The 71,478-nt window shown below is 47.5% G+C and overlaps 11 non-coding genes and 4 pseudogenes across 11 annotated transcripts; all 15 read right to left on the bottom strand.

Annotated features, from left to right (window-relative positions):
* Positions 1-37,786: 37,786 nt before the first annotated feature.
* On the bottom strand, positions 37,787-37,860 carry LOC129066254 (small nucleolar RNA SNORD113/SNORD114 family). Its single transcript, XR_008528683.1, has one exon. It is a non-coding gene; the product is annotated as a small nucleolar RNA SNORD113/SNORD114 family (small nucleolar RNA).
* A 4,313-nt stretch (positions 37,861-42,173) lies between these two features.
* LOC129066243 (small nucleolar RNA SNORD113/SNORD114 family) lies at positions 42,174-42,245 on the bottom strand. The gene has a single exon (XR_008528676.1). It is a non-coding gene; the product is annotated as a small nucleolar RNA SNORD113/SNORD114 family (small nucleolar RNA).
* A 1,200-nt stretch (positions 42,246-43,445) lies between these two features.
* LOC129066252 (small nucleolar RNA SNORD113/SNORD114 family) lies at positions 43,446-43,517 on the bottom strand. Its single transcript, XR_008528682.1, has one exon. It is a non-coding gene; the product is annotated as a small nucleolar RNA SNORD113/SNORD114 family (small nucleolar RNA).
* A 3,870-nt stretch (positions 43,518-47,387) lies between these two features.
* LOC129066246 (small nucleolar RNA SNORD113/SNORD114 family) lies at positions 47,388-47,457 on the bottom strand. Its single transcript, XR_008528678.1, has one exon. It is a non-coding gene; the product is annotated as a small nucleolar RNA SNORD113/SNORD114 family (small nucleolar RNA).
* Positions 47,458-48,271: 814 nt separating this feature from the next.
* LOC129066260 (small nucleolar RNA SNORD113/SNORD114 family) lies at positions 48,272-48,343 on the bottom strand. The gene has a single exon (XR_008528688.1). It is a non-coding gene; the product is annotated as a small nucleolar RNA SNORD113/SNORD114 family (small nucleolar RNA).
* Positions 48,344-49,273: 930 nt separating this feature from the next.
* On the bottom strand, positions 49,274-49,348 carry LOC129066249 (small nucleolar RNA SNORD113/SNORD114 family). The gene has a single exon (XR_008528680.1). It is a non-coding gene; the product is annotated as a small nucleolar RNA SNORD113/SNORD114 family (small nucleolar RNA).
* A 1,761-nt stretch (positions 49,349-51,109) lies between these two features.
* Positions 51,110-51,175, bottom strand: LOC129066247 (uncharacterized; annotated as a pseudogene).
* Positions 51,176-52,019: 844 nt separating this feature from the next.
* On the bottom strand, positions 52,020-52,089 carry LOC129066241 (small nucleolar RNA SNORD113/SNORD114 family). Its single transcript, XR_008528674.1, has one exon. It is a non-coding gene; the product is annotated as a small nucleolar RNA SNORD113/SNORD114 family (small nucleolar RNA).
* Positions 52,090-52,988: 899 nt separating this feature from the next.
* On the bottom strand, positions 52,989-53,066 carry LOC129066250 (uncharacterized; annotated as a pseudogene).
* A 6,664-nt stretch (positions 53,067-59,730) lies between these two features.
* Positions 59,731-59,811, bottom strand: LOC129066244 (uncharacterized; annotated as a pseudogene).
* Positions 59,812-64,018: 4,207 nt separating this feature from the next.
* LOC129066242 (small nucleolar RNA SNORD113/SNORD114 family) lies at positions 64,019-64,088 on the bottom strand. Its single transcript, XR_008528675.1, has one exon. It is a non-coding gene; the product is annotated as a small nucleolar RNA SNORD113/SNORD114 family (small nucleolar RNA).
* A 1,880-nt stretch (positions 64,089-65,968) lies between these two features.
* LOC129066238 (uncharacterized) lies at positions 65,969-66,045 on the bottom strand (annotated as a pseudogene).
* Positions 66,046-66,924: 879 nt separating this feature from the next.
* LOC129066262 (small nucleolar RNA SNORD113/SNORD114 family) lies at positions 66,925-66,999 on the bottom strand. The gene has a single exon (XR_008528690.1). It is a non-coding gene; the product is annotated as a small nucleolar RNA SNORD113/SNORD114 family (small nucleolar RNA).
* A 2,560-nt stretch (positions 67,000-69,559) lies between these two features.
* On the bottom strand, positions 69,560-69,634 carry LOC129066261 (small nucleolar RNA SNORD113/SNORD114 family). Its single transcript, XR_008528689.1, has one exon. It is a non-coding gene; the product is annotated as a small nucleolar RNA SNORD113/SNORD114 family (small nucleolar RNA).
* An 889-nt stretch (positions 69,635-70,523) lies between these two features.
* LOC129066237 (small nucleolar RNA SNORD113/SNORD114 family) lies at positions 70,524-70,593 on the bottom strand. Its single transcript, XR_008528672.1, has one exon. It is a non-coding gene; the product is annotated as a small nucleolar RNA SNORD113/SNORD114 family (small nucleolar RNA).
* Positions 70,594-71,478: the final 885 nt, after the last annotated feature.

Here is a 71,478-nt window from a genome sequence, read left to right as displayed (position 1 = left end):
GCCAGCCAGAGAGGCCCATGCGCTGTGGTCGGCCATGCAGCTGCATACCCGCAAGCTGTCCTGGCTCGGGGGGGTCCCTGGAGTCAGCCTCGCTTCCAAGAAGCCTCCCCAGGCACGTTTTGCTCCTTGGACAGAGCTTGCCCTTGAACATTCGCTACGAGTAATGCAAAACAGGAAGGATAACCTCTCTTCAAGGAGCAAATGATCCCACTGGTGGAGAGCCACGCGCACGTGACAAAGCTGGCGTCAGCTCCAGGAGCGAGCCTAAGATAAACAGATCGGATACGCAGCGTTAGCGGGCGGGCAGCACACGCCGCGTGCGGCGAACGTGCCCGTGGGTGCCTCGGGCCGCCGTTCCTTCCGTGCCCCCCGGAGTGGCGCCCCCACCCGCCCTTTTCCTCAACGTGGCGGCCTACCCAGGTGTTCTCTCAGGTTGCGGCAGAGGAAGTTGATTTCAGAAAACGCATTTGACGCTTGGTAAACACACAGAGAACAAAATTCATTCCAGGTCGGTGACGCAATACCAAGAGTCGCCCTTAACCGCACCGTGCGCGCTGAGGGTGGGCTGCCGCCCGGCCCGCGTCACACAACGCTGGCCCCCAGTCCCGGAACAGCCAGGGTGCCATGCTCCTTCGATGGCGACTTCACGTCCTCGGAGGTCTCCCAGCAGCATTTGATACTGAAAACGTGGATTTTCCTCTATGATTAATCATAAATAATGTACTCATAGAAGGAGAATCTACCTTTTAAATACCAAAGAAGGATCCTGTCCTGGAGAACGCGAACCTGCGCATGCGTCATCAAACATGCAAGTCACGCAGGGCAGACAAGCTTCCACAGGGAACCACGATGACCGACCCACAAGGCAGGCTTCACCGAGCTGGCTTCCGGGCAAGCAATGGCTCATGAGTGGGGGCGGGGCCCGGGCGAATATCCTTAATGAAGATCCGACGTGCAGTCCATGGTCCTTTCGCGCCCCCTAAGCCGAGGTGGCCGGGAGGGGGGCTCGCCCTACAGTCCCTTCCAGAAATATTTCCAAAGCAGCATTTGATACTGAAAACATGGATTTTCCTCTATGATTATCTATGAATCACGTAAACATAGAAGGAATATCCACCTTTTAAATACCAAAGATCAGGTTCTGGAAAGGACAGATCCTTGCACAGCTCCTCGGAAACGGAGGCCAGATAGCAAAGCGAGTGGTGTTCAGTCCGGTGGCTGAGCCGTGACCGCACGCCATGGCCTCTGGGCCCAGCTGGCTCCTCAGCGACAGGGGGCTTCTAAAGGTGATGGTCGGCAGACATATGGCACGAAGGAAGCACATGTTCCGCCGTCCACCATCTTTTCTCTGACCCTGGACGGGCTGGGCCTTACCTCGCTGCCCTGACCCTGGCGAGTGTCCAGCCAATGTTCCCACAGCGGAGTTTGATACTGAAAACGTGGATTTCCCTCTACGACTAACCATCAATCACGTAATCATAAAAGGAAAATCTACCTTTTAAATACCAAAGACGAGGAATCCCGGGAACACGTGACCCTATGCACGATCCGTTCCGAGGGAAAGCGACATGAGGCGGAAAAGATGGCCCAGCTGCCGTGGAGAGATGGAGACGACAGACCCGTGCCCCCTTCCCCCCTCGGGCGCGGGGCCCACAGACGCGGCAGGGACCAGGCTCCCATGCTGGGCGTGCCCCCACCCTGTGCTTACCTTACACGACTGCACCCCCCGTCCCCCCCCGCGGTACTTTTATGCCCAAATGTTTCCCAAGAGCATTTGATACTGAAAATGCAAAATTTCCTCTATGTTTAACCATAAAAAACATACACATAGAAAGAATCTCCACCTTTCAAACACCAAAAGAGGATTTAGTCCCCGGAGGCATGGACCGCGGGGCAAGCTGTCCAAAATGAAGGATGCATAGGATGGTACACGGGGCCGGGCCTCCTGGGACGGCAGCAGGGCGGGGCAGGCAGACTCTGAGCAGGACCCACCCGCCCCACCTCCACGGGAACAGAGATTTGGGGTCTGCCTCCCACCCACGAGGGAGGGGAGGGGGGTTTTACCCTTCCTCTCTCTTCCCTGAGGGGGATTTGGTGTTCAAAACTGCTTTAAAAGCAACTTTGGATACTGAAAACGTGGGTTTTCCCTCCGTGGTTAACCGTAAAGCCAATAAGTACAGAAGAAAGCCCATCTTCTCAGTATCAGAAAAGAAGCAGCTCTGGGAAGCACAAACCCAAACGCAGTTCATTAAGAATAAACTCAGCACTGGCCAGTGTGGCTCAGTGCGAAAGGTCGCCGGTTCAATTCCTGGTCGGGGCGCATGCTGCGGTTGCAGGTTCGGCCCCCGCTGGGGGCGTGTGGGAGATAGCAGATCAACGTTTCCCTCACACATCGTTGTTTCTCTCCCCCTCTCTCTTCCCCTCTCCATTCTCCTCTCTCTAAAAATAAAGAAAATCTGTTTTAAAAAGAATAAACACAGCCCAGGCCGGGCTGGCGGGGGGCGAGCACGTTCTGCGGTCCGGTCCGGGAAGGAGCTGTGATGTTGAAGCCCGCCTCCTCGCTTCCCAATGTTGGGGCACAAAGATGCACAGCGTGGGGTCTGCCCTGCCATCACGTAGCCTGCCAGAGGGGACCCCCATGTCTCTGCCCCCGATGGGTACCTCATGGCCAGCAGGGTCTGATTCTTAAAGAAGTGCGTGAACCCTTAAAATCCACCACACAGAGAGCAAGCACAGTGAGGAGGACCATCCTTCAAGTTCCAAAAATTTCACAGAAAGACAAAAACTCCACTAAATCCCTGATGTCAACACCATCCCCACAAGACTTTCCAAGGTACCTGATGACGAAGGTCATATAAAAGTGGGCATCGGACAGGTGAACATCCTTTCACATACCCTGGAGGGATGAGGACACCATGGAACCTTCCAGAAAGTGAGACTTACATCCAGAAGGTCCCACAGGCAGGATTTGATACATTGACATGATAGCTTGTGAAGTGTATGCTAGACAGATAGATCACTGACAACATGCCTTCAAATGCTATTGAATTGCCCTCCAGCCACGCTCCACTGAAACTGTACAGCTTCTAGAAGAATCATCTCTCGGGTAGCCTGGATGCACTTACCAAAACAGGTTCGGCGACTCCTTCGGAAAGGGTGCCTCTAAAAGTAAAAAATAAAGCGCCAAGAATCCCAGACTCAGTCCCTGTTCTGCAAGGTTACTGTCGCCTGCAGAAGTCCCGCTTAATGTAAATTCAATACTGAAGACAAATAGGCCAACGACAAGACACTGTTCTACGGTTGACCCTCCATGCACAGTCCGAAGGCCCCCCAACACCAAGGCTGCCTTTCAAAAGCTGGCGTTGGCTCCCAAGTCTCCCCCTTAGAAAGCAGTGCCTGGCACAAGGGTGGGGTCGGGGCCCTCCAGCAGAGGGACAGATGCTGGCTAAGTAGACCAAGGAACAGCCACCACCTACACAGAGCCAGAGCACCTCCCCTGCACAGACAGCCTGTTAGGGAAGCCATGCGGGTCCCCAAGGTCCCCCAGGCACAACTGGTCATAAAGAAAGCAAACATGCACACATGTGGCCAGGTATTCCTCACATGCCACTGGCAACAAGGCCACCCAGCCCAGGCTGGGGCCACCTCCACGAAGCCCTGTGTCAGGAGTGAACAAGACACACTGGATAGGGGCCAGATGGTCTCAGGCGCGAATAAGGTAAGCAGCCTCTGGGGCCAGCAGCACCCACGTCCCCAGGAGGGGTTCTTGCAAGCAGGACCACAAATCGGGAGGCCGTGGCATTAAGAAATAATTCCTGGTTGCGTTGTGATCATTAGTATCTTCATAAATCCTCACCCAAGGATATGTTTATTGATTTGAGAGAGAGAAATACCAATGTGAGAGAGAGAGACATTGATCGGTTGCCTCCTGTACATGCCCTGACCAGGGATCGAACACGCAACCTAAGTATGTGCCCTGACCAAGAATGGAGCCCCCAACCTTTTGGTATAAGGGACAGTGCTCCAACCAACTGAGCCACCTAGGCAGGGTGGGTTATGATTATTACTGGTTTTAACTGGAATGCAGGCTGACAGGCAAAGTCTGGACTACATGCAGTGACTAGCCATGAACTCCTCTTCAGGTGCCCCGGGAGGACAATGTCAACCCTCCTCCTGTCTCCTCCATGAGACTGGCTTCCCTCCAGGAGTATCCCACTCAGGCAGAAGTGCCAGCCCGTGTATCAAGGGCCCGTGAGCTGACGATCGTATTTGTTCACTGCGATGCTTCCACCGCCTCCCCCCACCTGTCTCTCTCTTCCCGCCCCCCAGGAATGGCCTTCCCTTGAATAAATTACCACCGCTTGAATAAACTACCTGTCTACACATCTCGAGGAGCCCCCTCCAAGTCAAAGGAAAGAGTATATGCAAACAACAGCATCACAGCCTTGGGGGCCGCAGGAAGAGAAGTTCCCGGGCAGGAGCTGGGGAGCTCGGCGCAAACTGCGGCCAGGGAGCCCGGGAGCCCGGGCCGAGGGGCATGGGAAGGGGCATTGGCGGGGGGGCTTTCTAGCCTCGCGTTCTGTTTGGCATCTGGAAATCGTAACTTTCCCAAATATATTTGTATTATCTTTTTAAAATGTTATTAAAATAAAGTTACATCAAAATCAGCTACATTTGAAAACACTGGTGCACCCGCCACATGTTCATAAGAATTCCCAAGATCATCCCTTATCTATCATCTTAATTTGTTCAGTGTACATCTGGGTCTTATCTATTCTTCTAGAGGTTAAGCTTTGGAAACCAAGGGACTGGATAGTGTGTATTTCAAGACTGTTGTAGAAATCTGAAAACTCCGTTAGACATGTTTCTGTTTACATTTCTTTGTCAACTTTTAAAAAGAAATGGGTGTTGTAGAACCACATTTTTCACTTCTATCGATCTACCTTAAGAGAAACAGGATTGTATAATGATTCATTAAGTAAATTCTCAACTCTCCCCATCAAAAAGAAAAGAAAACCCTTGCCATCTGGCCAACCATCTGCTCCCACCCCCTCCGGAGGGCCCACACTCACACCCCGCTCCGGGCCGGCACCGTGCGCAGCGCGTCCTTCTAGAAGGCATTTGATGAGGAAAAGAGATCAACCGTGCAATATCTGCCACGAGCAAAGCAAATACCTCACGGACAACCTCCTTTCGAACATCTCAGACCGGCTTCAGGGACGCCGCTCCTCCGGCTGCGGGGCGTCCTCCTGCAAAGGGGGAGGGGGAGGTTAGCGCACAGGGAAGAGAGGCCGTGGGAGACGCGGTGCTCCCTCGGGGACCCCTCTGACGTACCTGGGTGTGGGGGGACCACGGCCCCCCCGCGCCTGAGCCCTCCACCTGGGCAGTGAGGCTCCATCCGGGAAGAGGACTACCCGTCACGGCTCCCCAGGCAGACAACAAAGGGGCAAGTGTTCTTCACGGGGCACAAGAGACTCAAAAATCAGAAGCTCCTCCAGGAGGTCCTCGGGCTGCAGAGGTGCCCCGAGGGTCACGTGTCCCATCCCGAGGCACCGCCCGCCTTCCATCATATTCAGTTCGTAAGCCCAGGGAGGCGCCCCGCAGCTGAGCCCCGCCCCCAGCAGCAGACACCCGCGTCCAGAAGGCGCTCTTGAGCTAGAGAGCGGGGCGACCGTGCACGCCCCATCTCGATAGGCTGCCCGCAAGCCTGACATCAGGCAGCTGCTGCTGCTCCAAAGGCAGTCCCCGTCCCGGGAGGTCTCTCACGGGGGACAGTCCCCAGGGGACGAGCGGAGCAGGAGCCAGCCTTATGCCGGAGCCAGCGTGGCCCAGTGCCGCCACGAGGCTGCCATCGGTACCTCTGCCCGGAAGTGGGTGCTGGGCCTCAGAGATGGCGCATGGCACTCAAAGAGAAGTGTACCTGGGTTTTTCGTTTTCAACAAAGCGGAAAAACACAGATACCCTCTGTCCCAGTGCCAGAGTGCAGCCCCGAGGGTCGCCCCACGGCCTCTCGTCCTGCCGGCAGGGCTCAGGGAGTCCTCCGAGGGGACACGGACGCTGGGTTAAGGGACTTCCCAGCGACCATGACTGGCTCGCATGCTCTCGAGACGACGCTCTTCACTTACCCCAGAGAGGGCTGAGTCCCAGCTCAGGGAGCCTTTCCTCGACGTTGGATTTGATATTGAAAAGAGGTTGGCCAAGAATGATTCGTCATAAACAAAACGAATCCACCTGGGAAAACCTCTCTTCAAGTACCACAGAAGAGCACCGTCCGCGGAGCCCCGTGGCACCTCCTCCGGGAAGACGGCCTAGGATGGACTTGCGTGGCGGCGGCTAAGAGACCCGTGATGGTGGTGCCCCACGTCCACTCACTGGTACTCACTTGGGGCCGGCGCCATGTCCCTTCTCCGCCGATGGCACTGACGAGCACAACCGTCTGAGGCAGGGCTGGAACCTGGAAAGAGCAGGCCTGGGGACGTTGGTCCCGGTGACGCGACTGCTTTGAGAGAACCCCTCTCCCGGGACCCCAGGGACCGCCGCCTCTGCCGCAGCGGGTGACCCCCGTCAGTTCCGCTGCAGATGTGTGGGCGACCGCCCCCAGGCGAGACACCGCAGTTAAAATGCACACACCCGGCCACCCACCACGTCCCGGCCTGGGGACGCCTGGTGGGCGGTGCTCACTGCCCCCGCGCCGCTGCTGCCGCCACTGCGGCGCCCGCGTTGTACCGGGGCTCTGTCCCTCTCATCGGAACCCCTCTCCAAAGGTGGGGGCTCCTGGAAAGGCATCTTCCCGGCCTCCCTTGCGGTGGGGACCTGGCACGTGACCGCCAGCGGGGGGCAGTTGGTCTCGCCCACTGTGCCTGATCTCAGAGGTGGCATGGCCGGCAGCTGGACTGCAGACGGCCGGACACGGAGCGTCCCTGAACCTGCCCGTATGCAGCGGGCGAGGGCAAGTCCTCCGTGTACGCACCGAGCGAGGCAGCGACAGCAGGACCCCGTCCCCAAAGTCCCCCCGCACCAGGGAGCTCTTCCAGGCGAGATTTGATACCGGAAAAGAAGTGCACCATGTTTGTTTCGTCACATATCAAGCGAAAATAACATGGGCAACTTCTTCTCAGGCACCAGAGGACAGTGTGGTGGCCCCCGTGCGCAGGGGCCCCCTCTGGCCGTCTGCGCGGTGGGAAGCGACGCTGCACAGGGACAGCTCAGGGGCACCTCCCCGGAGAAGGCGGAGGCTGCGCGCTGCTGGCAGGGCCGCACATTTCGGAGCCCTGGCCGGCGCCCGGGCGCATGTGTGGGCCTCGCCGAGGCGGCAGCTGGCCCGTCCCAGGCTGCCTCCCCCAGGGCCCCAGGGAGCCTCCCCCAGGCAGAAGCCTACGGTCACGGCTGGGGGCCCCAGGACAACTAGCAGCAGCTCCTCCAATGCTCACAAGAGCATTGCTTCTTGGTCACGGCACCGGCCTGGACCCTCCAAGGACGCGTCCTGTCTGAGTCAGTGAGGCTCCTCTTGGGAGTTAGGCGGATCGGGCCGCGAAGGCAGCAGAGGCTCTCTGCGGACCGCCCGTCAAGCGCCTGGCACGGGCCTGATGCCGCATGTCCCTCCTCAACGGTGCTCCTGGTTGTCAGACGCGAGCAAGTCCGGTGTGACTTGCGACAAATATAGCAATCCCGTCGCAGGGCGCCACAGAAATGCCGTCTTCCCCCAGGTCGGTGTAACTTCCGGGACGTCCTCTCCGGGAGACAGGCGCTCTGAGGTTGGACGAGTCAGGGGACGTGCTTGGCAGGCACCGTCCTTCAGGGATCCCCAACACCAAGGCCCATCCCTGGACACAAGACACATCAATCGTGTATTACTTGTAATTCATCAATGCAACCACCAGGACAATACTTTTGACGTACAAAGTAAATCCACAAGAAAAGTCACTTTTCACCAAGACCCGCCTCGGACAGGGTGCCGAGGGCCGCGGAACCGGGAGGCGCACAGCACTGCAGCAGCACAGGCCTCCTTGTCACCCGCTGCTGTGGCGCCCCCCATCTGTACCCCAAATAGGACAAGACCCAACTCAAAGAGGCGCATACTGCTGAGAGGTGCGGAGGCAGGGCGGGCTTCAGGAGGGGTTTGATCCGGGGGTTCAAAGAGCCTCCCCCAGGACCTGCTGCCCCTCTAACTCCCCAATACGCCTGTTGTGGCGCAGGCTCCCTGCTCGGGGTCTGCGCGGTCCCCTCCCACAAAGTCCCAGGCCCGTCCTTCTTGCTCTGTAAGGGGCTGTGGGTGCTTCAGGCTCACGTGATCAGGTCACCTGGCCAAGGGGCTGTGGAGGGTCTACTATGGCGGCACTCACTGGAGAGGGAGAAATACATCCCGTCCCAGAAGCCTCCCCAGACATCTCCTTGGATGTCATTGGCTCAATGGAATTAGGGGCCCATCTTTGAATTGGTAACAGCAGCAAAGAAGGAAGAACAACGTGTCTCACTTAACCCTGGGCGGGTGTGTGTGTGGGTGTGGGGGGGATCCCTCCAACCCAAGCCACGCGGCAGGAAGGGGGAGCTTTCCTGACATAAATCCGGGGGAGCTGAGGAAAGGAGGGAAAGGCACAGGTGTGAAAATCTTGACCAGAATCCACAAGCACCGACACGCCCGCCCTGAAGTTGATACTCGAACTAGAAGTCTTCAAGGCAGAAATGGATACTGAAAAAGAAGTGCACCGCGAATGTTTCGTCACAAATACAGCGAAAAAAACACGGGCAACTTCTCATTAAGTACCGCAGGTCAGAGCCGTGGAGCCACGCTGCTTCTCGCGGTTCGGGGTCGCTTCCAGCGAATTCCTGGGAGCAAATGGGTCCAGAGAGCATGCCGGGGGACATGCTTCCGTGGGCGGCAACGGAGAAACGCACGATGTTTGTCAGACACCCCGCAGGCAGCTCGCGGACGGCAGAGCCGCACGCGCAGTGGCGTGACCCTGGCCCTGGCCCGGACGCTGTCAGCGGGGCGGGCAGCTGGGGGCTGATGAGTTACGATGGCCCTCGGCAATCATAGCGAACCCGAGCCCTCGGTGGCCCCCGTGGGCGGCTGACCCACGGCTCCCCACCCTCACCCACCCCCACACCCTCTCCATCACCTCCTTGCGAGTGAAATCCGCCTCCCTTTCCCTTGTCTTTGGACTTGGACGTGAAGCCTGTTCAGGTCAGTGATCCACAAGCGTGAACATGCCAGCCAGAAGTGGGTTTCACGTCCTTTCTTGCGCCCCTGCATTGCCATGACAACAATGTGCCGTCCCGTCCCAGAGGAGGGTGACAGAGGTTGAGCCCCGCCTTTGCCCGCAAAGGAGGCCCCGTCTCCAGAAGTCGTCCTAGGTATGGAAGGGTCACCTGGAATTAGTGGACAGGACATGCACATGCTCAACAGAATGTGTGCTCTCAGGGGATCACCCACAAACCCACCTGCACTGCAGACGGCACTGACGTCCCTTCTCTGAAGCTGGCATCCCGTCCAGAGTGTGACTGAGGCACGACCTGGGCCTGAAGAGCATCCAGTCTGTTTGGGTCAATCAAGGCTGGACAAGAGACGCAGGATGACGACGAAGCCTCTTCCCCCACATCATGACCGCGGACTTGAAATAGGCCCAGCGAGAGGTTGCATTCCAGGCAGTCTCAGCTCAGAAGGGGCACAGCGAACCCACACACTGCGTGGTCCTTGGTCCCCCAGCCGGTCACTCACCCGTGGCGCTCACTGCAACACCAGTGGCCTATTTCCCATCCAGGAAATCCTCCAAGGCAGGGTCTCCAACTGAAAAGAGATGGACCACGTAACAATTCATCACATCCTTGGCCAGCTCCTCAGGCGGGCTCTGTTCGGGTGCCACAGAGCAGAGCTGACGTCACAGGCTCAGCCGCGCCCCGTGTGAGTGCCGTGGCGCACACACGCATGCGCACACAGACTCCTAAGAACAGACCGAGCCACGGGAGACACACACACACACACACAGCCTGTGTCGTGGGGTAGGCCTTCCCTGGCGGGGGCACCGATTCCAAGGTCCCCATCCTTGACACCCTCTGCGGCCAGGCTCATATCTCTCTGGGCCGGATGGGACACTGAAAGAGAGGTTATTCACTGACAATTGCTGGTCTTTATTTTTAAAAAGGAAGGAGGGGGAGTTCCGCAATGGCAGCCCCTCTTTAAACGCAGCAGATTCATACTGGCCCCAGATCCTCCTCCTTCTCCCACGTTGCCATGAGGACCAAGACATCACCCCACAGATGGACTGGGTGCTGATGGACAGTCACACGGGTGACCTACATCATGAATGAAGTGCACGTCACCGGTCCACCATCCCCTCAGCGACCCTGGAGAGCGGCTGGGACCACTGTCCCTTCTATGACGGCGCTGGTGCGTCCAGAAAGAACTTCCGAGCAGGGCCGCACACCGAAGACCCGCCACCCACCACGCATCAGCCCACGGCGACCAGAGGGAGCCAACTCCCTCACCGCAGCCACGCGGGCCCTTCTTGCGCAGGGCTCCCTTCCCAGGAGCTGCCTGGGGAAGGCCGCGTCCTGAGGGCCGCCCGGGGAGCCCGCCTTCCTTGCGCCCCCTCGGAGCTGGCAACGTCCCTTCCCTGAAGGCCGCATCGGGAACGGGAAGTGCCTCCAGGGTGGGAAGTGATACTAAAAAAGAGGTTTCCCGTGTATGTTTCATCATAAATAAAGAGAAGACAACACGGACAACCTCTCCTTCGAGTATCGAAGATGAGCACCAACCAACCAACCAACCAACCAAACAACAAAACTGCCCAATCTTCCTGGATTCCGTGCCACCTGCACATTTTCCCCGAGTCCCCCGCACACCAGGTAGACCAGAGGGCGTAAGTCTGAGTCCGGGGGCCCCAGTAAGACATCGTACTGAGAAGAGGCCAGGCACCCGGGAAGGAGTCCCCAGCGGCACAGAGAACAGTTAGGGTGCCGCCTCTCCCTGGCGGGCTATTCGGACGGTGGAACCGTGGGCTCCTTCTGGAAGTGGCCCCAGCCATGGTCTGCAGCCCGACGCCCGGGCATCAGGTGAGAGCTCGCGAGCAGCACGCCCGCCCTCCGCGGTCGGGAGGCAGGCGCGGCGGTTGGCTGTGGGCGCACGCAGCCTTCCGGGCCGGGCGGGACGCTGAAACCAGGGGCCCGGGGTCAGGTGCGTCACCAGGAAAGGGCATGCCCACTGCAACTTGCTGCCAAGGGAGGGATGAGGGACCGGGGACACAGGGCCAGGACCCCAGCCTCGGGCTGCAATGCCACTCAACACCTTCCACCGCCTTCCATTGAGTCAGTAGAATTAAGGAATTAAAAATGAATTTCTTCCCACGAAGTCGGCGCGCCAGCGCTGTGTCAGCGCGCGATGGAGCTGGCTTTTCTCTTTCACTACGTGACTCTTTTACCCGTAAGTGCTTCACGGCAAGGGGACACTGATGTCTACAGACTCTGTTTCCTTTCACTACGGAGAGAGGCCAACCCTGATCTGATGAGAGAGACGGGGTCAATGTCAAGGGAAAGGAAACCCCAGCTTCCTCTCGCAAAGCCGTGCAGCGTGCCCTTCCCTCTCTCCTGAGCGGGGCTCAGCGCAGAGGGCCCAGGGCCACTGAGCCGGCGGCCCCCCTCCGCCTCCTCGCTCCCGCGACCCCACCGAGGGCCCAGGCCGCACGTGCTCCCGCCTCCTGCGCTGGACGCAGCGGAGACGGGCCGCCCACCGCACTCGCTCTTCCTCACCTTTCTGCTTCCCCGCAGGGCTCTTCGCAGGCGGAGGATGTTTGGGTACCAGCAGAGGTGGACATCGGTGTGCCAGCTATCGCTGCCACCGCATCTGGAGGGCTCTAGTCAGAAAAAGGGGTGAAGTGGAAAGACCTGGCCCTTCTTGAGAGCCTGATGCCCCTTCCCCAAATGCCACAAAAGAGCCCAGGACCCAGGGGACATGGCCCACTGCCATCCAAACAAATGTACACCCAACAACCTACCTCTACGCCTCGCCTTCAGAGCTGGCCGGGAAGCACTTCCTTCCACAAAGTTTGGCGCCGCCTCCAGGAAGTCCTCCTGAGAAGGATTGGCAGGAGCGTTAGGGTCAGACATGACGTGCGGAGCAGGGGGAGCACACATCTCAGCCACTCACCCTGGCCGGGGGCTGACAGCTAGCGTCTGGATCGGGAAGTCTTCCGTGCCGGTTCCTGATGCTAAAGAGGGGTCAGCAGGGACAATTGGTCGTAAAAGAAACGAATCCACCGAAGGAGTTGAGGACCGCCGAGAAGGGCCACCCGCAGGAGCGCAGCGGGTGCGGTGGTCGGCGCCCAGCGCTGTCCTGGCAACGCGCACGGCCTGTCCTCCCCCGTCTGCTCACTCCTCCTGGGTCGGCGCCGATGACAATGCTTTTCCCCTTCGTGGCTGTAACGGCATGAAAGCATTCCTCCAGGCTGAAAATACGTCACCTACAGAATTCCTGTTAGAAATGAAGAGGTCCCACCCCAGACCAAGTCTAAGTGCCCCCAAGGTCTCCTCTTGATGCTAGAACTAGCATTTCTTCCCCAACATGGCCTCATGTCCACAACACCCTCACGGAGTGAACTGCGGGCTGAGGGGCAGAGGTCCGGGGCAGGTGTTCCACACAACACGCATTCACCCCGCATGGGCTGGGCTAACTCCGAGGCCAGCTACTTAAGTGGCAAAGACCAACCACCGCTTTGAAGCGGGGCCGGAGAGAACTAGGGAACTAGGTGGGGGACGTATCGTTTCTCAGAAGCCAGGGATGTGGGAGCCCGGGCGACCTACCTGCCGTGCTGGGGCCGGGAGGCGTCATGGTGCCGCGATCCCCCAGGCGGCAGCGTCCTGGGAAGTCCTCCTAAGGACGGAGCAGAGGCTGCGGGTTAGTGCGCCAGGCCATCAGAGAAAAGAGGGACAGGCTTTGCGGCCCACCACTCACATGTGACCATAGCGCCCCCTCCCCGACACTGGGGTCTGGGCCGGGGGCCTGAAGGGGGTGTTGGGTCCCAGAGCAGAGGTCCCCCGGATGCCTTTCCTCCTCGTGAAAGACGCAGGAACGAAGACGCTCTCTCTAGAGACTACCGACTCACATCGACACGCGTCCCACCAATCCCTCCGCGGTCCTGACACTGAGGCCAGGCAGCCCTGTCCATGGGGACCGGACGCTGTTATTCGTAGAAGGAGCCGGTGATGTGAGTCGTGAATAGAAAGGGGAGGCTTTGCGCTGGACCACGTGTCTCAGCAGCTGGGGGTGACGCGGGGGCCGGGGCCAGAGGGTCAGCAAGGCGGGTCTGACGCCGGAAAGGTTAGCCAGGTGCACTCCATCCTCGTCACAGAAACTGACCCTGGAAACCTCTCTCCAGGTACCGCCAGGTACCGCCGATCGACGCAGGCAAGAACACCACCGGCGCCTCCCTGGACCTGGCACCAGTCCAGGAAGTCCAGCCACCAGGGACTGGGCACCGCGCGTGGGCTGCCTGGCTGGGGCGAGCTATCGGCTGAAGACATGCCGTCCGTCGAGCACCGCCCGCACACCCCAGCGGAGCTGACCCCCGTGGCCTCCTGAACTTTCTGAAGTTGGCACTGTGGCCCGAGGGCGGTGATGCCACCGAGATGCTGGTCACAAGAGCAATCACATGGCCTGGTTACCTGCCCTCCCCCGGGAAACCCTTCTCAGCCGCCCTGAGCCAAGGCTGGCTCCCCAAAGGCCCGCCTCCCACAGACCCCCTGGGTCGTGAGGTGGGGTGGCCCGGTGGCCTGGGCTGTCCGTGCCCACACTCTGGTCAGCTGACCGCTCGAGTACTCTGAGGTAACACAGAGAACATGCCCCTTGCCCTGCATTTGGACGGCCTCCCATCCAGGACGCCCTCCAAGGAAAGAGATCCTGTTGAAGACAAGTCCGTGTTTGCCACGTCTGGCATGTTCTTGAGGGTGCTCTTCCTTCCAAGTCCAGCAGAGCCCGGCCGGCCCCGGGTCGCTGTCTCTGTCCCCAAAGCTGGCACATCTTCCGGAGGTTCTCCCGGGGGGAATTAGATACTGAGGGTTAGTGGACCAGGTCACAAACGGCACAAATAAAGCGTGTGCTCTCTGGTCAACCATCTCATGTATCCAGGCACGTGGTGATGCCATTCTCCTTGTCCGCAAGTGACCCTGCCCTCGAAGCCGCCAAGCCAGAGCGGTGCGCTGAGGAGAAGGCCGCCACACGTGAGTTATCATCACACGAGACACACACACCGCGCCGCACACCCCGCTGCGCTGCACCGAGAGCGGCCCGGGGGACCCCCCCACACACGGCCGATGTTAGCTCCAGGAAAGCTTGCGAGGCGGGATTAGATACTGCAAAGAGGTCGACCGTGTAATGTGCGCCATAAATAAAGCGAACGCGCCACGGACCACCTCTCTCCAAGTACCAAGCAGCGGCGGCAGCCCTGACACGAGGACAGTGGCTCCTCCTCAAAGCTGGTATCACCTCCTGGAAGTCTTCCGAGGCGAGATGTGATATTGAGAAGAAGTAGACCATGTGTCCTACGTCATAAATAAAGCGTACACACCATGGTCAACCGCATCTTCAAATACCATGAAGCGGCGCTGACCCTGGCACTATGCCCTCAATTTGGTGTCACCTCCGGGGAGCCCTTGCGACATGCGCCAAAAATTATCAGCAACTGGCAAAGGTGGCAACGACCGCGAACCCATGTCCAATGCCACTACCGCCTCCAGGATGCCCTGTGAGGCCGGGATTGGGCGCTCAGTGTTGGTTGGGGGACCAAATGGCCAGTGTCACGAATAAAGCACATGGTCTCCTGGCAGCCACCTGGGACGTGTGCTGCCCAGCGCCTGCCACACGAGCCCTGCCCTCAAGCTGGTTATGACCTCCAGGAAGTCCCCTAAGGCTGACTGATGCTGAGAGTCAGTGGGCCATGTCACATACGTCACAAAGCACGCGTATGCTCGATGGCCCACCGTCTTTCCACGTGCCGTGGAGCGGTGCCGAGGCCAGACCACCGTGTCGCCCACGAAGCTGGCTTGGCCTCTGGGAAGCCCTCTGCGACTGAATTTGATATTGAGAAGACGTGGACCATATTACATACGACCTAGACATAGCGCATGTTCTATGGTCAACCATCTTTTCAGGTACCGTGGAAAGGGCTGATGTCAGAACCGGCGTGTCTCCCCCCCCATCAGCATCCCCTTCCGGAAGGCCTTGGAGGCTAGATGCAGTATAGAGAAGAGGCCGCCATGCAAAGTCTGCGATAGATGCAGTGGGCGCAGCACAGAGAAACCCCTCAAGGACCCAGAGCGGAGGCGATGCCAGAATGCGCGCTCTGCCTGAGTGAGGCTCAGCACCGCCTCCAGGAAGCCCCCCAAAGTGCATCTGCTGTTATGAAACGGTGGCCCAAGGATCATGCGTTGTGAGTAAAACATATGAAGCACGGTCACCTTCTACTAAGCGTCCCAAAGAAGGACAGGTGCCACGTCTCCAGAGGCTGACACGCCCTCCCTGGAGATCTTCTCACTGAACCTGGCACTGAAAAGAAGCCGACCATGTTCCATACGCGGTTAATAAAACACATGCAGTGCGGTCCAACCCTTTCCAGGTACCGTGAGGTGGCTGTGGACGCCACAGCCAGGGCTCCGACTTGACTCTGAGGCCGGCAGCTTCGGCAGCAAATTCACCGGGGCTGGACTGGAGAGAGGGGAGGGGCGGCCCGGGGAGCGCGCGTCGTCAGTAAGCGTGACGGGCCCGTCGCGGCTTCGAGTAGGATCAGTGTGGGGTCCGGGCCAGGGCGTCTTCCCTGAGATGACTAGACTTGATATGGAAAAAAGATAGACTGTACACGCATCGTCAATGACAATAACGAGTCAGTGGGTCTTCCAGTACCTGGAGTGGCGTCGTCTCGCGCGCACCCAGAGCCGCCTCTCCAGGGGCCCTTGGTCCCGAGGCCGCCGAGGAGAGCTTGGGGGATGGCGAGAGGCGGGCCGTGTAACATCCCTCCTTCGTGAACGTTCGCAGCCCTGAGCACCACTTCTTCGAGCGCTCTGGCGGGGTGTGCCAACGTAGAAGCGGGACACCTTCCTAGAGCTTGTCATTGTCCTAAGGAAGCCCTCGGAGGCTGCGTTTGACACTGAGGAGAAGACCGTGTTGCAAGCATTAACAGGTTAAGCACACATGTAACAGTCTACCATTCCGCCAAGTACCAGGGAGCACGAGGGGGCCGAGGCCGTGCCGCGTCTCGAACTTCAGGCTCTCTGCAGCGCGGTTTGGATGGCTGGGCTGGATACCAAGAAGCGGTTTACCGTCCCACATACATACTCAAAATGTATGTGGGACGGTAAACCATTTCTTCAAGTACCGCACGATGGCCGTGGTGGCTGGAGGAAGGCTCGCGTCCGCAAAGTTGCGTCTGGGGACCTCTTCAAGGCTGCGCTTGATGCTGAGAAGAAGCAGGTCATGGTGGGTACTAGACAAGAGCTGTGCCGTCAACCATGTCACTGAATGCCACAGAGCAGCACTGATCCCAGAAAGAATCAAGATCTCCTCCCCAGAGATGGCGAGATTTCCCGAGGCAGAACTTGGTATAAGAAGAGCGAGAGTATGTCATTTCGCACCATGCAGAAAAGAGCATGCCCTACAGACAACCATCTCTTCGAGTGTCATGGGGATGCCTCACGTTGGGTCCAGTGGCACCTCCCTGCAGATGGCGTCGCTTCCGGGAGCCTCGAGGATGGATTTGATACTGAGGGTTAGTGGACCGTGTTACATACGTCACAGATAAAGCGTACGCTATACGGTCTACTATCTCTCCAAGTACCACACAGGGACGCCGAGGACAGAGGTTGAGGACGCGTCCAGAAAGCCGTCCAGAGCTGGGGGGAACCAGAGGCAGGTCGAGCACAATACATGCATCATGCGACAAGCACACACAGGCTAGGAGTCTTGTCTCCACCGTCAGGAGGTGATGCTGACACTGGAACTGGTGGCTTATCCCCAAAGCTGGCAACTCCTCCAGGAAGCCCTCCAAGGCTGCATGTCCCACTGAGCAGAAGTGGACTTAGGGACTTCATCACTCCAGAAATACTGATTACGTGCCTACTATGTGCCGGGCACCCTGGTGGATCTGAGGGAATGAGCAGGTGGGCACAGTGGGGGTGGGGGGGGCACGCCATGTGGATGGCGAACAGAACTGTGTGGGGCGGGGCGAGCAAAATGAGAACTCTAAGACGGCCTGTGTGCCACCAGAAAGAACACCTGTCTAGTCATACCGAGCAGGCCAAGCAAACGGTCTCGGGGCACGTGAAGCCCAGGTTGGGAGCCCTGGTTTGGGGCATAAAAATAAACGATCCCACTGACAGCCATCGTGGCCTCGGAGCCAGGGCACTTCCAGGAGCTTCTCATAGGCTGGACAGGGCAGGAGCAGTGACCGCCACGCCATCTTCGTAAACAAAGTGGATGTCGTTTTTGGCCCACTGACTCCGACTCCCTAAGGCGGGAAGCTCCGTCTCACGCCGCCGCTGGCACGGCCCAGAGAAAACCCTCTGGGATGGGATTTAGTATCGGTCCGAGGCGGACAGCGGCACAAACATGGGAACTTCACTGTAAGGAATTATCTCTCCAAAGGCAAAGAACATGGTGGAGGCTGGACTGGTGGGTCCCCTGACGGCAGCATCGGTTCCACGGAGCCCTCCACAGCGGGCCAGGCTATGGGGCGTGGTGGGCCACGTCACCGACCTCTTTCCTTGTGCACGTGCCACATGGCAAACCATGTCTTCGAGTGCCACAGCTGAGGCTGCAACCGGCGTCTTTCCCCAAAGCTGTCCCCTCCAGAAACCGCCCCCCTCCGCCCCGAGGATGCCTTTCCCAGGCCTTGTTGCGCAGTTCAGATGTGAAACAGGCAACTGGAATTACCGCGGAGCAGTGCTGGCGCTAACCCAGTGTTCTCGTCCCTCACGTTGGCAACACCGCCGGGGTACCCTCCGAGGATGAGGTGGATACTGAGAGTTAGTGGACCATGTTACATAGGTCAAAAATCATACAGCCTACGTTCCATAGTCTACCATCTCTTCAGGAACCATGCAGTGGTGCTGACCCCAGAACCTGAAGTTGGCGTCACTTCCGGAAAGCTTTCCGAGGCCTGACTGGGCACTGGGAAGCCGGCCCGTGTGGACACGAACACCCCCTGCTCGGGGTGGGGGGCGGTGCTGACGGGGCAGAGGCGCCTTCCCCTGAAGCAGCACCTCCCCGAGGAAGACCAGGCCAGCTCAGAAAGAGGGAGGGGAGGCAGGGCATGCAGCGGGGCCCACGCTCTGGCCGTTACATGGTAGACTCTTTTTTAACCCAAGTGAAGGGCAGTGGTTGGCTCCGCGTGGCAGGGAGTGGGACGCTCTAGGGGCAGAGCTCATATGCAAAAGGGAGTCCCTCGAGCTCTGGGGAACAGCCTGGCTGAGCTCACCCGAGCTGTGACGGGCCTCTCCACAGGCCACCCCGCTGCCGTCTGCCAACCACAGAGCCGAGGGGGCGCTGGGCTCTCCTGGCTCCATCTCCACATCTGCACCTCCTCTAAGAGGCCTCCCCCTGGGTCTCCCCATCCCCTCTCCTACCCCCGCCCCTTGTGAACGGGAGTCGGCACAGCCAAGAGACGGGCTGGTCTCCAAGGCAAGGGCAAGGCTAGGCTCCGGGGCGGCGCGGGGGGAGGGCGTGGTGGCCCTCCAGTCTTGAAGCCCAGCGCGCAGCGTGTCATCCTCCTGCTCACGATGCAGTGGGTAAAGACCAAATTCCTCAGAGTGACTGTCAAGACTCCGTCCTTCTCCCCCGTTCTCTTCCCTGTCCCTGAGCCCTGCCACTACTGTGGCCAGGCCAGGTTTTGGCACCCCACCTGCGCCCCTCCTCCGAGCCCAGCACGCTGTCCTTGCGGTCAGCCCCAGAAATAAGCCCACGCCCACTCAACACCATGGGGCGCTGGAGCCGGATGGTCTCCGTCCTGCTGCGGCCTCGGGCTCAGCCGGGGAGCCGCACGGAAATACTGATCACAGGGTGCCAGTTTCACGGTTAAAAGAGGCCTAAGGGTTGAGACAGAGCAAGAAGCATGCAATAGACGATCTCACCAATCAGGGGGAGCTTCTCAGAAGAAGTTTAGAATAAAAGGTGAAGAATAAAAGGCTAAAGAAAGAAAAAAGTTGAGGACACTAAGCTAAGAAGAGAGGGGACAAGAGTGGGCAATGCAGAATGGAAGCAGAGGACTGGTTGGAGCATGGAGCCAATAAAGCATGGACCGGGCAGGTGGCTCGTAGAGCATGGACAGGCAGATGGCCCATGGACCAGGCAGATGGCCCATGGATAGGCAGATGGCTCATGGACTGGACAGGTGGAGCATGGACTGAGTAGATGGCTCATGGACAGACAGGTGGCTCATGGACCAGGTAGATGGACCATGGACAGGTAGATGGCCCATGGACCAGTTAGATGGAGCATGGACCAGGTAGATGGCTCATGGACCAGGTAGATGGAGCATGGACCAGGTAGATGACCCATGGACCAGGTAGATGGCCCATGGACAGGCAGATGGCTCATGGACCAGGTAGATGGAGCATGGACCAGGTAGATGGCCCATGGACAGGCAGATGGCTCATGGACCAGGTAGATGGAGCATGGACCAGGTAGATGACCCATGGACCAGATAGATGGCCCATGGACCAGGTAGGTGGCCCATGGACAGGCAGATGGCTCATGGACCAGGTAGATGGAGCATGGGCCAGGTAGATAGAGCATGGACCAGGTCGATGACCCATGGACCAGGTAGATGGTCCATGGACAGGCAGATGGCTCATGGACCAGGTAGATGGAGCATGGACCAGGTCGATGACCCATGGACCAGGTAGATAGAGCATGGACCAGGTAGCTGGAGCATGGACCAGGTCAATGACCCATGGACAAGGTAGATAACTCATGGACCAGAGAGATGGCTCATGGACCAGGCAGATGGAGCACGGACCACACAGATGGAGCATGGATGCTCCAGATGAGTGGGGCATAGTCTGAATGGAGGATGGTTAAACAAAAGAGCATCCCTGTGAATGGAGAGCCAAAAACATGCCAATAATGAGGCTGAGGAGGTTGGTGGGGGTAGATCCTTCAGACCCTTAAAACAAAGGCTAAATAAAGATTACAGATTTTATCCTCAATCCAAGGGCAAGTCCTCATTCTCCAATAAAGAACAGGAGTTCCATGTTTTCATAAACTCTCTCTTACTGCCAGGAAAGAGGGTGCTTCTGGGGGGTGGGGAGAAAGAGTACAGGAGTCCAGAGATGGGGGTGCAGGACCCAGGACAGGGAACTGGGTCAAGTGGGCCTGTTCAAGGATGGCCAGGAAGAAGAGCACGGGACCCATGGCTGTGTCCCAGATGGTGGTGAGGAGTGGGGAGCAGTGAGGAAACGTCCAGAACCCTTTCAGGTGTCCGGAACAGCAGCCAGGAGAGAGTGGCACCATCCACTGAGCCAAGCTACACGAGCAACAATTATTGGGGGTTGGGAGGGAGTTCAGAGTGGAGCGCAGCGAGTTTGAAATGCCATGGGAGACCCTGCGGAGGAGCTCCTGGGGTCCCAGTGGCCTTAGTGACAGCTCTTCCAACACAACAATGAGGTCGAAAGCCAAATCGATATACAAAGAAGCCACCAAGACAGTGGTCGCTGGAGGGAGGAGGGGGACTACTGAGATTTTTCAGCTTAAAGGGACTACAGTGTGTGAAGAGCCTCAGACAGCTCCAGGACGGGGGGCGGGGGGAGCAGGGGGCGATGGTGGTTCTCTGACATGCTGCCAAAATGGCAGTGAAGGCTTCTGAGAGCTGGTGGATGGAGCCCGAGCTCAGGGCGGTGGCCAGCCCTGGGCTGGCCCCAGCTGCTCCCTCCACAGGTCACCAGGGAGGGACACAACTGGACAGGCTAATGGTGGGGGCTGGGGGAGTTCACTTGGGCGACCTCTATCTTCTCTGTCCACAACTGAGAGGGAGGGAGTCACTCAGGTCCCTCGCGTCAGGACTGGAATGTCCCTGGGCAGGGGGGTCACACTGGTTTCAGTCTGGCGTTTCCAGTCACCAAGACAGTCGTTCTACAGAATAATGAGGAATGGAAGAAAGGACAGCTCTGAATAGCAGAGATGGACCCTGAAATTGTGTCCTTGTCCTCCTGGATAAAGTGGCATGCGTCCCCAATAGCCCCTGGAGGTCTAGAGAGGTGGGCAAACCCACCTTTCCTACCCAGCCTCCCAACACCCAGATCCCTGGCCCGGGCTGATCGCCTCCTGACCTCAGATGGCTGGTGGCCAGTGGCCCTTCCTACTTCCTCAGGGGCTGGTCATTGCCCACTCCCTCACCCGCCCACCTGCTCAGCCATTCTTTCCTCAGCACACCAAGTGTCTGCCTCGTTCACTCTTCCCCACTCCATGTTCACGCCTTCGCGCACTCCGCGGCTCCCCAGCTCTGCGTCTTTGCGTGGACGCACCGCACAGCCTCTCACATACGCAGCCACACGTTTGCCAGCCTTTGCCCTATGCAGAGGCCGAAGTGGCCCGGCCTCAGTGTTCCTGCCTCCCAGGAGCTCGCAGTCTGGGTGGGGGAAAGACGGACCCTCAGCCTGCATGTTGATAGGAGACCATGCAAGTGTGCGAAGCAGTAGGATTCCAGGCTTACAATCTATAGCGTCCGGAAACAGGAAGGGGTTCCAGCTCCCGCAGAGGGGCCAAGCCAGGAAAGCTCAGAGAGGCAATACCTCCCCAAGATGGGAGGCAGGGCAGGGAGGTGAGCAGAGGAGACAGTGACAAAACCCGCTCACCCCGTGTCACCTGGAAGGGTGTCCACAGCGGGCATGGGCCGAAACAGATACACACTCAACGCAGTAATTACATGCAGTGCCAAGTCAAGAGAGTGAGAGTTCATTTTTCTTTCATGAAGAAATATAGATATAACCATGGTTTAAAAAAAAAAACTAAAATATAAGCGCTAGAAGATTTATAAGCCAGTTGTGTACTTTCTGCATCGCCAGGGTCAATTTTTAAAAGGAAAAATGTAGTCTACATAATAAAAGATAGCAGGAGAGAAAGAACAAAAATCAGCATTGAGTGCAATTTGAAAGTCCCAACAAGAGAATCAAGGAAAAAAAATGTGAATGGGTTACACACCCTTTAAAAGGAAACTTTTCAATTCAAGTCGAAAGCCTCAAATCCAAACGACGCGTGTCTATTTCAGACACACTTTTATATAAATTAACCCCAAACCTCCAGCTCTAAGGGAAGGGTGCAGATAAAGAAGAAGTCCTTGGCGCCATGCAGCCGACTTTGAGGCGACCGCCCAGTCGGGCTCTGACACCTGAAAACCCATGGAACTGCCTGGCAGCCCGGCGCCTGCACCCCACTGCCCAGGGACGGCACGCCCGGCGGTTGCGCGGTGACAGCAAGCGGCCCGTTTGCGTGCGATTGCCAACATGTCTCATGGCAGGGCTTTCCTAGGGCACTCTGGGGGCTCCTGGGCCCCCCTTGTCCCAGGCAGAATGATGCCCAAAGCTGGAGGTCACTGCCCAGTTCTGAAGAGGGCAGCCGTGATTGGAGCTTTTATTTCTTGGACTTCTGGGTCATATCTGGTCTGAATAAAGGGCTTGGCTGCATCCAAATCCCAGCATTTAATTACATTTTGCTCATAATGTTTTAGAAAAGTAAGTGGAAAATGGAAAAATAAAATTGCTGATAGCTGCGGTAGAGCACAGATCTCATATATACTTAAGAAATTAAGACAAAGATGGAAATCATTAGGCGGATCCAACGTGGCCAATCTTTAGTCTCAATAATTGAATTTAAGGCAATCAACTATGTGTTTGGAAAGAAGAAAATTAAAGAACATCCCTGGAATGCCAGAAATTGTCTGGAAATGCGCAGGATATTGAGCTCTCGAGGAGCAGAATTCTTTGGAACACGCCAAGTGTCTGTTTCAACTTTCAAGCAACACTTCGCCTTGAGCACAGACTTCCCGAAACAGTGACATGGGAAAGTGAAGCTGCCTAACTCAGGAACACAAGCAAGAATACAACTGAGGTGGGCCTGCAATTCCAGGCACCTGAGAGCAAAACCATTAAGCAGGTCGATGGAAACCACCTCTCAGAAACGGAAGGTACAGCCACGATGATATAACAGATATTTACATTCGGGATAAAACAGCAACCAAAAATGGGGGAAGCAGATCGAAACAGTTTCCAAAGCAATCTCAGTCCTGAAGGCATCGAATAGGCAAAAAATAAGTGACAAAGAAACCTCAAATCTAGAAGCAAGTCACATCATCCTTAGCAGAAAATGAGAAATAAAAGGGGCTTTCATCCTCAGTATTAGGTCACGCTGCCCACAAAGCTCTAACCAATGTAGTAAAACGAAAGAGGTATATATTATAAACTACTAGAATGAGGTTGAAACATGATTATTCACGGAATTCTTAATTCTTTACTAAGAAAATCCAAAAGAATCAACTGAAAATCTAGTAATACTAAATGTCTTCACATCAAAATCTGTACCCTCCCTATAAAAAACATGTACACCTTATTTTAAAGGCCCATGGAACAGTTACAAAATTGGTTATATAAGGCAAAAAAAAGACATCAATAAATTCCCCAGAGTAGAATTTTTATGTCCACATCCATAATCCACAATGAAATATAACCACAATTCCATAAAAAGTATAAGCAACAACACACAGCCCAAATATATTAGAAATTAGTTTAAAAAAGCTCTACTTTTGCACATTTAATTCAATAATCATTTCTTCTAAGAAAAAAGAAGAAATGAGAAGCTTAATTACAAATACTTTAAAATATTGAAAAGGCTACATATTAAAACTTATGACATGCAGCCACAATTGCAACCAGAGGCAAATTCATACCATGAAATGTTTTCATTGTTAAGGAAGAATAACATGAGAGATATATGGACAGATCCATAAAACAAGCTTAAGAACAGCAGAGAGAAGTAATCAATAAAGATAAAAGCAGATATTGTTGAATTTGAACACACGAACACAAACAGTTGAGTTGATAAGTTATTCCAAGAACTGATTCTTTGAAAAACTTCTAAAATAGACATTCTTCCAGCTCATCTAATTAAAAAGAGATAAAGTACACATATGCAAAAGTAAGAATGAAAATAGTATATACTCCCATAAATAGAATAAAATTTTATTATAAAAATAATATTTATAACTTTATGCTAAGAATTTTTAAACCACAGGGAAATAAATTATCTTCTAGGATTAATAATAGGTTATAGAAAGTCATTCAGCACCCACTGTGCCAGACACAGTGCAAGTGACTTTATCTCTTTAATCCTCACAGTGGCCCTGTTAGCTACAGACTCTCATTTAACCATTTAACAAATCAGGAAACTAAGGATTAGGGAGAAGACATAGTTTTCCTGAGGTCACATGGAAAATGACAAAGAAAGACTATAAACCCAAATTGTCTGATTCCAATGCCTGAACATTTAAACACTGAACTATATTAGAAAAAGAATAAAAAATTCTAAAGATGTAGAAAATATAAAGAATCCAACATATACAGAAGAAATAGGAAGAAATATCCCAGGAAAGTTATATGGGTGAGTTATTTTAAGTTTTCATGAAATAGAACATTTAAATGATATATATATGGTACAGAATATAGAAAAAGATGGAATATTTTCCAATTCATTTTACAAAGCCAGTATATCTTTGATTCCAAAATCAACAAGATAAATTTGAAAAGGCCTACATGAAACACCGGCAAAGCAAATCAAGTAGTCTATTAAAAGAACAGTACACCACAAATAGATAGACTTTAATCCAAAAATGTTTCAAAGTTATGAAACATTATTATAACTCATTGCATCAACAAGTCAACAGAGGAAAAATAACATAAATATCTCCATAGATATTAAAAAAGCATTGTGAAAATTCCAAATTCATTTCTGATTTTAGTCATATATTAACTAGAAATAAATACTTCATTAGCATTATAAAAAGGTATAGCCTAAGTTTATGTTATCATATTTAACAGTGAACCAGAAATGAGACAAAGATTTCTATTATCAACAATGTAATGTTTTGGAAGATCTAGCCAATGCTATAAGACAAGAAAGAGAAATAAAAGAGATAAAATATTGAAAAAGGCAAAATTTCATAATATAGATATGAATGGTTCTTTACTTAGAAATTCCAAAACGTTCAACTAAAAAACTTGTAGGACAAATGAGAGAATTCAATGAGACAGCCAATAACAATAAATATATAATCTCTTGCCTACATACCAGCAATAACCAATTAGAAAATATAAGAAAAGGAAATAAATTCACAATAGAAGCAATACTTAATTCCTTGAAATAAGTTAATGACAAAGGATGAATTTGTCAAATTTGACAAACTGTGAATACATACATTAAACTGCAAAATATCATGCAAAGCCCAAGTATCAAAAATATCAATTCTCTTTAAATTATAAATTTATAAGTTTCCATAGAAACTCTATAACACATTTTTTTTAACTTCACAATATCACTAAAATTCATCTGGAAGTATCAACAAGTGAGACTCATCAAGATAATCTCAAAAAATAAGAATGAAGGAAGACTATTGTTACCAAATAGTACCACACATTATAACAATATTAAAACAAAGCGATACTGGTGTAAGAATAAGCAGATTAATGAAATAATAGAAAGCCACAACAGGAAACAAAAACTATAAAAATATCTAGCATGTGGGAAATGTGGAAATGGGACACACAGTTATTGCTCATAATAATTCAATTAATGGATTGAAAAAGATTCAAATGTAAAAGATGAAATTATGAAAAAACTTGAAAAAAATAAAAGTGATTGTGAACTCAGGGCAGGAAAGATCTTTTTAAATAAGAAACTATAAGAAAAAAATTTGATAGATTTTTAGAATATAATTATTTTAAATTAAGAATTTCATGAACAAAATGGAATAAGTGACAAATGGGGGGAAAAACATTTGTAATATGTGATAGAAAAAGAGTTCCTGATCTAATTTTAAGAGTCTTACAAAATAAAAACAAAAGATGAACACACCAATTGAGAAAAATGGGTAAATAACTTCAAGGTCATTATGGAGAATTGAATAGAGGTGCTCACCTATCCCTGCACCCCTTGAAGCGGGCTAAATGAGCATGAAGACATTTCCGTTTTGAGCCTAAGCACACTGGGAAAAGGACAAGAAGGGAAGAGCTGTCACTGAGTCAGAGCTGGGAATCCTACACTGGCCCTGAGGAAAGCAGAAATAAAGCCCACTGTGTTCCAGGAACCCACCAAAGTCTCAGGAATTGACAGCACCAGGCACCCCCATGTGGCAGGAAAATCTGGGCCTAAATGAGATGAAATGGCTGAAAGTCTATGTAAGAGGAAAGCAACTCCCCAAATCCTTACCCACTGTGAAGAATCTTCCTTAATCCCGAGAGAAGACTAAAAATGTGCTACATGAAGAAAGTGGAGGGCACTAGAATGGAGATGTATCTATATCACCTATATTTATATCTAATTATATCACCACAGAGTTAACAAAAAAGCATCTAACATTAAAGTTGGAAATGCACACACTTGTAAGAAATAAAAAGCTTAGAGACTATGTAGAGAGAAGAAACTTTTACAAAACCTATTAATATTATCAGGAATAACAAAGAAGCAATTGCATCCATTAAACAAAATATTATAAAACAACATGTAGAGTATAACAAAAAAATCTTGACAATTAGATATTACGGGAATGAGCATAGATCAAAAGATGAAGATAGTAAATCTCTCAGGACAGGAACAAAGAAATTAAGAGTCAATAATCAGGGCAAGAATATGGGGATGTTAGAGAACCAGCCAAAGAGACCCAACATTCAAACAGCAAAAGCTCTAGAAAAGGGAAACAGATAGGAGGCCATTATCCAAGGAACTGTTCAAGAAAAACTTCCATAACTTAAGGACACAAGTTCTGATCAAAAGAGCCTGGCAAAACAGACAAACAGAGGTCCACTTCAAGGCACATACACATGAAATGTAAACACTGGAAGACAATGAGGAAATCTCGACGTCTCAGAAAGGGTGGAGGTAGGGCCACCTGTGCAGGATAGGGGGGCATCAAGCCTTCAGACTTCAGCAACACTGGAAGCCAGAAGACAGTTATTTATGCTTTCTAATATCTGAGAGAAGAAAAGACGACCCACTAGAATTCGATAGTCTAGTGGGATAGTCTAGTGGGAAACCCAGCCAAACTATCAAAGTCAGTGGGAACTAGACATTTTCCTTTACAGACGTCAAAGCTTTCCAAAAACTTACGTCCCATGAACCTTTTCTCACTTTGCTAGAGAATGCATTCTAACAAAATGGGAAATAAACTAAAAAAGTGGGTAACACAAGGTTTATGACATTAGGATCCAACCAGGAAGAAAGCAGCAAGGGAATCCCTGGGAAGAGAATGATCCCAAGACAAGGACATGAAGCCCGAAGATCAACCAATCCAGAGTGGAACAGGCAGGAGGGCTCCAGGAAATTTCCTCAACAGATAAAGCATCAAAAAGAAAAAAACAGCAATGTGTTTGAATGGATTGAGAGGCATAGAATAAATTCGTGATAAGTTCATTAAACACCAAAGAAAAAAGTGAGGAAAAGAGACAAAAAGACAAACAAAAAAACAACACAATTATCAACTCGAGAGAAAACAAAATGTTAGGAAGAAGAGGAATGCAACCACACATTATGTTCTTGCGGTGTCTAGAGTGTATACTCTGCTATGATAACACAAATACTGAATATTGATACTGAATATTGATCAAACCAAAGCCGAACTGAACATCTTTAGAGGAAGGGGCCTTGGTGAGGCCAAGGGCATTTGTGAGCATTTAGTTTGCCTCTTCTATGGGCAAAATATCAAGATAATGCCTAAGCCAATAAAAAGTCAAGAAGAAAACTAATAATATTACTTAGAAATATAGACGGAAATGTCAAGGGAATCAGGTAAAAGAGTTCAAAAGCTGTGGCTTCACTGGAGCAAGATAGTGAGAGGAACTGGGAGGACCGAAAGCTTCTAAACCAGCCTCGTAGAGCTGTTTGACTCTAAAACGATGCACATGCATGGCTTCAACTAAAATAAACTCAATGGCGATTTGGATGCAAAGAACCAATAAAGACATGGGGGAAATGCTCTTATCAAAGTAATAAAAGAACGAAAAATGAAGAGGATGAAATACCATGTTTTGGCAAATGAGCAAATGTTAAAAACCCTGATAGTTCCTAGAGAAACAAGGAACTTCCTCAATTAATTCTGCGAATGTAACTTGCTACAACGTTTAAGGAGGTCCATTTGGGCACAAAAGGTTCACGCCCTGGCATGGGGTCACTTCCCTTTCAAGGCGCTGCAGGCAGCAGCAGCGCGTGAGGATGAACGAAAAGAGGCTCCCCGGACATGCACAAGCCCACGACCTGCAGGACTGGTAAGCGTGGACCCATCAAACCAGCCAGGATCTGGTCGTGGCTAGGATACCATGTAACATTCAAAACACCACAAGACAGGAAATTACTTAATGGCATGGGAAAGCATTCAGGAGCAAGAGTGAGGTGAAAGAGTTACAATGACAGGGATGAGACCACTTAAAAGACACACAGGCACAGGCACGCGCACACACTCTCTCTCTCAGGGAATTGACAGGGGCAAACAAAACACGAGAGGCTGGTCACCGCGACGGCGGCGGTGGTCCCCTTTGAGGGGCGGGGCCAGGTTATCCTTTTTAGCATTTTACAATAAAGATGTATTTCTTTATTTTTTTTTTTTTGGTATTTCTTTTTTAATAGGAAAAATGTTACTTTTTAGAATGATACTCAACACATTTCAGTTACCGGCTTAGAGCCCTTTAAGGGGAGCCCCAACAGGGCCCATGCTTCCCGCACTCTCCACTGCGGTCACCGGCTCCCAGAACGCAGTGACCGGCCCCCCGTGAGGGGGCTCGGGTGGAGCAGGACCGGGGATGTAACCCCCGGCCCCAACTTAGGCGGCCAGAAAGGACTCCAGTGTCTGCTCAGCCGCAAAGGGCAATGGCCCCACCTCCTGGGAGGGACAGCGTCCAGGGTGGAGCCCCTGCTGGCCTCCCCTCTTGCCTCTTGCCCTCTCCCCCTGGGCAGGACCTTGGGCAACCCCGGAGCAGCTTCTGGGGCGGCCCTGCCGCCCACTCAGAGAAGCAGCTGCCAGAACGGGCGCGACCTCCGCCGGCCCTGCTCCATGCGGGCAGTGCGCGCACCCGGGCCCCTTGGTGGCCTTCACATGGGCCCCAGCCCACCCTTGACTGTCTACAGGCCTGCAACCTGGGCCAGCCTGGCCCTTTCTCACAGGCACATGTGCTTTGCAGAGTGTCACCAGGAGACGCAGAACTCACCCAGGAGGAGAGCGCGCCACCGTGCGTCCCAGGCGACCGCCGGAGGGCCTGTGCTTGGGCAGCCACATTCCAGGGCTCCATGCAGACCACCTTCCAAGGCAAGAGAGCCATGTCACCAAACCAAACTGAGTGTGTGTGTGTGTCCCACGGGGTCCAGGGAACCACTCCCGGGCAGGGAGCTCTAGGTACAGCGAGGCCCAGCCCCAGGGACGGGACACTGGCCTTCGTGCGCACGGGGCACACCCTGAGCACCCCAGAGGGGGAGGGAGCGGGGGCGGGGGGAGGCTGTTAGAGAGCTGCTCCCAGAGTGACAGAGCTGCTAAGGGGTGTGAACTACTGGGGACGCACTGGAGCAGGGGACTCGGGGAAATGAAGGACTCGGGGAGATAAAGGGCATGGGGCAGGGGTTGGGGGCAGGCCGAACAGATCCGGGCCCTCCCTCCAATTTCAGCACCCGCGCCCTCCCAGCTCCGTGTTGCTAACGCTGCCGTTGGCGGCAGCCCCAGGGGACTGCTCACAGCCCGCCGTCCCGGCCCGCGGCCAGCAGCCGTCATGAAAGCTCTTCCAGTTTTTGATCTTTACTAGCTTTTCAAGGACTGAATGCCCATCCACAAACCCACCGCGGCTCCAACCCAGAGCTGAAACGCCAACTGTCACTTGCAGCCCCTGCGCTGGGTGTTCCTGCAGCTCCCTGCCAGCCCTGACGCCCCTGACGCTGGGTTGGAGGGCGGACCCTGGGCCATTTACTCCCAGCTCCTGTCAGTACAGTGCCGGCCCGGGAGCTAAGGTCGGCCAGGGCGCAGAGATGGGCTGGTCTGAAGGCTGGACAGCCGGACGGCGGAGCACCCGCCTGAGGCTCTCCCTGAGGCCATGGAGGTGGAGTCTGGGGGAAAGGGGAGAGAGGAAGCTCAGGCAAGGCCAGGCAGGCTGAGGGTGGCTGCGCCCATGGGCCATGCCAGGAAGGTCCATTTTGAAACATGCTGCCTGGGTGGCTGTTGGGGGCAGGAAGGCAGGTCCAGAGGCTTCCCTGCTGGGCTTTGATGGGAGGTCACACTGGGCAGGCGTGGCCAGGAAAGTTTGGTCCACTCCCTGTTCATGATGAGCAGACCAAGAACACGTGCTCCAAGGTGCTCTGGACCCCAACCCCTCGTGCGCCAGGACACCACCTCCACTGTCACCGAGAAAGCCACAGGCAGCCAGGGGCCCGAGCATGGGTCGGGGGTGTTGCAGTGGCAGGGACACGCCCAGGACGTGGGTACAGTGGCTCCCTGCTCATCCAGGCCTCAGCTTCTGTCTCCGTACAGCGGCCCACGATGTGGCCCAGTGGCCCCGCGGCTTTGGTGACAGGCCAGTGCAGCAGCATCCCCCGCACCCCGACTCCGCTGCCTCTTGGGGGCAGAGACAGCGCCCGCGGGGCTGGGCAGAGGGCTGCGTGTCCGAAGAGGACCTCTCCTCCCTCACCTGCCCAGCATCTGCCCACCGCTTCCCCGCTCATAAACCCTTTTCCTTTATTCCCGGTCGCACCGCAGAGCAGGGCTCCCTGCGGAGAGGCCTGTCTGGGGAGGGACCGCCAGGAGGCCCTCCCCCACACTCCAGGTGGGGCCCCCGGAGAACCCACAGGAGGGCCCACACGCTCCCCAGGACAGACCTGCACGCAGGCGCCGCACTCACTGCAGAATAAATGAATGAAACTTCCCTTTTACAGAGGCGGAGCCTGGAGCTTGGAGGTTTCTGGCAACGTCTCCAAAGACACAAACCGCTACCTTTCCTGGCAGAGAAGAGAAAAAGAAGTCAAAAGAGGCCTCAAGAGAGCAGAACCACCCTGTGCGGGGCCCGTTCAGGGCCAGCAGCCACTCTCGGAGAACAGCAAGGACGGTGGGACAGCCGGTCACAAGGGCCCACACACTGAGAACTGGTCTCCAGGGCTGTGGGGCGGCATGCCAGCCCTCGCGTGCCACAGCTATGCTCCCGAGCCCCAGCGCCAACCACGGCTGCATGAGACAGGTGCCCGGGCAGAGCAGCCTGGAAGGGCGCTACGCATGACTGCGGGCTGCCCGGGCCAGACAGCGGCCCCAGGGCGACCAAGGCACAGCACTGCCCTCCAGAGGCCTCGGTTTCCTCGTCACCACGATGCGGAATCAACACCCGTCTCCAGATGAAACAGGAAAACTTGGTGAAAAGAGGCATGATGTAATGTTGTCACTCTTTCTCCTCGACATTTGGGACACCGCCCCAGCCTCCCCTTGGGCTCGCACACATGTCCCGCTGAGGCCGGAGCCACTGCGCCCTGCCCCTGGCTTCGGACAGGCCTGGGGCTCAGCCACGAGCTGGAAAGAGCAGCTCAGAGGGTGACCGAGCTCGCTCAAGTTTCCCCGGAGCAGCACACCGAACCGCGGCATTCTTCTCGCAAAGCCTCCGCTCGCCCGGTGACAGCTGAACGCTTGTTTTCCATCCTCCCTGCCCTGCTTGGAGGGGAGGCCCCAGCCACCCCCACCAACCAGACTCTGCTCTGGCCAGCGGCCACCGGGTTTCAAATTTTGAAACGGGTCTTTTGCAAAATGTTCTGTGTCCAGGGCTGGTCCGACTGCCCACATCCTGCCCACACTTCCTGGGGGAGCGAGACTTCTCTCGGATGGGAGTGAAATTCCCCGTGTTGCTGCACAGATCGAAAACACAGGCCATCCCGGGCCACTTCAAGGGGTAAGGTTACGTTTCTCTTAATGAGTTGCAGGTGGAGGCAACATGGAGCTGGCTGGATGGGGGGCACGGGGGGCTGCCTCGGTAGAACGGGGGTGCTAGGGACGCTGCTCTGTGCCAGGAATAGAATTTGTCCCCCAGCATGGCCTCCCGATCACTTTATGTGCCTTCCTTCTTTCAGCCACTCAACCAGCATTCTTACGCTCGACGAGCCGCTCGGCTCGGGTTCTGGCCTGGACAGCGGGTCGTCTGAAGCCCCAGGCGCTGAGCACCCACAGTCGGGGAGCTTGGAGCTGCTTGGGAAGGCAGGTGCCTAAACAGGTCATGCTCAGGCCACGGGAGAGGCCTCTGAATAGAGGTCAAGTTGATGACTAGGTAGCAGTTCTGAGTGGAATGATTCAATCCTCCAGCTAGGCAGGCTTGTGCAAAGGCCCGGAGATGCAGGCTCGGGGAAGCGGCTGCCAAGTGGCACGTGAGGCCAGGGGGCGCGTGGCAGGAGGCAGGGCTGGCAGCCAAGCCACTAAGATCTTTCAGCAGCAAACCAAGGAGCTTGGGAATCTCACCCTGGACCGTCCGGAACTCAGGAGAGGGCGCTAAGGAACACGGGACTCATCCTCACGCATTTCTCAACTGATCACAAGACTGCAGTGCGGAGGACAGGCTGGGGGAGGGGCAGCGAGGCCTACTGGGAGGCTGAGGCTGGCCCCGGGAGACATGCGCGGGCCCACGGAGATGCCGCAGGGGCGGGAGTGGGGTGGGAGGCAGAGCCGGGGCGGCGCGGATCGCCAGGCCGGCTGTGGACGCGACGGCCACGATGGGGACAGGGCAGTCCCTCGGGACGCCCTCTGAAGAGGCCCAGAATGCACATGGTGGGTGGAGAGAGGGAAACGGCCAACAGGTTTCCATCCTTCCCCAAGGAGGTGAGTGGGCGGCATGTCTAAGAGCCACACTTGCAAGTGGACGTGGCCAGCCCAGGCGGACACGAACAGCGCTCCCTTAGCCAGCACAGTGCCCGAGGGAGGCTGGCCCGCAGCCGCACAGGCCCTCCCGCCGGCTCGTCTCCGTTCCAAGGATGCGCATGCTGACCTGCCCCGGGACCAAAGCCATCGACCAGCTCTGAGCACGGACACACCCTTGACCTATCTCAGTGTCGCCCCAAACGCAGGCAAGGACCAGAGCCAGCTCCCCATGAGGGTCCTGACCCTCAGTGCTCCAACCAGCAAACATTCCTTGATGCCGAGACCTTCTGGCGGACCGCAATGACACAAAAAGGGACGCCCGTCCTCAGCAGGTTCAGAGCCCTTTGGGGGCAACTGTAGTGAACAGGTTGCAATGAACAATGTAATACGGGTTTGTGCGGGTGCGGCCGAGCCATGAGTGCGTCCTCTGGACAGAAGGGTGTGGGAAGCCAAAGGAGAGGGCACGGGGGTGGGAGAGGCAGGCGGCATTTGTGTTGGCTTCGGTCAAAACTGGCCGCCAGTGGGAGGTACCAGGTCACAGCTGATCAGAAGGTGCTGCACACTGCATTTACCCAGGAATCCTGGGGGCATGAGGACGTAACTCCTGCTCCTATCCAGTCAAATCTTGATTCCGGCGCAAAGGCACCGGCGCAGACCAGCTGCCTGCCCACCCAGCACTCAGAGGGCCCGCCTGCCCCCATGGCCTGAACTGCTCGCGGGAGGGGCTGGCACTGGCCCAGGCGGGAGGCAGCTGACCAAGAAGACTCAAAATTAGGGTCCCGGATGCCCAGATTTTTCAAAAGAGGGGTCTACCTGATTCGGCCTGAAGCAGGAAGGCCACGCAGCACCGGTCTGCGCTGAGCTCAAGTCTGCGTGAGGGAGAGGGCTATATTCCAAGGCCGACGGCCAAAGACTGCCTCCAGGTCCACAGGAAGGAAGCCAGGCCGGGAGCAGGGATGGAATCCAGGGTCAGCAGCCAGGACAAGAGAGGAAGAGGGGCGGTCAGGGCCGGGCACAGAGTGGGTGCCAGAGGGCAGAAGAGAGGAGGGCCTCGGGCCGACGCCCCATGAAAGTGGTGCGTACTCACCTTTCTTTCCTGTTGTCTGTCCCTGAGAGAAGGGCCTGCTGTGTTGTCTTCCCAGTGTGTGGTCTGGGGTGGCCTGTCCCATTCCAAGTGGCCTTCTTGTAGAACTTAGTTGAATTCACCATTCTTATGGGACTGGGAAATTCGGGTATCACATGCATTAGAGGGCTTTTAAAGAAATGCTGTTGAAATCATCATTTATTGCTACTTTGGCTAAGTTCTGAGGTACCTGGTCCCTCGTAGGAACCATACTATGTGCAGGACACAGATCCCATAGGAGCCTAATGATGAGCTTTCACTGGGCAAGTCGAATTCTCACAGCAGCACAGCACGCAGGCGCCTCTATCCCCGCCTAACAAACGAAGCTGGGGCTGGGTCCTGGGGTGCTTCGCATCTAACCCAAAGTCCCACGGCTAGAAGAGGAGGCAAGCGGCGGGCCCACTCCCTGAAGGCATAACAACAAGACCAGGCTATTTTTGATCTCCTGTCTTGGCCGGGGCCAGAGCAGCTTTCGGGAAGGCCCAGGGCTCCCGTCCTCCGTGCCAAGCCAATGTTGCCCAAGGACGGGCCGCGGTCCAGGGCTGTGAGGACTGCCAGTGTTCTGTCTCAGTGTCTGGCGCTGGGCGCAGAAAGCTGGGCTCCAGGGAGGATCTGGACTCGTGTCGGACACCACTGACCCTCTGACACGCAACACCCTTCCCCACAGAACAGGTCCGGGCCCCTTCTGAGAAGGGCCACCCAGTTTGACAATAGCACATGTATTTTTAGTGATTCGTTCATTCATTCAGCGCCTCCTAGGCCCAGGGCTGAGCAGGCGCTGGGGATACAGAGAAAAATCTGACCCAGTTCCTGGCACATCAGATGAGCCATCACATGTAAACCAACACCCCCAGTCAAAGGGGTCGCAGCGGGAGGTCACTCACTTGCCGCCTCAAACACGGGTCACGGACTCATCCGCTCCTTTCTTGGCTCGCTCACTCATTTATTGATGAACTTGCATGTTCACTCACTCATTCACAGAGCAGTGAATGTGTTCTTGGGTCGCACACTCATTGACTCATGTACTCGCTCAGCAAGCCAGCCTTTCATTCTTTCACTCTAATACATTCATTCCTTCGTCCATTTGCTGATTCATTCCCCATTGATTCGTTTCATTCATTGACTTACTCATTAGTTAAGTTATTCAATGTTTTCTCCTTTCATTGATTTATTCATTTATTCACTTACTCATTCTTTGACTTATTAATCAATGAACTCATTTGGTTATTCAATGACTCATTGATTCATTCACTTATTGACTTGCTGGTTCATTTATTCCCTCCTTACTAATTAATTTTCACTTATCCATTAGTTCATCAACGCAGAGATTCACTTATTTATTCACTCATCTATTATTGGATGCATTGATTAACCTACTTTTCTTCATTCACTCACTCCCTCCCTTTTTGAAATTTTTACTTGCAGATCAGCTCATCTGCTCACTAATTAATCGCGCATGCGCGCACTCATTGACTGACTTACTCAACTCACTGTCAGCTCATTCACTCATTGGTGTGTTCCTTCACATTTCCATTCATTTATTCGTTCCTTTGTTTATTTTAAGACCCATTCCTTCACTAACTCACTGCTTCATTCATTCTCCATGTCATTCATCATTTATTCAACTACCCACTCAACAAATGTTGGTCGCACGTGCACTCCAGGCAAGGCACAATGGAAGACGAGCACAGCTCCTACTTCACGGAGCTTTGGCCTTGTGAGCTCATCACTGAATCAAGCATCACCTCTTCTACAAAGTACTTGGTCCTTAAGATTAAGTGGAGGTCCCACCTTCTGTGCTTCTGGGAAGCCCATGCACCGGCCCTGTTATATGGAATTGTTACATTTATAAGTAGCTCATGGATTCTGGCCCCCTGATCCCAAAGAACTCCCTGACGGCTGGAACCAGGTGGGGTTTGGGCCTGAACGCCCTGCCCGACGCAGAGCCTTACGTGGGTTCCAGCAAACACTAGTGGAACTGAAGTTACTCCCTTAGTCTCTGTTGTTGTGGCCCTCTTGCAGGTGACCAAGCACCATAGTAATTTAAAATAGGGAATAGTGGGCCTCCTGACTTCAACTCCCAATGAATCAGGTGGCTGGGGCTTATGCCAGAGAGAGGGGGAAACAATGATCCACGTAAGAAGCATGCAAAAATATCCAAATTATTTCAGTATAAAATGCAGAGTAGTGCTACATACTGTACACTAATAGAACAAAGATATAAAAAGATAAATTTTATATCAAAAATGTCAGAACTATAATAATCATAATCATTGTTTTAAAACACATTTTCATCATGGGTCCATGGTTTTGCTTCACATAATTTACTTTTTCATAGATTGATCTACTAAACAACAATAACAACAACAATACAACAGCAGCAACAACAACAATGTCCATGAGCCCACCAAAACAATGATTCAACACCTGTCCCGATCCTCTCCTAAACAAAGGTAATAGATTGAATCTTCCTGGCTAAAAGGATCTCAGAGAAGCAAAACTTCATTGATCGTTATTCTTGATCTGTCAACTTTTATCACTGGAATGCTCTTGGTCATTTTAGTTTTCTTTATATGTGATTTTTTTCCTTGTTTATTATGTTGGTCAGTTACTTGTTTTCTAAAGCTAAGTCAACAGCAAAGAAAATACATCCAAACAAATAGAAACAATTTGTCTATTCTTTAAATCTCTCTATGCACTTCTTACACAGAATGGTAAAGTAGTTAAGCCAAGTCAAACAAATCCTTGTCTCATAAATAATGCATCATTGATCAGGAGTGGACATTGTAATTTTACTGGTATATTTACTTTTTTTGTTTAATAAAGGAAAGGAAAACACAATGAACCCAAGAACAAGACCTTTAATCAAGACTAGATGGTATCTATAATCTTCTTAAAGACAAAGTAGTCTAAGCCTATTTTTCTAATGGGCCTCGTTTTTTACCAAATGAATTAACCATGACCCTTGTCAACACAAATTCTTATTGGTCCAAACGTGGTCTTCTCTGATGCGATTTCCTAATTGCATGAGGCCATTTGTTCTTTTTAAATGATAGAATCATAATCTGTAAACAAAATGACGAAACCACAAATAAAAACTTCATTGATTGCTTACCCTGGTCTATGCTCTCCTTGGCCACAGAGGCGGAACAGTCACAATCTTCATCGTTAAATAACAACTGGAATGGCCGGGGTGCAGCCCTTCTGGGATACAAAACAGATTAAAAAAAAAAGAATGAAATACCCTCGTCATCAGTCCGTATTTGCACCGATTCATCTAGTTAACAGTTTGTTTAATTTTACCATTCTCTAGCCATTCCTTGCACAAAGAAGTAACAACTTTAACGTTTGGTTCTCAATGGACAAAGGCATTTCAGAACTGTATTAAGAATAGTCCAATATCCTCAAAACTGATCCATGTGTTGACCTCTTTACTTATGAATATATTGTATTGATCCATTCATTTATTCACTAATACTATAAAATCAATATCCAGGAACCCTCTCAACTAAACTCAAACTTTCCTGAAATCATTCCCCAAAAAGTCACATGCTAGTTCTCTTTTGCAGTGGACCTCAGTGGTTCCAACAATGATTGATCATAATTTTCATTCAGATGCATTCCATTTACATCATTGGTCCAGGAGCGGCTCTTCTGCACTGACTTTAAACAACTTTTAGATGTTGCAATGAACAACCATCAACCGCTGTCCTACTCAGCAACTAGAATACCGGGCTGCATAGGAGCGTAATAGCCTCGATCTTTATCAAAAGGGGGAGGTTAAAATACAGAAACTCATACACAAAGACAAGAGGATGGCAGAGAACAGAGGGAAGGGGTGGGGAGGAGGTGGAAGAGGGCAAAGGGGGTCAAGTACTGGGGACATGACAAAAGGAGATGAACTGTGGGTGGTGAATACATAGTGCAGTGTACAGACGACACATAATACAATTATATACTTGAAACCTATGTAATCTTATTAACTAACATAGCCCAAATAAATTTAATAAAATTGTTAAAAAATTTTATTGTGACAAAAACATAAAATGAGACATTTAAGTTTTAAAATGAATGGGAAACGCTAACTTTGTTCTTGTACTTAATTTGTGCTGAATTGGATTAATCATATGCTTTGGATCATAACACATTCTCCTCATGAATCTATACGTGGCATTTAAAGATTTAATCACATTTCTTTTTTTTTTTAAGTGATATAATGGAAATCCATGGACTAACCACTCAAAACAAGAATGTTATTACTTACATAGCGGAATATACTCCTTCCCCAGGGGACGGTGAGCGGGGCGGGTAAGGCAGAGACCCTCGCGACTGCAGAATAATTTAATTAGCTGTGGCGCGTCCCATCCTGCAGAACGTGGGAGGATGCTGACAAATGAAAAAGCCTAGACTTGGATTTTAATTCAGTGAGCATCAGGCAACGATGGGAGAAATTAATCGTCAACAATGATTTATGTCACATTCTTATCTCTGGCTCAGGAATGGGCCTCTGCTTTATTCATGTGTTCTATTCAGTTATCCACTTTAAGAATATAATAAACACCCTTCAGGGAGCCACCCAACACAGGAACCACGAGTGTCACAGACCAATGACACCGGGTCCCTCAGCCACGGAACGAAGAGGCTACGAGCGCCACTGCCGTGCTGAATGAGCTTCATCTGGAACTTTCCCTCATGACAGTCTCAGCACTGGCCCCCCGGTGGCCTTCTCTGATTCCATGTCACAGCCCTTAGTCATGCGCCGAAAACCCAGACCAGCCTACCCACACACAGACGGGCCTGGGACTGTCACATTGAGCCTGAAAGCCCTTGACCGCTACCGAATGGTTATGGGTTCGGTGCGCCCATTCTGCAGAGTAGAAAACAGGTGGGAAAAAGAAAAAATGAAAACACATTCTTTCCTAACTTAAGACATTTTAAATAAAATATGTGAGACTATCTCTTGCCAAAAAGGGAGACATGAATTGTCTCCATGGACTCCTGTTTCCCTTTGAGTTACGCGCTGCTCAGGTGTTGCTTAATTAATAAAAATTATTTCATTTCTCTTTAAAAAACTAGAACAGATAACAAGATAGAAACAGTATATCCAACAACCTATCATTTCCATAGTTATTTAGGTATTTATTAATTTATGGTAAAACTTACTTATTTTTCTCTTTATACAAATCAGCTTCAAACTTGCAACTGACTCCGGGTAATTGCTCAGTACTACCTACTACTGTCGCAGCTGACAAAATACACACGGTCCATTTATTTATCGTCCACTCCAAATTACACTCATGCCATTTTGCCTTGCACGTTCCTGACACCAATATAAGAGCCGAGTCTAGCAGGGCTAGTGAACTAGCTTTCTTTCACGTTGGAGGCCTGACTCCCGGACGCGTGCTCATCGTGGGCGGCTCCCGGGCCGTCGGTAGTCCTCCCAGACCCAACGCGGCCCTCTTCTTCCTCGTTCACGTCTATGGGTCTATTGATTATTTTGCTAGTACTATTCTGTAAATATCGTAATTCACAAAAGCCCAAGAAGAGTTTGCACGGCCCTCACCTACAGACAGGATTCTTTTCACCATGCACCTCCCATTAATTATCCTCAGTTTTTCTTATATCCGTTAATAATGTTAACTGTATCCCATATTTATCACTGAGTTAGAATTGCATTTTCAGATAGATTTCACACTTTTTAATGAATAATTTTAAAACACAACACTGAACCCAAGAAAATAACTGGAACTATTACTCACATTAATCTCTGTCTTGTTACAGAGGCAGATGCGGAGTTTGGGCCCGAGCGTCCGCGGACCGCAGAGCGGAGCAGGGAGCAGAGGACCGAAAACAATGGGCCCTAACTGCCGGGGACCCCAGGCTTCCACACTCCATGAACTCGGTAGTTAGACATTTATTGCTTTTCCAGGAGTATTTACCATCCGCACTCACACCCACTGCCGGCCGTCGTCATTTACCCAGGCTCGACCCCGTGTCTTCATTCATGTCTACACGTTTCTAAGGATTTCATCAACTAAGAATAATAAAATAAATACCTACGGGTCACAAAAACGTGAACTAAGGTTCCCGAATATCTCTAACGTGGCTATAAAATTACTTTCCACAAACAACATATATCTTTTATTTGCGACCTCAAAATTTCGTACGAAGATTAATGAACGTCAGACCTCATATTAGCACCGTTATTCTTTTTAGCATGTTTGGTGGTCACTATTCATATTTTAAACTTCTTTTTTTTTAATTTTTTCTATCCTCACCCCAAGTACATTTTCATGTGCTCATTTAGATGGAGAGAGGAAGGGAGAGACCAACATCGATGCGAGTGAAGCACCGATTGGTTCCTGAGATGCTGTGTGGGACAGGGGACCGCACACCCCACTACCTGGACCAGGGATGAATCTGCAACCCAGGCATGTGCCCTGACTGAGAACCAAACCCACAACCTTTTGATTACTGGATGACACTCCAACTACTGAGCCATACCAGCCAGGGCCACATTTCACACTTCTTAATAATGCAGTGAAAACCTTTTTTTTTAAAGACTACAAAAACAAAAAAAGAACTCTGTTATTCATTCTGCTCTCCCTGCTTTCAGCACATAGAGGCCGACACACATAGATGTTTCTCTTCCTTTCTTTCTCCCTCCCTTCCCCTCTCTCTGAAAATAAATCTTTAAAAATATATGTATATCTTTCTTTAAATATATTTCAATGTCTCACGTTAATCCAACATTTACCAATGTGCTACAGTTGACCATCTTTCCTACATCGGGTACTCTTTGATAACGCATTGAATACCTGCCCCCCAAATCACTGACACCCAGTCAAGGACTTTGACCAATGCTGTTTCAAAAACTGGCCTCATGGCCACAATTATACATTAATCAATATAACGTTTCAAATTGATGTAATATTTAACATTACTCTATTTGGCCTTCTTTAATTATATTTTGAATAATATATAATTTTGAATAATATATAATTTATTATTCAAAAATATTTTGAATAACATTTTGAATAATACAGCGAATGCTCTTGAACAAGCCACTCGAACTAAAACATCGATGTGACTCACATGGGTCTCCACGCTCCCATGGCGCAGAGGTGGCCAGAGCGCTCGGGACCGTGGAAGGCGCTGCAAGCCGCGGGCGCGGCCCATCCTGAGGAGCAGAGAGCACAGCAGCAGGTGATCGAACGAGCGCCACTGTGCGTGGAGAGAGAGGCCCCCCCGATCCCCCTGCGCCGGACCTCAGAGCCCCATCAGAGCTCCAGACGCGGGCCACTCACCGTCTGAGCCTCCCACGCCGGCAGAGCCCCGCGGGCAAAGCCCCGCGGGCAAAGGAGACCACGGTGTCCTCATTCATTTCTCCGCTACTTACTGATTACTTCATTCATTCGCTAATTATCATTTTAAAACCCTCATATTTAAAAAACCCAACAAGGTCTTGATGTTTAAGCAGAACTAGAATCATTCTCAAAACAAAGCGCCTTGACCACTGATTCTTCTCAGTTTTACTCTATGTGCTGATCAAAATAACAACTCATATTTATGCTGTAGTTTTGACCAGGGAACAGCCGCCTTCTTTGACTCTCTTTCATACTTTTTGTCACTATAAGGAATATCCCTATGACTCGCACTATGTCATCCTTAGCCAAACCAGTAACTGTCGTGCACCATTTACTTCTAATGAAACTTCAAGGTTTTCACAGTACATCAACAGCATTTCTTGTATAATCACATATTTTCATAATTGGACAATACTTCACTACATTCATCTTTATTTATATATTCGTTCATAGATTCTTGCATTTACCCAATTATAATAATAGAATGGAAATGAAGGAACAGAGACCAAAAAGAAGGCCCTCAGATATTTCTGACTCACATCCACAGGCCCCCTGCCCACCGTGGAGAGGGACCAGGCTGCCTCTGTGTCGGACCTCAGAGTCCCAGACACGGAGCCGTCGCCCATGATGCAGACGCCACCAGGAGTCATCGGAGATCCTATCGTCCCTCGTTTTCTTCCTTTGTAATAGTCTGTTGATTAGATCATTAATTTACTAATAATAATATCTAAACATTATGATTCACCAAACCCAAGAAGAGTTATTACATCCCTAATCTATATATATATATTATTTTTACATGGGTGTATCTCTTTGATTGATTATCCTGCTTTTCATACATGGATTAGTCAATATAATGGTTCATATATCCCTTATTTATCACTAGGATACATTCCTTATCTAATTATATTTTATAATTTTTAATAAGGCAGTGAATTACCTTAAAAAAAAAAAACACTTACCCAAGAAAATAAAACTTCAACTATTACTCACATTAATCTCCATCCTCCCATTACTCAGAGGCAAGCAGAGCTCATGACTGGGGATGATACTGAATCAGCTCTGTGCGTCCGTCTGAGGAGCGCAGAGCAGAGCAGGTGACCAACACGGTGAAGGGCTCACCGACACCGCCCCTTGCTGACCACATTCCACAGGCTCGGGAGTGAGGCGCTTCTGCTCTCTCCATGTTGATGCCGTCAGCCTAACACGATGAAAAGCTCAGCCTTGAGACTGACCCAGAACAATACAATAGACCCATACTGGCCAATGTCAGTGATGATTTGTGCTACATTTATTTCTCTGTAAATGTGTCTTTTCGATTTTATTAATATCCTTGGCCTTAACCACATCCATTCATGGTTACGCACTGCCTCGCCCTCGTCTTTAAATTTTAAAATGTTTGTGTAATACTTCTGTCAATTCCAGTAATAATAATGTAACTGTCTATGAAATCAGTACAAAAGCATGAGTTTTGTCCCGATTTGTTCCAACACTGACATCTGTCTATAGAAACAATTTGTCTATAAAATCAATAGAATTTCTTGCTTATATTATAATTGGACAGTATGTCACTCCCTTCACATTGATTTCTTTGACTATTTGTCTATTGATTATTTTATTGCTCCAATTATAAAACAGAAATGCATGAACCTAAAACCAAAAAACAAGACCCTCATGTAAATCTTCCCTGACACCTGTCTACAGCATCACCATGTCTTGTTCTAGTTTAGTTTTTATTATTTTAATTAGACACCTGTGATCCCCATGTACTCAGAAGTAAAAAGCTGTGGTTGAATTATTTTAGTTTTTCCTAAGATAGTGTCACTTTCTACAAGCATAATGGACCAGATTCCATTTTTGTCAGACCCCAGAGCCTCGGACACATGCCCCTCATGTGTGACTCATACACTGTCAGTACTCATCACTGGCCTAATATTGTCTATTGTCCCTTTTCTTCTTGTCTCTACATTGCTTATTTACTAATTGCGACTTAAAATTTTAAAACTTGATGATTCACAAAGCCCCCAAGAAGACATTGATATCCCTGTTATGTAACTAAAATCATTCTCACATCAATATACCTCCTTCGTTAATATTCCCAAATTTCATTTGAGCATTAATTAATATACTAATTCATATTAATTCAATATTAGTCCAAGTTCTACCATTGGCCTTCTTTGATTCTCTCTGGCACTTTTTAGAAATAAGCTAAATACCCTGAAAAAAATTCACTGAAACCAAGAGAGGAACTGTGACTATTGCTCACACCGGTCTCTGTGTTGCTGACACAGAGATGGTGTCATGGAACTGCCACCATGGAGGGTTGCTTAATTAGCTCAAGGAGTCCATTCCGAGAAGCGCAAAGCACAGTTGGACGTGAGACAATGCTAAGAACTTGCACTCATTGGGCCTCCATTCCCACATTTCACTGACTGAGCTATTTAGGTATTTTAAATTCTTGTGTAGTTTTCTCTTAACCTTAAACTTGTGACTGACCCAAAACGATACATTTACTCTCAATTATTCTTCGATTAAATGTATCGGGATGCCATCGGTTAATAAGGTTCTATAGGTTTCAAGTGCATAATTCTATGATACATAACTGGTATATCGCACTGAGTGTCCAAGACCCAAAGTCAAATCGTCTTCCTTCCCCATATATTTGGCCCCTTTTCCCCTTTATTACCCACCCACCCTCCTTACCAACATACTGATGTCTGTGTCTAAGTTTTTGTTTTTCTTGTTTGTTCATTTGTTACTTTCAGTTTTATACTCCACATATGAGCGAAATCATGATCCTTGACTTTTTCTGACTGACTTCACTTAGCACGATATTGGCAAGGCAAGCCTACAGGATTCCTAGCCAAACAGGTAACACCATTGATTAGTGTACTTCTTAATAAACTCAGTGTTTTCATTTCTTTAATGCTATTTCCTTACCATGTATATTCAAGTTGTGCACAATGTTTTGCCCTTTTTTATGTATTATTCATATTTCTTTAATGGTTCTAAAAATCCATTTATAATACATGTAAATCTATGAAGCTAAAATAAAAACACAATCATTGTATATTCTTAACATTTGTCTATAGTATCAAATAGAACAGAGCGAATACATTAGGTATTGTGTCGCGCCTTAGAGTTGGAGACATATTATTCAAACTGTGCACTGCCGTCACTGGTCCGTCAGAAGTTTGCTTTTTCTTCATTCATTTCTATATTTGTATTGACAACCTCATCAATTCAGTGGTAACAATAAAATAAATATATAGTTCCCAAAAACTTAGGAACAAGACCCTTGAATATCCTCAGCTTCTTTCTGTGGAAACATTGCCAACAGAGGTTGTATGTCTTTCATTAATCAATCTCAATGTTACGTCAGTTAAGCAAGATAATGTTTTGCATTATATTTATTACTGGGCAATAGGTTACCTTTTGATAATATTTACTACTTTTAACAATACCATAAATATCCTTAAATAATGACGCAAACCAAAACAAGACCTTTGACTTTCACTCACTTTAGTCTCTTTCCTAGTGGGAAGGCAACATAGCAGTTTTGATCATGGAAGTGGACAAAATTAACTTGATTACCTGTTCTGAAAAGTATCAAGCAGAGAAGTTGATAAAAACATTGAGACTTTCTCTCCATTTATTCATAGTTCTTACCATTGATTTATATAATCATTTAGGCATTGTGCTATTACATTAAAAGTGAATATTATCATAAAGTACCTTAATAAAATAAACTTCAAACCTGCAACAGACTTAGGCAATAACTGACACTTATATTTCACTGTTTTAATCAACCTTAGACACACCCATAACACGCTTAGTCCATTTAGTATTCTTTCTTATGTATATTAATATTCTTTTACCTTGCTACGTAATTATCAAAGAACAATGCTTCACCCTCTTCATCTTTCTTCATTTATATATTTATTATTTACACTTTGTATGTAGTACCGAAATCATGAAACCACACCAGCTCAGCTGTATGCGCCTGACACCTCTCCGTGGGATCCCCCGCTTGCGGGGGATGAACTAGATGCCTTTTGTGTGGACCACTGAGTTCCAGGCACACACTATCCACTGTCCACCAGCCCATTACAGATCCATGACTGTCCCTCTGTCTTTTCATTCTCATAAACATTTGCTCATTAATTACTTAATAAGGAAGTAATCATTAAAATCATTTCCACACAGACTATGCTGATTTCAGCATTACATTTACAGATTAGTCAATAAAGTGCTTCCAATAAATTTGATATTTTACATTGGACTATTTCCACCTTCTTTCATCATATTTAATACTTTTCAAAAATACAGTGAATACCCTTAAACAAACCATTCAAACACTGACAATAACTCTGACTATGACTCACATGGTCTTCAGGCTCCTACAACGTAGACGGAAGCCGGAGGGCTTTGGGGCCATGGGAAAATGTTACATTCAGCTTGAGAGCGTCCATTCCAAGGAGTAGAGGGCAGAGCAGATGATGAAAACAGACTTCCTTCCATTGATCATTATTTTACATCTTTCACAGAGGCATTCAGGCATTTGTTATTAAAGTCTGTTTACCTCATTGTCTTGTGTAAGAACAAATGACCTTGAACTTCCCACTGACCCAGAACATAAACAGGGTCTATAATGTGCCCTGGCTATCCGTCCTTCGCCAAAGGGTCACGTGCCACTCACTTCCCTTTGGACTTCACGTTTTCAAATTATGCTAATAGAATTTACTGCTGCCCTGCATGTGTTTTAAACCAGACAAGGCAACTCCACCTCAGCTTTCGTTTTATAGATTTCTTCATTGATAAACCATTGATCCAATGAAACTAAAGGATGAAAACGCACACGGAAGGCCTGTTTTTGCCCTGAAGCCCAGACGCGCACCGTTCACCCTCCGCGCCTCGTGCACTGGCCGCGGTCATCACCGGTCCAGGGTCCCACTGTCTTCGTTCATTTCTGCTTTGCTCCTTAGTTACCTCAATAATTCACCAATTAAAATTTTAAGCCTCTGTGACTCCCCAAAGCTCAACAAGACCTTAATATCTCTGCTAAGTATTAAGAAATATTCCTACATCCATATCTCCATCATTATCCTCGGTTTTCTGCTGTATTTCAATCCACACAACGCTTCTTTTACTAATCCCGTAATTGTTACTAGGATACAGTTTCCCTTCTTCGATTACGTTTCACACTTTTTGTTCATACAGTGAACACCCTGAGACAGAACACCAGAACCAAGGCAAGACCTTCCATTATTACTCACATGGGTCAACCCCAAAGCCCTTGATCAAGGGAGAGCCTTAAATTAGGTCCAGTGCATCTGTCCTGAGGAGCATAAAGCCAATGACAAAGAATAGTCGAGCCACTCTCTCCATGGACCCTTGCTCTTCACACTTCCTTCAGTCAGCCAAGGGGGAGTCAGTAGTTGGGCACATTTTATTCCCTTAAGGAAAAGAGCCACAGTGGTCTTGCAAATGGACCCGGAATCTGAACACTGCCTGCGACTTACACGGTCGGTCGTCCTTACACAGGTCACAGTGATGTACCATTTATTTCTAACTGAGCTTCAGGGTATTTCCTGCATAATCACGTATTTTTATAATTGCATAATGCGTCATTGCTTTCATCTTGATTTATTTACAGATTTATAGATGCTCACATTTATCCAATTATAATAATAGGATGAAAAGGCAATGAAGACTAGGACCGAAAACAAGGCCCTCGTACATTACTGACATCTGCCTACAGGGCTCCTGTACACAATGCGGATGAACCACATTCTTTCTGGGCCGGACCTCAGAGTGGGACACGCAGTCATTGTCTATGTCTCATGCGCCGCCAGTAGTCACCATGGATCCAATATTGTCTCTTTTCCTTCGGTCACGTCTATGGGGTTATTGATTAAATCATTAATTTACAAATAATGATCTCTAACATTGATAACGAAAAACCATAGAAGAGCCTTTATATCCCTATTCTGCACACAGGTTATTCTCACATCAATGTACTGCTTCCTTTAATTATCCTCAGTTTTCCATTGGATTAATCAATACAATGTTTTATATATCCCATACTTATCGCCGAGAGGCAGTTGCCATCTTTAATTATAGTTCAGACATTCTAATAATACAGTGAATTATCTTTTTAAAAACCATGGAAACAAGAAAAGAATTTTTACTCTTACTTACATTAACCTCTGTCTTCTTGCACAGAGGCAGCCATATAGTTCTGGACCATAGAGGAGGCTGCAATCACCCAAATGTGGCCAATCTGAGAAGCACAGGACAAAACAGATAATGAAAAAGGTTTAGACATTATGCCATTGGTCACTGCATTCCACCTTTCAATTAGTCATTTATGTGATCAGTGTATGAGGACCACGTGTATTTTAGTTTCTCATCAGTGAACGAGCAAAGATGATCTAACCGCTGACAGCCATGAACGTTGGCTATTACTTGTCAATGTCTCTATCAACCTGGGTCAACGAACAATGACCTTGTACTACGTGATTCCTTTTCAATGTCAGTGTTTTACATATACACTGATACTGTTCCTTGCCTGGCCACCTATTTTTATAATTGGACACTATTTCACCACATTTATCTTTATTTCATGTTTGTTTATAGATTCATTCATTGATCCAATTATAAAAATAGACTAGATTTCTTTTATATTGGACCTCAGAGTTCCAGACACGTAGTCATAGTATATGACTCATACGCCACCCTTAGTCATCATTGATCCAATATTCTCTCTTTTGCTTCAACCCTTTCTACACTGTTTATTGGCTGATTGGTCAGTTTACTAATGTAATTTTAAATGCTATTGTTCACAACACCCAAGAAGTTATGATATCCCTAATCTGTCTATAGATTCATTTTCATATCAACACATCTCTTTATTACCTCAACTTTCATGTATGTAATGCTATCATGTCTCATTAATTCAATAGATGTAACTGGGCTATAGTTCACAAATCTTGACTCCATATGGCACTTCTTAAAATATAACTATCCTTAAGAAATATTGTTGAAACCAAGACAAGAATTTCAAGTCTTACTCACAGGGGTCTCTAGGCCGCCGACACCAGGGCGCCTTCAGAGGGCGCGCCACCGAGCGAAGGCTCCCTCAGCCAGAGCGGCCCCTTCCGAGGAGCTCGGAGCACAGCAGGTGATAAAAAACTGCAGACCATCCACACCGATCCCTGCTTTTCACGTTTCGCTGACTCGTTCAGGTGTTTACGAATCGTTCATGATGTGAATGCATTTTTCTCTCAGCACAACGACGTCCATGTTGAGCATGACCCTGGAAAAATGAGCAACTCCTGCTGATCTTTGTCTACATGAGCCACAGGAAACACCCTTGTTCCACTGATTTCTTCATGGGCGTCAGCATTTTCAATTTTATTACTATTTCTTTTACTATTCTATTAGTAAAATAGAATTTACTAATTCTATTACTATTACTATTGCCTCACCCTGTGTGTTCGTGGATAAACAGTACTCTACCCTTTTTTCTTTACTGATTATTTATTGAGATTTATCTGTCTTTACTATTCCACTACTGAACCATATAACAAATCTAAATCCATAAACTCAAAATAAGGACATAATCCTTGTATCTTTCTAACCTCTGTCCGCAGGATCAAATGCAACAGAAGGAATTGACTATCGAGATGGACCTCAAAGACCCAGACACATAGTACTCGTCGTCTCTGACCTACCCGCCGCCAGCTGTCGTCACCAGCCCATTAAAGGTCCAATTTTTCTTCATTTGTTTCTGTAGTTGTTACCGACAATATCATTAATTCATTAAAATAATAAAATATATGATTCCAAAACACTAATCAATAAGACGTTTGAATGTCCCTAACTTCTGCTGTAGAATTTTCGCCAACCTGAGCCAGATGTCTTTCATTCGTCAATCTCAATGCCACATATTAAGTCAATCAACATAAGGTTTTTATATCATATTTTTCAGTGGGCTATAATGAACTATTTTATTATTTGCTACTTTTGAATGATACCCTGAATGCGCTAAAACAAGTGACCCAAATCACACCAACACTGTGACTATGACTCACCTCGGTTTCCTTCCTAAAAGAAAGAGACTGTGATGATCAGTCTTGGCCGCAACAGAAGACGCCACCAGCCAAGCGTCTGCCCTGCAGAGCTCCAAACGGGGAAGGAGTCAGACAGGCTGAGATTCTCTCCCCGCTGATCCGTATATATATTCCACCATCACTTACATAGTCATTTAGGGATTTATTCCCTAATGAAAATATTGACTTATTTTTATCTTAAAACTACACTTCAGCCTTGCATCTGAATCAGGCAAACACTGACTACCACATTCCGTTGTCTGTATCAGCCTTCGTCAAAGATGCAATACACTTGGCTCTCTTAGGTCCACCCTAAAGGACATAAATATACGTTTACCTCATTACATATTTACCAAAGAAAAATACATCAACCTCTTCATCTTTATTCATGTATACACTAGTTTATTTACCCTACCACTAATGCTTTTATAAATTAATTATTAAAATTCATGAACACAAAGACTAAGAACAAAATCCTTTTCATTTCCTAACATCTGTATGGAGGCTCCCTATACGTGCAGAAGTGGGCAAGATGACTGTCGAGCCAAACCTCAGGGTTCCAGAGACACAGTAATCGTCGGATGTGACTCACCTGCCAACGGTCGTCACTGTCAGTCCGTTCACTCGCGAGTTATAATTTTAAAACTATATGAGTCACAAAAAGCCAAGAAGGCACTAATATCTTTAATATGTACATAGAATCATTCCCAAATCAATCTATCATTAATTATCTTGCTTTTCATAAGTGATTCAATCAATGTAATTCTTTCCATTAAACCGCATTTGTTGCTAGGACACAGTTCAACTTCTTTGATTATATTTCATACTTTTTATTAAAACAGTGATTATCCATAGACAGAACACCAGAACAAGACAAGAGATTGATTATTTCTCACGCCGGTCTCCCTGTCCCCGGAACCGAAGTGGATCCCTAGCGCGCTCAGTCAGGGACGGCTCCTTAAAGCAGGTGGGGGTTTTCCATTCTGAGGAGCATAAAGCAGAGAAGATAAAAGGAGCTGAGATATTCTCTCCATTGATCTTCACTTTTTATCTCTCATTTATGCAGTCACTGAGCTACCATGAAATATTTTTTTCCCTTATGAAAATGAGCAATGTTGGTCTTGTAAGCCAGCCCAGAACCTGAGCGTTGTCCGTGTCTTACGTCAGCCTCACAGAGGCCTCCGCCATGTGCCCCTGACTTCCAGTCCAATTCCAGGGCTTTCAGAACATAGTATTGCTATTTCTTTCATAATCACAGATTTTTAGACGTGCGCAATGCTATGCTCCTTTATACATTCATTCATTCTTGCATTTATCCAATTACAGTAACAGGATGGGCGATCCTCACACGTTCCTGAGGCGTCCACAGGATCCCTTCACCCCGTGGAGAGGGACCAGGTTGCCTTTGAGTCGGATCTCAGAGTTCCAGACACGCAGCCATCGCACATGACGCAGACGCTACCAATGTCTGATCCAGTATCACTTTCTTCATTTATCTCTAATGGTTTATTCACTAATTCATTAATTCACAAATAATTTCAAGTGCTACCATTGACCCTCCTCTGTACAGAGGTTATGCTCACATCAATGTCACTCTTTCATTAATTTTCCTCAGGTTTCCACACCTGGATCAGTCACTATAATGGTTCATATATCCCATATTTATCACCAAGATACATTGCAGCCTTTAATTATATTTTGTACTTTGTAATAATTCAGGGAACTACTTTAAAAAACACTTAAACCAAGAAAATAACTTCACTGTACCTCACATTAATCTCTGTCCTCGTATCGTACACGGAGAGGCAGCCACGGAGCTTCTCCCTGCCTGAGGGGGATGTGCCAACGCAGCCGTCCTGAGGGGGATAGAACAACATAAGTGATAAAAAGATTGAGATTATGTTCGTAAGTCCTTGGATTCCAACTTTCATTCAGCCAATCATTATCAAGTAGTGAACTGAAATAATTTATATTTTATTTTCTCTAAGTAAATGGACAATATCGACCTAGTCATCAAAGAGAGAACATAAACATTCATTATTACTTATCAGTAACTGTATCACCGTTCGTCAAAGAGTGACACCCTTGTGTTTTAAATACGCGTTAGTCCTGCTCCTTGCCTAACCACATATTTTTATAATTGGACAATATTTCACCCCTTTCATCTTTATTTATATATTTATTGATGTGATTGATCCTGTCATAAAAATAAAAAGGAAATGCAAGAACACAAAGAAGAAAAACAAGCTCGTGGTATGTTCCTGACCTCCGGTCTATTAGAACCACCTCAAACAGGACAGTAGACCACACTGCCTTTCTGTTGGACCTCAGAGCTGGACACGTAGTCATTGCGTACGTCTCAGACGCCACCAGTAGTCCTCGTTGATCCAATATTGCCCCTATTTTTTTCATTCATTTCTACAGTATTTATTGACTAACTCACTAACAATCCTAAAACCCTGTTACTCACAAAAACCACAGGAGGAGCCATGACACCCCTGCTCCGTAAGTAGGGTCATTCTCACATCAGTGTCTCTTTTTTTAATTATGCTGCTAATCACTTATACATGACTCTATATAATGTTATCATAAAATTCAGTATTTGTCAGTCAGCTGCAGTTGGCCTTCTGCGATTCTATATGAAACTTTTGAGTAACGGACTGAATACTCTCAAAGAAAAGTCACTGAAATCAAGCCAACAACTTTGACGACTACTCGCATCGGTCTGCGTGCTCCTCATAGACACGCCGTCAGAGCCCACCGTTGGGGAACGTGCCTACTGCGTCTGTTCGGAAAGTGCAAAGTGCAGTCGGTCATACAAAATTAATAAATAAAATTTTTATTCCCATGCCATAAAACTTTCATGTTTTATTTCCGCAATGCATTTCCACAATTTGTTAGGTCATTCACTTAGGATATTTATAAGTTTTTCATAGTGTCGGTTTTTTTCTCTTAACAAAAGAACAACTTCCAACTTGGAACTGACCCAGAAAAACAAAGTTAACTCTTAATTATTCATGTCCAAAGAAACGACATCCTTGATCCATTTATTTCTTAACAGGCAGCCACGTTCACAATTTTTAGTATTTCTTGTCTCATCACATGTGTTTATAGTTAGATAATTTACCTTTTCTTCTGCAACTATTATTTATATTTCATTCATAATTTTATCACGGGCCCATTAATGAAAACAAATATAAATCTATTCACCCGAAATGAGAATATGATTTTTACGCATTCTTAACATCTGTAATTTGGAAGAAACAGAAAAAATAGAGTCCGGTTTGCGCTGACCCTCAGCATCCCAGACACACATTATTATTCATCGCCCATGACTCAGCGGCCACCCGGCATCACCGCTGGGTCATTAAAGACCCATTTTCGGTTCATTCATTTACATATTTGTATCAACTAAATCATTAGTTCAGGATAATTGTATAATGATACATGATTAACAAAAAAAACCCCTAAAGAACAAGGCATTTAAATAGCTTTACCTTCTACAGACTCATTGCCAAAATAAATTATACCTCTTAAATTCATATCGATGTTACTTATTTGTGTGTGTTTGTTTGTATATCGTGCAGTCTCTGCCTTAAATAGTTTTACCCTCTGTGAGTACATTCCTAAACAGTATGATTGTTGCATTTTGCCACCTTTAAGATTTTACACAAACAGAACAACAGTGTGGGTGGGCCTCCTGTTACTTTCCTGGTTCATTCAACCTGGTGTTTTAGAGGCACGTTTGTGTGGGTGTGTAGACATGTAGTTTACTTCCTGGTTTTTTACTCTCCATTTTATTTTGTATTGGTTTCAGGCATACAGCTCCATGGTTAGATGATCATATACTTCACATAGCGTTCCTCTTAATATTTCTATCACCTCAAGTGCGCCATCCACAGTTAGCACAACGCTGTTGACTATAGTCCCTATGCCGTATGTTACATCCTGTGACTGTTTTGTAATGACCGATTTGTACTTCTTAATCACCTCACTTCTTTCACTCAGTCCCCCAACCGCTCTCCTGGCTGGGTGTTACGTCTTGAGGTCTAGTGGCGATTCTTCCTGCGGCTGCGCGAGGTGGCAAAGTGCATTTACCTACGCCTCCATCTTGGCCAGAAGTCCGCCTATTTTATTTTCTGTTCAGTAAGCAATATTGATCTTGCCCCTGACACAGAATATAAACACTGTGTCTTACTTAACACTGTCTAACATCCTTAGCCAAAAGGTTACACCCTTATACCATTTCTTTCCTAATAGATATTGGTCCTTTCAATATACATTAATATTTACCTTATCATACTAATCTTTCCTAATCACATATTTTGATAATTGGACAAGACTTCATAGTCTTCACTTTTATTTACTGACATACATTTTTCTACTGATTATTCCATTGATCCCATTATAAAAATAGAAAGGAAATGTATGTGCATAATGACCAACACCCACACCTTTTCATACTGCTGACCTTTGCCTATAGGATCCCCCGACACTGACAGGGACTACGGACTAGTTTCCCCGAGCACCGGCCTCCTGAGTTCCGGACACGTAGTCATCACGCATGCCACCAGGAGTCATCATTGATCCACACTGCACTTCTTTTCTTTATTCAATAGAATTATTATTTATTTATCGATCAGTTACTTCAGTAATTATAATTATTTATTGATGAGTTAATGCAGTAATTATAATTGGAAAAAACAATTAGTCACAGAAATCCCTCAGGAATCTAGATATCCCTAATATAGATTTAGAATCATTTTCATAACAATCGCTCTTATTCAATTTTTACTATGTACATTCATTAGCATAATGCTTCACATTAATCCCACATTTCTCAGTGGGCAGTTTGGATTTCATTGATTATATTTCACAGTTTTCAATAATACAGTGAGATCCTTAAAGTAGCGAAACTAAGACAAGAACATTAACTCTCACTCACGCGGCCTCCACGCTCCTAACCCACGAATGCAGCCAGGGAGCTCATGACGACGGAAGACGCTGACACCAGCTCGAGAGCATCCAGTCTATGGGGTCCAGAGCAGGGCAGATGATAAAGAAACAAGAACGTGAATAGAGGACTCATGGGCACGGACAATGTGGTGGGCGCTGACTGTGGGCGTGGGGGGCGGGGCAGGAGAGAGGGACACAGCAATGGGAGGAAAGGTGAGACAACCGTAACTGAACAAAAATCATTGAAAAAATTGCATTTATCCTTTACCAAAAATTTGGAACTTAATCACCACAACAATCCTTGTTTCCTGCATTTTATTTCTTTCTTTAGACATTCATTAATTTTTCATAATGTAGCGAATTTTCTGATAACAAAAGAAAATCCTAAACTTGAGGCTGACCCAGAGCATTAATCCTGAGTCTTATTCATCAGTATCTATATGGCTCTTAAGCACAAGGGCAAATGCTTCCTCCATTTGTTGCTTAATAAGTGTGTCTTTAATTTTACTAAAATATTCTTGCCTCACTACATAGATTCCTAGCTGGACAATGTTTCACTCTCTTCTCATTGGCAGTTTATTACATTCTTAATAGTTTGATGACTGATTCACTAATAGCAATAAATCTATATCTATAAACTCAAAATAAGAATATGATCTTTGTATACTTGTAATTTTGACCCATGGGGTCATTTGCAACAGAAAGTAAATTAGATTCTGTGTTCTGTGGACTCAGGAGTGACAGACATCTAGTGTGCGCCGAATATGATACCTAACCGCCAGTCACCGCCACTGGCGCCTTTATGGGTCTCTTCCTCTTCCCTTGTTTCTACATTTGTAATTATTACATCATTAATTCATTAATAATAAAAACAAATATGTGATCCATGAAATCACAAGGAAAAGACCTTTGAATAAGCTTCACTTCTGTACCACATAAACTGTATCTTTTTCATTAATTGACCTCAATGTTACACATGATCAACTAATCAACGTAAAACTTCACATCATATTTGTCACTGATCCATAGTTAACTTTACTATATTTACTACTTTATTTTTTTTATTGAAGTTCACGTGCAGTTGTCTCCATTTTCCCCCTACGACTCCCCTGCCCCCATCTATCCCTGCCTCCCACCCTCGATCCTGTATTTACTACTTTATGACAATACCATGACTTCTCTTTTAAGCACATTACCCAAATCAAGGTAAGCTCTTTGAAGAGTATTCACGATGGCCTCCTTTCTTACATGAAGCTGACATAATGTCAATCTGAACAGGCGGAAATCAGCTCAGTGCATTCATTCTAGAAAGTGGGACAGATGATGCAAAAAAAACATTAATTTTATAATTTAATGTGAATATACTTGAATGAATAGGTATCAAATTGGTGGAGAAAAGAGTTAAATTAGTAAACAGACAAACATAACTAATCAAAAGTAAACCAGGAAGGGAAGGAAACAGAAGAAAATTAAAGCAGCAATGAAATCAAAAAGCTAAATTAGAATCCATAAATGCATTCTAATATACTGGCCATCATAAAAATGTGAAACAACAGATTATCCCGGTGTCATAAGTAATCAGACCATATTTTTAAAATGCAACTACAGAGACATTTTCTCCACTGGACCACATTTTCCACTCTTCATTTACTGAGTCATCTGGGCACTTACTAACTTGTGGTGATATTTATTTATTTTTCTCTTTATAAATAAACGTAAAACTAATTCCCGGTCTCGGACAAGCATTATTACTTGTCCAAGTGCGCACCAGCCTTCGTCAAACTCTTAATCCACTTGGCCCTTTGTTCACATTTTCCACTTTATATTGATATTCCTTTTCATTATTACATCTTTTATTAATGAACAATGCGTCACTCTCTTCATCTTTATTCATTCATACATTTGTCTATTTATTCCGCCATGAAATCTTTAATAATAACATTTTAAAAATTCATGAATTTGAAGACACGAGCAACAGCCTTCTGTGTCCTTGACATCCGGCCGCAGACCCCTGTCCTCCAGGTGCAGGCCCTGGACTCCACCTGTGCTGGGCCTCAGAGCTCCCGACACCTGCTCAGCCTGTGCGACCCCCGCCAGCCCAGGGACCGCTGTTGGTCCAAGACTGGCCTTCATTCTCCTTTATCATCTCCATCTATCTGTTTATTGTCTACTTCATTAATAAAGAGATACATGTAAATCACAAAAAACCGAGACTAAGATTCTTGACTATCTTGAGCACCCATCCCTATGAGCGCTTCCAGCAAGACGAGACTCCTGTCATGAACACGGCTCAGCGTTTCCCATGTGGGTCAGTCAACATGATGTTTCATGTTACTGATATTTAATATGGACATATGTCCCCTTCTTTGATTTAATTAACACTTTTTAATAGGACAGTGAAAACTTTTTAAAAAACAACAGTTAAACTGAGAAGAACATCGGCTATTACCCACGGGGGTCACCATGCCCCTAATGTCACTGCCATCGCAGAGCCCGACCATGGACACCGCTCACACCAGCTGGGCGCATCCACCCTGCAGAGTACAAAGCACACCAGAGCCACAGAAGAGAGAGGGACGTCACCTCCAGGGGTCCTAATGCCGCCATTCCCAAGTCGGCGTGCAAATAGTAACTTGTGATCGTGTCTGTTTTACTTCCCCTTAAGTGGCCGGACACCATCAACAATGCCACTCGCGGGATACAAGCATGGCTCCTCGTGACTGTCTACATCGTGGTCGCCACAAAGGGCAGCATCCCTACTGTTTGTTCCATTCGTCCGCAGTGTTCCCAATAGCATGATAGCGCTCCCTGCCAGGCCATGGTTTCAGAACTGGACGATGCTTCACCCCATCACCTTTATTTGTGATGCGTTCATTGATATATTCACTGCTTCAGTTATATTAACAGACTAGAAATGAGTGAAACCAAAGACAAAAACAGGACCCTGCACATCCTGCGATCAATGTAGGCCCACGACAGTCATGCTTCTCCTTTATTTATTTATCTTTCTTTAATAGTTCTATTATTGATTCTTTAATAATAATACATCTAAATCTACAAGTCCCACATAAGAACATGACCTTTGTATGTTTCTGACGTCTGTCTACAGCGTCAGTTCCAAAGGGGGACTGGACTAACTATGTGATGTGTTGTGTTGTGTCGTGTCTCAGAGTTTCTGTCACTTTTTTCATCATCCATGACTCATCCACCACCATCTTCCTCCCTGGCCCACGACTGGGTCTCTTTTCTGTTCCTTCAAGTCTATATTTGTATCCACTCAATCGTTAATTACTCAATGATAACAAAATGAATACGTGATTCACAAAACCTAAAATGAGAGAAAGGTCCTTGAGCATCTCCGCCATCTGTCCACACAGTCACCTCCCACACAGACCCCTCTCTTCCGACAATCAGTCTCAGTGCGACACTACCAAGTGATCAGCATGTTTCATACCGTGTTTATTATTGGACAATAATTAACTTTTGGCTAATTTAATAATTTTAATACTATTGTGCATATCCTTAAACTAGTGACCTGACCAAAGACAAGGCCTTTGCCCGTTCATTACTCACGTTAGTCTCTTTCTTGCCGCAGAGGCCATGCGACCACGTTGATGACGGCAGAGGCTGACTTCCGCTCCAGCATCTGCCCTGAGAAGTACCACGCAGAGAAGGTGATAAAAAAGACTGAGACCATCTCTCCATCGACCCACTGTTTCCACCAGTTATGTACACAGTCCTTTGGGTATTTCAACTAACAATACCAACATGTAACTACTTTTCTCGTAAATCAAATGCAAAGTTGTAACTTACTTATCACTGTCTATAGTCTACATCATGCTTAGTCAAGAAGTAATACATCTCGTTCATTTATTATTCACTTCAACTCACTAATATTATTTTTATTTCTTAAATACTTTAGCAATAAGCAATGCTTCACCCTCTTCATCTTTTTTCATTTACTTATGTGTTCATTTATTCTGCCATTGATTTTTTTTTGGAATATTTTTAAAAATTCAGGGCCACAAGCCCAAGACAAAGACCCTTGTATGTTCCTGACATCTGCCCACAGCATCCCTTCAAACAGGGTGAATGTGCCACACCCCTTTTGTGTTGGACCCCAAAGTTCCTGACGCATAATGTTCACCAAATGTACACATCAGTCATGATCACGGGTCCAGGTTTTGCCCTCTTATTCCTCATCTTTTTAGATTAATTCAATAGTTCACTAATAATCACAAAATAAATTCACCAGTTGCAAAAACCCAAAAAGTTCCTTGAAACTCCCTAACATCTCTCTGTAGAATTATTTCCTACAGAAACTACATCGCTGTCTGCACTTGGCATCAACAGCTAATGTGCCAATAGATCAACATCATGCTTCCTATCAACACCAGCTTCATCTTGAGGCTACGGTTGGTCTCCTGGGATTCTATTCCACAGGTCTTCGTGCAGTCAATGCCCCTGGGCAAGCCACGCAACAAGCAACGGGATGCAGACTCACAGTGGCCCCCACGCAGTGATCACCGCACTGCTTTCGATCGCGGGCACCGCGCAGAACCTTGCAGCGCGTCGAGCACCCATCCACCCTGAGGGGCACGAAGCAGAGCAGACGGTAAGAAGGTGGGGACACCCTCCCCAAGGATCCTCGATCTCCACCTTTCATCGCCTTAAGTCTTTTAAATGGTTACTGTTTGATGCTAATAATTATGTCTCATCTCCTAAAAAGAACAACGTGGAACCCACCCCTGATCCACAGCAATGACACCGACTGTCACTCTCAAACAGTTGGCCAAAGAGGTCACACACCCTCGATTTATTTATTCCCTAAGGGACATTAGTATTTCCAAGTTATGATAATGGTATTTCTTGTGTCCTCTGATATTTTTACAATTGGACAATGCTTCGCAGTCTTCATCTTTATTTGTTTATGTAACTGTATAGATTAGCTATTGACGTTTTCATAATACTACAATAAAAATGAACGAAGCACAAAAGTCCAAAAGCAACAGCTTTGTGTATTCCTGATCTTTCTAGAGGATCATTCCCAACAGAGACAGCAGACTAGATCTCTTCTGAACCTCCCCTCCGAGTTCCAGACATGTCGTAGTCACTGTCCACGACTCACACGCCACCAGTTGTCCATCACTGGTCTAGGGGTCGCCCTCTTTTCCCTCAATCGTGTCGACGGTTCTTGATTTATTAACTTTTCCACTGGCTACTACTAACAAAATAAATTTACATCATCACAATAACCCAAGAACAAAGCTCCTAAGTTACCCTAACATCTGCCTGTTCCTTCCCTCGCCGCCACCGAGGGCAGTGTGGAACAAACCCGCCAGGGTCACACGCTCACGTCAACCCCACCATGGGCCATGGTTAACGCCTTTGATTACACTTAAACCATTTTTGAACAGGACAGTGCACATTCTTAAACAAGCTACCCACCCCAAGACACGAGCTCTTTGCCGCCATCGGTCCCCACGCACCTTACCCGGGGTCCTTGGCTGCCGCAGAGGTCGTAGCTTAGCCTGGTGCAGTCACTCTGAGTGCAAGCAACACAGACAAAATACTGAGACGTCCCCTGCCATGAAAATGTGCTTTCCGCATTCATTTTCTTGGTCATTTAGGTATTTAACGTTGCAGTGTGATTATTTCTTTTTCTCTAAATGGCCCCCTCCCATTTCCGATGGACTCCAAGCGAGAATACAGAATGCTATGCACGTCGCCATCTAATCATTCTTACCCCCAAAATGTAGCCCCTTGGCCCATTTGTTGCTTAATGAACCCCAATGGCTCCAAGTTGTATTAGCAATAATTCTTCCCCCACCACATACTTTCATAGCTTGACGGTCTCACCCTCTTCATCTACACTGGTTTGTGTATTCTTTCATTTATCGGCTTATGATAATAAAAGTAAAATCCACGGAGCACCAAAGGTGAAGACATGACCCTTCAGTAGTACTGAAATCTGTCCATCAGAGTCTTATTCCCACTCATAGAAACACTTAAACCCCTTTTTGCAATGGACCTCAGAAGGTCATAGGTGTTTTGATCATAAAGCACAGTTCAGAATGCATTCCGTTCGCATCACTGGTCCACGGGTGGCCTTTTCCACTTAGCTCGTATGCCCTTCCCCCGTAGAGGATGAACCGGCATCGGCACTGACCCACTGACCGGTACTTACAGCTCCCGTGGGCTCCTTCCTTGTAAGGAAAACAGGGGGCATCTGCATCAATTAAGGAATTTTAGGGAAAACCTAAAATAGAAATTTAAAGAGCTATTAACAGGAGTGACATGGCCTGCTCTCTTACTACAATCACCCTAAACAATACCACGTCAAGCGAATCCGGAACTCGTTAGCGCCAGACCGCCTCGTTAAACTGCGCCCGCGCCCGCGGCCCTTTGCTCACTCGGGGCTCCATCCCCACAGCAGGGGCCGCCTGGCGATCCTGCTCTTTCAGACGCCCCATCAGTTCTGGGGTCCCCACCGGTGACTGTGAAGAGCAGGTGAAAAGAACGAGGCATTTTCTCCACGGAACTACGCTTCCCCCTTTCGTTTACTTAAACTTTTAGATATGTGTTAATTACCTTGCTTTTCGCGATGACACAGCCCAAGGGGAGCCCTCCCCAGGCCCGGGCACGGGCCTCGCCCACCAGTACCGCTCCCGACTCTGCCCACATGCTTTGCCGGCGGGACAGCACCAGTGGGGCGGCGACTGACAACAGGCTGAGAAACGCAGGCTTCGGGACCGCACGCTGATCCCACCGTGTCAGGAACGGCCAGCGAGGGCCCCCAGCCTGCACTTCAACTGGCCCGGGGCTCTCAGGTCCGGGGCGGCGCCCTGCGGTGCCCTAACCCAAACAGGTAACACCCCTGAACGATCGGTTTCTCAATATGCTGCCCTGTTTCAGAATCATATGACAAGCAACTTCTGCCTCGCAATGTTTTCTTAATTAAGCTATCTTTAGTCTTTCTGTCTACCTCCCACCTGCCCGCCTAACTGGAGTATCTACCAGCACTTCCACCTATTCCCTTGGAGTCACGCGATAAACCCTCAGGGCCACGTTAACCCCTTACTTAGGTTCTCAAAAATGACTGAAGTCGAGCTCAAGGCTTATTCCCATGAGAGCCCTATCCCAGCGCCCTTTAAGAAGTGAACTTCAGTAAGGCGGGAACGAATTCATCACGAGGCACGTTCGGACCGCCTCCCATCCGCGTGGGGGACCTGCGCTCGGCCCCTTCTCGTTTGACACGTGTGGCCCCGCCGCCCACCGGGCCCCCAGCGCCTCCAGCATTTTGCATCTCCCTCTGAATTGCGTCTCTGAACTAACAGCTCGGGGCTCTTCCTCGGAGGAACACTGATGAACTGTGGTGCAAACCTAACAGGGAAGAGTAAGTCGTCTTCAAAGTGAACATCACATCCTCAAAGTTCTGGGAAATGGTACGGAAGCCAATAATGTAGCATATCTTCATCACGGGTCCTTATTTTATATACGTAGAGAGCTATGTATCAATAGCTTTAAGTTCCTCCATTCATCCTTTAATTCCTGAGAAACTCGACAAACTATTGATTTTTATTTTTTTAACAAAATGAAAACTGTTTATTTGCCCAGGAACTCAGAAGAGAAATGTCATTGTGCGCCTCTGTCCAATTCCCCTTATTCGAACAGATATGAGAAAACCTATTTTTCTCAAGGGGGACATACTGTGAGCACACACACCTGGCAAATGATGTTTCAACACATACGTGTCACACTGGTCAAGTGTCCTGTCCCCTTTCAACTTGTCAAACTATTAAGCTCTTGTTGATCTGTGATGATAAAATGAGCACATCTAAACCATCTCAAGACACCGACACTGCGTAACAGTAACTGTGCCCAGCTGCCCATTATTGTGAGCATCGAGGGGCGAGATGCTTTCTGCCAATGCAACTGTGGATGTCTGACAACTGTCGTTGTAAATCTTTAAGGGGCGCAAAGCGACAATTTGACTTACGTTGTGGAACGATCAGCCACAGAGCACAATGAAGGATCTCGTCGTATGACACATTTTTTGTCACTGGTTCATACTCAGCCCTCCTTAATGTAATCAGTTGATTGAATTATATAATTTCTTTTCCTACGTATTAATTAAAAAGAAAACACCTGCTACCCAGACACAGAAAATGATCAACAATTCCATACATCTCTCCCTGTGGTCCCCAAGGCTGAGACAGATATAAAAGCCTCTCCATATCTTTAAAGGACTTCAGTTCTTTGAAAGTGGATTGGTAATGTTTGTTTCATTATATACGTCATTGTTCTTCCACATCTGGCCATATTTTTCCTTCATTTACTCATACATTTTTGTAGTAATTATTACATTAACCGGTAATAAGCAATAAAATCTGTTCCGCGCTGGACCTCAGAATTCTAGGTAAGGATTAGTCACCCTTGACTCATCTGCCCAGGTCTTCTTGTTCTTCGGTCATTTTAATTCCGTTAAGAGATAAATCATTAATTCGCTAACAATAAATATATATCCACGAATTTTTTTAAAGCTTTAATATCCTTAAACATCTGATATAAAATCACTTTTCAAAGAGCAAACAGTCCAGATCTGTTTTGCTAATCCTTCTCAGTGTTGAATATATGGAGTAATCAAAATACTTGCCCATTTGAACCTCTCTGTCATTAATCCATGATTGGCATGGGCTAATCTCTACCATCTGTCTATAGAATTATTTCCCTCAGCAACACATCCCCTTTCATTAAATGACCTCAATGTTTTGTGTAAGAATTAATCCACATAATGCTTCACATTAATTGCATTTTGGGGCCAAGGTTGACATTTACTGATTACATTTCACACTTTTAAGTAACACACTGACTGCCCTTGAATAAACCACCCAAACGGAGCCAGGAACATTGATGTTACTCACGTGGTCCCCGTGTGCTGACACCCAGGTGCAACTGTAGAGCCCGAAGCCATGGGAGGACCCTAAAATCAGCTCGATTGCGTCCATTCTGATGACAGAGCACAGTAGGTGATTTAAAAAAGTCAAGACCTACTATCTATTGATCTTGCAGTTACCTTTTAATTAGTCATTTAGGAAACTAGCAATTTGGGAAAATGTTTAAATTCTCCAAGGTAAACTAACGTCACCCCGGTTATTTTTGTATTTGGCCAAGGCTTCATGACCTTCATCTTTACTTATCTGTATGTACTGATACTGAAATATGTTACTGATTATTTCATCGACCCAATTGTAAATAGGAAGAAAATGCATGCAGATAAATCATAAACAAGGCCCTTGCACATCCCTGACACCTGCCTGGGGCCCCTTCACACAGCGCAACGGACTAGAGGCTGCTTTTGTGTTGGACCTCGCAGGCGGACACATGTTCATTGTACATGGCTCACACGCCACCAGGAGTCATCATTGATCCATGTTTGTCCCTCCTTTTCTTCTTGCTTCCCTACATTGCCTACTGAGCAACTCATTAATTAATTAATGTAATTTTAAGATTGTTTTATTCATAAAAACTCATAAAAGCCTTTATATCCCTAATCTGTGTATAGACTCCTACTCACATGAATCTCTCATTATTTTATTTTCCTTATATACATTAATCAATCTAATCAATGTTGAATGGATCAATAAAATAAAGCCTGTATTTGTCATTGGGCTAGAGTTGGCCTACTTGATTATATTTCACACTCTTTATTTTTTTTACTGTTGAAATACATTTGTCTCCGTTTATATATCTCACACTCTTTAATGATATGGTGAACACCCATTTTCCAAAAACGCTGGAACTAGGGCAAGAACATCAACCATCACCCCTACAACAGAGGTCGCCGGAGAGCTCGGGGCTATAGAAAGCCACTTACGCACGTCCGTTCTGCAGGCACAGAGGACAGTGGATGATAATAAAAGCCTGAGGCCCACTGATCTTTGACCCCCAGATTTCATTTACTTATCATTTAGGTATTTGTTGAGTAATGGTAAAATTTGTTTTTCTCTTACTAAATTACACATCAGAGTTGCAATTCCTCAGAGCAGTAACTATGACTTATCATTTTAAATACCAATCTTAGTCAAAGATGTAATACACTTGATCCATTTAATATCGATTTCAATATACAGTAGTATCATTTTCCTTTACATTTTAACAATAAACAATACTTCACCCTTTTTGTCTGTATTTATTTTGTCATTTATTCCGTTATAATAATATTTTGTGTAATTTATGAACACAAAACCCAGAACAAGAGCGCTATATGTCCCTGAATGGCCCTGGCATGCCCATACAACCACTTCCGGCTGAGAGGAGGGCTGAGACTCTCGTGTTGGTGCTCGGAGCTCCGCACACACCGGCCTTCCTCCCACGAGGCTCATAGGCCGCCAGTCGTCGTCACCAGCGCAGGACAGGCCTCGGGTTCTTCCTCCTCATCTGTATCTGTTTACTGATCAATTCATCAATTCAGTAATAATAATAAAATAAAATAAAATAAAATTCGTGAATCACAAACATTCAGGGAAAAGATCCTTAGTATCTCTAATGTCTATCTACAGAAACATTTGCCTCAGTGAATATGCCTCTTCTCTTGAGCAGCTTCATTAATGCAAATACCTGTCCGTTGACATACAAGTTTCATGTCGATTCCATATTTATGCTGGGGGGTATGGCTAGTTTTTCTTGAACGTATTTAATACTATTTTTAATATTATAGCAAAGACTCTAAACCAACCGCCCAAACTGAGAGAAGAGCTTGACCATTACTCACATGCCCCTGTGCACGGGGACAGCCGGCGGAGCCCCTGAAGGTGGCCGGAGGCTGAGGCAGCTCCCGCGGGCCCGCCCTGAGGAGTGTAAAGCAGAACAGACGGTAGTGAGGCTGAGAGACGATCTATTGACACACACACGTTCACCTTTCATTTAGTCAGTCCCTTGGGGATAGAGTACTCATTTATTAATTTTCTCCTAACAAACCAAACGATCGCAAACTTGACCCAGACCAAGAATGAGAACTCGGGTGGTTACTGACTGCCCGCATCCTTCCTAGCCCAAGAGGCGGGGGTGCGGGGACCGTTTATGTTTCTTAATGAACTGCAGTTATTGTCAATAAATGTTAATAATTTTTATTGTCTCATCCTCTTCATCTTAACTAATTTATACTTGTACATGGATTCCTTTTTGAGCCACTTATTACAGTAGAATCAAAATTCCGGAAAACGAACCAGGAAAATGGTCCTCTTTCCTTTCCCTGACATCTGTCCATGGGGTCACTTCAAACAGAGGCAACAGACTACACTTCTGTCTTTATTGGACCTCAGTTTCAGACACATCGTATTCACCGTCTGGTTGCGACTCATACTCCACCAACTGTCATCATTGGTCCATGTTGTGCCTCTTTCCCTTCCCTGTCACATACATGAATTCATTCATTAATTCCTTAATTTATTTAATTTTAAAACCCTATAATTCACAAAAACTAAAGAGTAAGAGCAATGAATATTCCACATCTGCTATAGGATGATTTTGCTACATTGTTGTATCTCTCTCATTAATTATCATCCATATTTCATATATGCATTAGTAAATATAATGCTTCATAATAGCCTGTATTTATCATTTTCCATGGCTGGTGTTTTGGACTGTATTTTATACTTTTAGGAATAGAGTGAATACCCTTTTAGAAAATTTCTCAAACAAATGCAAGAACTTAACCTTTACTCACATGCATTCCTGCTTTTGCACAGAGCAAAGCACAAATCTTGTTACCATGGAAAACACTTAAATCAGCTCGAGTACGTTGATCCTGAGGAGTACAAGACAACAGGTCATTAAGAATGGAAACCTTTTCTCCATTAGTCATTTTCTTTCTCATTTTATTTTTTCAGTTATTTCCATATTTCCTTTTCAGAATATATAAAATATATATTTATATATATGTATAGATATAAACATCCTCAGCTCAATACTGACATAAGTTTATAAAACTAAATGTTACTTATTAGAAAAAGAGGTAAAGCCCTTGGTCCATTTATCTCTTAACATCAGTTTCTTCAGGTTACGTTAATAGCATGTCTTGCCTCACGACATATATGCATAGTTTATAAGGCTTTATCCTTTTCTTATTTAGTTATACATCCCTTTATCGGTTCTGTCATTGATTCATTTACATTAAATCCACGACTCCAGCATTACAAGGACAATCTCCTTGCATAGTCACCGAGCCACAGGATCATTTGCAAGAGGAAACAGACCAAATTTCCGGTTTGGACCTCAGACTTCCAGACACAGAGCAGTCACCGTCTGCGACTCATACGCCACCAGTCGTCATCACTGGTCCAAGGGCAGGCCTCTCTCCCCTCGTTCTCACCTGCATTTGCTTACACACTGGCTCATCGATCCACTACTAAGAATCAAACATGTTATCTGTGGAAGGATCAAGCCTTCAGGATCGCTGCCACACCTCTTTAGGACCAATGCCTCCGGGATTATACCTCTTCCCTCAGTCACCCTCAGTGTTCCAAAGATGGGCCAGTCAACATACCGTTTCAGGCATTTCCAGCTTCATCGCTGGACCACAGCTGGCCTTTTCTCTTCTGCTGAATGCTTGGTAAATTACTAGTGACCCCTACACAGACCGCCCTCCCAAAACGAGGACTGGGGTGACGACTCACACTGGCCCGACGGGCTCCTGCGTGGAGCTCCTGAGCCCGGCAGGCGCTTCCGTTCTCCAGGCGCCTCGGTCTGCAAAGTACAAAGCGGAAGAGGAGGTGACGACACTGAGGCGCTGCCTCCGCCTTGCACGTAGTCGAGCGCCTAGCAGCAGTGACATGGGGTAACACCTCCTGTCCTGTGTGCCTGCGACCCAGAGGGAGCCTCTCCCGAGGCAAGGCCGTGGGTTTCCTGTCACGGAACTCAGTGCTGTTGGGACAGCTGAGCACGCTCTCTGTCTCCCCACATCAGCAGTGTATGCTCCTCCTCTCTGTGTCCATGATTGTACACTGAGTCTGAAATCGACCCATTTAAAATCAAACAACCAAAACCCATGCAAATAGAGGCGACGGTCCCTTTATAGTCCTAAAAATCAGTCTATAGGGTCATTGCAGGCAGAGGCAAGGGACCGTTTCTTTTTGTGTTGGGCCTGAGAGTTGTGTGAATGTGGCCTCTCTCCCTCTTTAAGTATCATTCGGTGCTGTCCGCACCTTTCCTGTGATGTGGTGCGGGGACACGTGCCTGCAAGATGAGAGGCAGGGAGGGGTAGGGCGCAGGCACCGAAACAGGGCGTTGGGCCACTGCTGACCTGCCGACAGGAAGTCAGGAGGAGAACCGTCTGCCTCAGGGATTCTGGGCCATCACACCATGATGGTGTCAGTGGCTGGGTGTCAGGAGCAGACGGTGTTGATGACTGGGAAAATGTAATGCTTGGAGACCGCGGTTATTGTGGGTACCCAGACCACAAAAAGAAAAACAGTGGATAAGGGGGGGAGAGACCGTGGATAAGGGGGGAGCTGTATTTCTTTAAAAGTTCTATCATTGATCCGTTAATTACAATGATAAATTGGTAAATCCAGGATAAGAGCAATTTTTGTATACTTCTAATATCAGTCCATAGGACCATTTCCAAAAAAGGGATCTAATTATGCTTTATGGTGGATGTTAGAATTCCAGACACAAACTATTCACCATCCATAGCTATTACGCCATCAGCTGTTCCCACTGGTTCAGGTTTGGGTCTCTTTTGTCATTCGTTTCTACATTTCTGTCAAATAAATCATTAATTCATGAATAATAATTACATGAACACAAGATTCAAAAAATCCAAGGACAAGATTTTGACTACCTCTCACATTGGTCTGTAGAATCATTTCCCATACACAATGATTCTCTTTCATTAATTAACTTCAATGTTGCATATTATTAACTAATTAACATAATGTTTCATACGTTTATCATTGGGTCATAGTTAACTTTTTTATGTTTAATACTTCTAATAATTCAATGAACACCTTTAAACAAATAACCCAATCTATGACAACTACTTAGTAAACTTCAGTATATTCAATAAATGTTCATCTTTTCCATCATTCTCATCTCCTTAAGTTCATTGTTTCATTGACTCACCAGTATTAATTTTTAAAACTGTATGATTCATAAAAAACAGTAAGAGCAATAAATATTCTACATATGCATATAAAATCATTTGCCACCTTCATATATGTGTTTTACTAATTAAACATCAATGTTTCATATATGAATTAATAAAGATAATGGTTTAGACCAACCCCATGCTTATCATTCATGATGGTTGGTGTCTTGGATTATACCTTATTTCACACCCTTAATGATATAGTGACTATTTAAGGAAAAAACTCTCAAAGACATGAACTTTTTTCAATGTATTACTCACATCGGACTCTGTGCTCACTACCCAAAGAGGCAACCTCAGAGCACGTGACCACGGGTGACGCGCCAGTCCGCTCCGGTGCGGCCACTCTGAGGAGGCAGAACAGAGCAGGCGGTGACAAAATTGAGACCTTCTCTACACTGGTCCTTTTCCCTCCTCTGTCCATTTACTAAGTAATAAAGGCATTTATTGTATTTCATAACATACTCACGCATAAGTAAAAACATAAATATAATGCTATGATTCCTTAGAATAAAACATAATGATCTTGTTCCATTTATCTCTTAACATCAGTGTCTCCGGTTCATACTAATAGTATTTCATGCCTCACTACATATATTCATAGTTGACATGGCTTCATCTTTATTTAGTTATATCTTTGTTTATGGTTCTGCCACTGATTCATTTATATTAATAATATAAAAGTCCATAAATCCAAAATTACAAGCACAATAGGATCCCTTGCAAGATAGAAGACAGACGAGACTCGTTTTGGTTTGGACCTCAGACTTCCAGACACAGAGCAGTCACCGTCTGCGACTCATACGCCACCAGTCGTCATCACTGGTCCAGGGGCGAGCCTCCTTCAGTGCCTCCTCAGCTACGGAGCGAATATGCGAATCTATCAGTCTGTTGCTGATAATTAAACACATAGATGGGAATCACAAAAGCTCCGGAACAAGAGCCTTAGGACCCTTATCATCTCTCTTTAGAATCACTGAATTTTATTAATCATTCTCTTTATTCCAAAGATATATAGATTAGTCAACATAATATTTCACGTATTTCCAACTCAATCATTGGGACATGGTTGGTATTTTTTCTTCAACTGAGTACTTTTTACAAAACATTCAGAGAATCCCCTACACAAACCATGAAAAGTAAGATAAGAACTTGGACGATGACTCACGTTGGTTTCTGACTCCTACAGGTAAACGGAGAGACTGGGGACCAAGGCACAACGCCGAACTCGGCTTGGGTGTATCCATTCTAAAAAGGGAAAAGCAGGGTAGATGATAACATGATTGAGATATTTTCTTTATTGGTCCTTACATCTACATTTCATTATTTCTGAGTAAGTGATATATTAATTTGGGGTAATATAGATTTGATTTATTCTTAAAAACAAACAACATTAAACTTTCCACTAATACCAAACAAGAATATTGGTCATTATTTATATTATCAATAATATCCTTAGATAAAGGCAATGCCTTTGAACCATTTATTTCTTAACTTAGTCTATCAATATTTATTAATATTATCTCTTGCATTATTATATTTTTTCATAATTGTATGATGCTTCACCTTCTTCATCTTTATTTATTTATATTTATAAGTTGATTCTTTTATTCATTTATTATGATAGAATCAAAATCCATAAACTAGATCCTTATAGAGTTCCAACTCTGTCTATAAAATCATTGCTACCTTGGGTAATAAATTAGAATTCTTTTTACGATGGACCTCAGAGTTCCAGGGCAGTCTCCATCCACTACTCATAATGCCACCAGTGGTCATCATGGGTCCCAGCTTGGCACTTTTTCTATCCATTCCCATTTATGTTTGTTCATTAATTCATCAATTTTTCTGATAGTAATAAAATTAACTATGAAGCTCAACAACACCTAGTATATGAGCCTCGAATAGTCCTACATCTGTCTATAGGGTCATTTATTTCATTAAAATATCTCACTAATCACTCTCGAAGCTTCACATAGGGATTAATAAATATAATATTACACATCAATTCCATATTTCTCAGTGGACATCGTTTGGCTTTCTTTGGTCACACTCTGCAAATACAGAGCATACACCCCAAAAAACTCACATTCATTTCTATGCAGCACACACATGGAAAACCAGACCGCTTGTGAACATGGGGGAATCCCTTTCTCCGCACCAGCGCATCCTTCCTGAGAAGTTCAAAACACAGAAGGAGAAAAAAATTGAGACTTTCTCCAACCCTCTTTGCTTTATGCAATTTCCTCAGTCACTTCAATATTTATTCATTTTTGTAATTCACCGTGATTCACACTTATTCATACTTATTTACTTATATGTGTTTATAATTCTGTCACTAATGTATCTATGCTAACAGAATCATCACCCATGACCACCTAAACCGAGAACATTATCTTTGCCTGTTACTAACATCAGTCACTATGGTCGTTTCCAACAGGAGGTATAGACGCGAGTTCTATTGTTTTGGACCTCAGAGTTCCCGACGCTTACAGCCGGGAGTGCTTTTTCTGAGAATGCAAAACAGGACACATGATAAGTTAGAAAGACTGGCATATTCTTTCCATTTAGCCTGAACTCCTTCTATCATTTTATTAGCCATTTAAGTCTGTATTAAATTGTGATTTTTTTTCTTGAGAAAACAATGTTGAAGAAGGCACCGTCCAAACACGTA

The sequence above is a fragment of the Pteronotus mesoamericanus genome, unplaced genomic scaffold (assembly GCF_021234165.1).
Source record: "Pteronotus mesoamericanus isolate MK-2021 breed Mesoamerican mustached bat unplaced genomic scaffold, CSHL_Meso_final contig_192, whole genome shotgun sequence".
In the NCBI taxonomy this organism is placed as follows: domain Eukaryota; kingdom Metazoa; phylum Chordata; class Mammalia; order Chiroptera; family Mormoopidae; genus Pteronotus; species Pteronotus mesoamericanus.
Note: the sequence above shows the minus strand (reverse complement) of the source record. Positions and strands in the feature narration are given on the sequence as shown.